Source organism: Camellia sinensis, chromosome 3 (genome assembly GCF_055761805.1).
Source record: "Camellia sinensis isolate YWXY chromosome 3, ASM5576180v1, whole genome shotgun sequence".
Taxonomy (NCBI): domain Eukaryota; kingdom Viridiplantae; phylum Streptophyta; class Magnoliopsida; order Ericales; family Theaceae; genus Camellia; species Camellia sinensis.
In genome coordinates this window covers 120,227,995-120,288,628 of record NC_138963.1, presented here as the reverse complement: position 1 = coordinate 120,288,628, position 60,634 = coordinate 120,227,995, and the positions used below count along the sequence as shown (strand labels likewise).

At 36.2% G+C, this 60,634-nt stretch overlaps 2 protein-coding genes across 12 annotated transcripts; both read right to left on the bottom strand.

The window, feature by feature from the left end:
* Window positions 1–7,748: 7,748 nt before the first annotated feature.
* On the bottom strand, window positions 7,749–47,646 carry HPT1 (homogentisate phytyltransferase 1). Of its 10 annotated transcripts, none has more exons than XR_014364445.1 (14): window positions 47,245–47,646; window positions 45,016–45,299; window positions 44,793–44,876; window positions 44,633–44,707; window positions 44,364–44,447; window positions 25,385–25,474; window positions 19,460–19,561; window positions 16,787–16,882; window positions 16,210–16,281; window positions 16,024–16,119; window positions 12,462–12,515; window positions 12,142–12,205; window positions 8,652–8,756; window positions 7,749–8,043 (listed from the first exon to the last, which is right to left on the bottom strand). XR_014364445.1 is itself a non-coding variant. In XM_082920630.1 (14 exons), the coding sequence occupies exons 1-14, from the start codon at window positions 47,333–47,335 to the stop codon at window positions 8,002–8,004; spliced, it is 1,329 nt and encodes a 442-aa protein (XP_082776756.1). In that variant the 5' UTR covers window positions 47,336–47,646; the 3' UTR covers window positions 7,749–8,001. The 10 variants fall into 10 exon arrangements, 7 of the variants coding, with proteins under 7 accessions (XP_082776756.1, XP_082776761.1, XP_082776757.1 ...); XM_082920630.1 differs by having other exon boundaries at window positions 12,152–12,205; XM_082920635.1 differs by having other exon boundaries at window positions 12,152–12,205; window positions 45,016–45,349; window positions 47,245–47,607.
* LOC145822752 (uncharacterized) lies at window positions 29,027–30,755 on the bottom strand. 2 transcript variants are annotated; one of them, XM_082920638.1, is made up of 3 exons: window positions 29,535–30,755; window positions 29,355–29,408; window positions 29,027–29,211 (listed from the first exon to the last, which is right to left on the bottom strand). In XM_082920638.1, the coding sequence occupies exons 1-3, from the start codon at window positions 30,619–30,621 to the stop codon at window positions 29,177–29,179; spliced, it is 1,176 nt and encodes a 391-aa protein (XP_082776764.1). In that variant the 5' UTR covers window positions 30,622–30,755; the 3' UTR covers window positions 29,027–29,176. The 2 variants fall into 2 exon arrangements, with proteins under 2 accessions (XP_082776764.1, XP_082776763.1); XM_082920637.1 differs by having other exon boundaries at window positions 29,355–30,755.
* Window positions 47,647–60,634: the final 12,988 nt, after the last annotated feature.

Below are 60,634 nucleotides of genomic sequence, written 5' to 3'. Positions count from 1 at the left end.
TTGATACGGGTTGAAGAAAAGTCTCATCCGAATAGTTAGAAAATAATTAAATAATAAATAAATAAATAGAAAAAGAAATCCTTGCCACCCAAGGAAGATTGACTTCTAGTGGCCGGCGATTCTTAAATTCTTGTCATCCAAGAAAAATAGAATTTCATATGTTGTTGTAAAGTATTTTTGAAAATGTTTGCCAACCCTATAATTTATTCTTAAAATCATTTTTAATGACGTGAATTGTTAATTGATTTGTTTAAGAATTAATTAATTAAAAAGTGTTAAGTCTACAAGCCTAAATTTAAATTTGTTTCCTCCAAAGGACAATGCGTGAAACTATTATGTCCATAAAAACATAATTTTACAAAATGACCACACTACCCATCCTAGACTCCCTTATCGATTGAAAACAAACTCTCATTCACATCAAACCAAACCTACTCTCTCTCTCTGTAACATTCTATTTTGGGAGACCGCTCGAGCAGTCAAGTGGTCACTCAAGCGGTGATTCGAGACTCCCAATATCTTACCTGTTTGTAGGCAAGACTGCTCGAGTGGTCAAGTGGTCGCTTGAGCGGAGATGTGAGGCTTTCAGTCATTTCACTGTAAACCTGCAAAACTTCTAAGACATTGTGTTTACTGCTCGAGCGGTAAAGCGATCGCTCGAGCGATATGTTCAAAATCTCTTAATCGCTCGAGCGATGAAAGGTTCGCTTGAGCGGTCTGATCGGGGTTAGATATTTTAAAATGCACTTTTTGACTTATTTCTCTAACTTTTTTCATCTTTTCTTATTCTCACTCCTCCATCCCAAAAATCCTAATAGCATTAGATTTCATCTATTTATAATAAGAACCCATCATTAATCCTTCATCAAAAGTGTTGATGTTGTTAAAAGCTACATTTTAAACCGATTGGATCGTGATATCTTGGAAATGGATTCGTTGGGTCTTCATCTTTACACACACAACCTTAAGGTATGAATGTTTTTAACCTTGTATATCTATGTTTATGTGTGTGATGTAGGATGGGTGATTGGTATATGAGTATTAATGGTGATTGAGGGTTCTTGTCTTAAAATTTTTGGAATAATTGGTTATTGCTTAATGAAAAACAATGTATACACCATGAATCTTGGAAAATGAAAAAATAGAAGGAAAATCCTCAATTGCTTGTGAAACCCTAATCATGGTTCATGGGTCTTGGTTGGTAAATAGGTGGGAATCAATGAGTGAATTGAGAGTGTGTTGAGACATCTTGTGTTGAGATAAGATTAGACTTTTCGGGTAATTGTTTTGATGTGGGATATAGTATTACTTGCGCAGGGAAACTGAGGTGCCTACTTACTTGATCGTGCGAGGACGATAAATATGGAAATGCTTGAGGTGTCCACGTGCCGATTATGTAAGGACAATGAATGTGGAAGATTTAAGGTGCCCACTGGCCATCCGTGTGAGGACAGAGAAATGTGGAATTAATTGGAATGACGTGCATTGGAATATGAGATTGCAGGGCTAGTGTTCAGGAGAATGAGTCATGGGTTATGCATATTTTAAATCAAACATTTATATACTTGGTTAAATATATTTTCTACTGAGCAATTGCTCATTCCCATCTTACAAATTTCAGGACTTGGTGAGCAGCAATCACCCCAATGAAGTAAAAGTGGATTAACCTTTTGTTTCAATCAAGAACATTTTGAATATGTAATATGTTGGTTCGGAGTTTTGATTTGTTTTGGGACCAAGAGTCTTTTTTGTTCAATAAAGGCTTTGCCCTAGAGATTGTAAGCTTGTAGGGCATTTGTTACAATTGTCTATACCTTCTTGAACTATGAAAATTCAACTTGTAATTTGTAACTCTTAACTTATAGTTTAATGAGAAATAGAACCTATGGGACTAATCTAGTAATCATTGTTTGTTATTTTATATATGTATATATATATGTGTGTGTGTGTGTGTACGCCATGTTGGATATTGTTTTGTTTTTGAATAATTTGGGGGTATGACACACTTTCTCTATCTTTCTCTCTCATTTCTTTTTAGGGTTCTCTTTTTCTCCTGATGCGGCCAAACCTACCCTAACGTTGTCATCGCACTATCGTTACCAGAACCACCACCTCCTTCACAACCACTTCAACCACTCCCCTCTTCTACAGCATCACCGTAGTTTGCATCCGCGCACTCTCTTCCGTGTTTGCCATTCGATAGTGCCGCTGCTTCGATGCTGTTGTTTCTAGATCTAGATCCGTCGCCGCCGCCGGTCATAAGACCTATGGCTCTCACCCACTCTTCATCTGTTATAACATACAGACAACCGATGATTTCACTATCGCCGCCTCATAGAATCTTCTGCTAAATAGATATATGTACACCAGTAGTTGTTCAAGTTCATTGGTGATGGTGGTCGATTGATCTTTACCGTATTTCTGCGTTTCTCTCAAGGTAGCGAAGTTCTGCGCTGTTGCATATAGCAGTGGGGCCTAGATCGATTTGACTCTTCATCACCTACACAAAGAGTTCAAGACGACAAGGAAGTTTTGGTCGGAGCTTCCTCTCTAAAATCTGACATGTTCAACAACGATCCAATTCCTCTTCCCCCTATATCGTTTAGTTTCTTGATCGAATAAATGACCAAATGCATTGATTGTATAGTTTAATCCCTCTCTATATATATGTAAATGTATGTATATTTATCTACACTTTCTTTCTCCAAGATTAGAGATTAGTGTTTCCTCAAAAAGGAGAAAGGCTCTCTCTCTCTCGGTATAATTTCTCTCTTTGTTTATGATTTCATTATTACTTGTTGTTGATGATGATGAGTGTTGTTGATGATCTAAAGTGTTAAAGTTTGCACCCACTCACTCCCTCTCTCTCCCTCTCTCTCCTCATATGTATATATATATATATGTAAATATACGTATATTTATTTACACTTTCTTTCTCCAAGATTAGAGATTTGTGTTTCCCCAAAAAAGAAAGAGACTCTCTCTCTCTCTTTTTCTCTCTCGGTATAATTTCTCTCTTTGTTTATGATTTCATTATTACTTGTTGTTGATGATGATGAATGTTGTTGATGATCCAAATTTGCACTCCATCCCTCTCACTCTCTCTCCTCGTATATATATGTGTGTGTGTGTGTGTGTGTGTGTGTGTGTGTGTATGTGTATTTTTGGGATTTCAGATAGATAGAAGGTAGAGATGCATATATGAAGAAATTTTTAGATTTTGGACATATTGTTTTTGTTATTGTTGTTGATTGTGTGTGTAGTTATCTATTGAAGTGCTTTGAACAAATAGGTTGTGTTGATGATGATGATAAAATCCCATCGAAGATTCTCTTTTTGTTCGGTTTGGAAGAGAGTGGAAAACATATAGGGTTGATTTCTTCTTCTGTTGGAATCCTTTATCCGGTCATTTTCAACGGATAGAAAAAAGATTATAGAATTTCAACAGATAATTTGAACAGGTAGAATTTTTTAACAGATAAATTTCAACAGATAGATTTTATTTTGACAAATATTTAAGGGATATTTGAATTGAAAAGATAAAAAAATTAAACAGATAGGGTAAAAAAATTGAACAAATAGAAATTTTTTTGAACAAATAGAAAAAAATTGAATAGCTAGTCAACGAAAGTTAACAAATAAATTAAAGGGTAAAATTAGAAACAAAGCATTTTTCAAAACAAACAAAAAGATTTCTCACCGAACTATTTCACAAAAGGTAGACCCCTCAGCAATAGAAAATATTCACTAGATCTAATACTATACTCTAATTAACTTAGACTTTTCAACAATTATCTCTTAATTAAAACTTAATTTCGTACTACATCCGTTTAAATAAATTTAAGGTTAATGTTTAGAGATAACGAGCATTACTTTCGTATTTTGTAAGAAAAATAAATTGGTGAAAAATGTGAGAGTTATTATAATTTAATGTGAAGTTTACAAAACGTGCACCAATGTTGAGAAAAGCTTCTCCTCCACAAGAGTTTTGTAAGGGTCAATCCATTAAAGTTGACGTGACGAATGTTGAGAGTGTCGCTTGATAGCTAGATTTGGAGTTTTGAGTTTTGATTAGGGTCCTGCATATGCACAATAGAAATTGGAGGTTTGATTTCGATTATACATGATATATTTTTTTATGAAACTAAAAAATTTCCAACAAAAACCTTGCCACATCATTGATGCGAATAGTTTTTCGAACACAATAGATGGTAAGAGAATAAAAAATATAAAGCAATGAACCTTTAGTACTATTGCATAGTTTTAGATGGTTAGAGTATTTTCATTCGTACCTTTAAAACTTTGTATGTCACTTTCTTTTTTTCTTTTTCCTTTTTTTTATTTTTAAGATTAAAGTGTCAAATTGGCATATACAAAATTTCACATCTCTAACAATAAACGACTCACTCCCCCGCAAAAAATAAATAAATAAACAATTCACCTTATATGCCAAATTTATTATTTATATATATTTTTTACTTTAAAATTTTTGAATTTTTGTAGGTTTTAACCATTAATATAAGGGAGCTACAATTAGCCCTTACATAATTTCTTGGGCAAATTACACCAGTAGTCCCTATATTTTACATCTTGTGTTATTTTGATCCCTACATTTTCAATTAGCTCACCTTTAATTTTAAATTTTGTGTTAATTTGGTTCAATTGATAATATCATTAGTTTTTTTTTACAGAAAATTATCACTAATTGATTGAGATTAACTCATTGAGTCTAGTAAATTTATAATTTTACCCTTAAAAATATGACACATAACACTTATGTGCATATTTTTCATAAAAAAGATACTAAAAGTTGTAATCAATTAGACCAAATTGAAACAAAATCATAAATTCAAGGTCAAAATCGAGTCAATTAGAATTATAAAGATGAAAATGACATAAAGATAAAAATATAGAGACTACTGTCGTAGTTTGTCTTAATTTCTTACGACCCCACATGTTCAACTTTTTTTATAATACAATTTTCCCTTCAAATAAAATTACTTAAAAGGATAAAATTTTAAAATGCAAACTCACCATTCTGATCATTCTAAAGTAGTGTTTGGAAAGTTGGCTATTTTAGTAGGCTAAAATAGTTGTGTCTGAGAAAATGGTTGAATTTTTTTATAGCTGGATGCGACATTTGTAAGTAAAAAAGTGAAATAATTACGATTTGATATGAGATTTTGTCTTATTGACTATTTTGACGTATTTTATTTTTAATGCTATTTTAGCCTAAAAAGCCAAAAAAATATATTGCCAAACACCCCTATAGTATTGTATCTGCAAGGGGTAATGGAGAGAGTCTCTCTCTCTAGGCGATTTTCAACTTCTTTTTGGCGAGGTCCAATAACCCTTCTATAGTATAGACCTAGGTTGTTGACGCTTAAAAAGAGGGATTTAAGAGTTTCTTCTCCTATTTTCAGCATACACTTTTAGATTTTCAACATACACAACTGTCTCATTTTCTCTCACTCCTCCTCCCTTACTATTGTTAATATTTTTCTTCAGCAATGATTGAACTTCAAAAAGAAGCGGTGACAATGGCAAAATTGGGCAGCCGCAGCAGGGGCAAAGGTGAACGTGTCTTCCCAAAATTGAAGCTGATTTTTTTGGCTATTTTTGTAGTTTGTGTAGGTTTCTTATTTGGCCCTTTGAGGCCTTGTTTTTCTTTTTCTTATTTTGTATGGTGTTTATTTTTATTTAAATATAACTGCATTATAACCTTTCTCAAAAAGCACCCACTAAAAAAAAACTCATCATTTTCAACACAAACCCATTTTAATTTTTTTTTTCATCTTTTTGTCTTCTTAATTCACGAACTATCTTACAAACCATTATTGCATAATTTACAATTCCTTATGAAATACTCAGCATGGAAGAGGATGGGGTTTGAGTGGAATAGTATCAAAATGGTCAGCCCAAGGTTACTGAATCTTGTCAATATGCTTGAAATTCCATACAAAATGGGCTGCCAAACATCTATCCATGTGTTGGTACTAAAATCTTGAGTTTGGCATATCGACATAGATGTTGATGTGGTATAAGACTTTTGATTGAGGTCCAGGTTAGAGACTTGTGAATTGGACAGATGCCTTAGTGCAAGGAGTGTGCAAGACATATGACCACACAGAGCAAGCAATCAAAGGAAGAGGCAGTTGAAGAAGAGGAATTACTTGCATGCATTAAGGCTGGACACGTGGCTGCAGCAATCGTGGCTAGTGCAAGGAAGATAAAAGTTGGGAATTCGAACTGAGAAGGATCCTCAAACTTATTCACAAACTTGTGAAAAAAACTAAAGAGTAACAGTTATTTACGAGTAGTTAATCTGTAATTCAGGCCTAATAGTTATGTTGTAATCTTGTAACTTTATTATTCTAGTTTTTTATTCTTTTAGTCAAGTGACAAATTCAATTTCAATTCCAATTTAAGTTGTGTTTGTTACTTCAATTGATTGCCTTTAAAAAGTCTTTGAATTCTATCAAAGCATAGAACTCAACCGCATAGCTTGTTTTCATACTTTTGTTTGTGTGAGTTTGTGATTGTTTGCCGATTGACAAATGTCGATCTTCTCTACACCAGAAATTTACTGACACAATGTTTTCGCAACAACAATAAATACTCATAAAAAAAAAAAAAAACAAAAACCTTCTCCAAATAATAAAACTAACTATAAAAAGACATTTTAAAAAAAAAATAAAAATCCGAAAGGTTATCATAAGAAGAACAAAGTGTAACATTGAGTTCATTCTAAAAAAGAGTGTAACATTGAGTTTGGAAGGACCACCAATGCTTCAAAACTACAACGAAGGCTTCAAATTTTGGAACAATGACTTCATATTGTGAATGGAAATAAAAGATTTTGGCATTTTCTTTTTAATACGTCAAACTTGGCATGGCTTAAGACATGTCAATTGCCAACTAGCTTTCATAAATTTAGGTGGAGTACAAATTACATGCCAAATTTCATTATCAAAAGTGTCATCTCAGATTTGAAAATTCGGGTAGAGATGCTCTTACAATAGCATAGTCACCAAAGACTCTAGCCAATATCTCCCAGTCACCACATGGTATTTTTAGTGAAGGCCTTGTTCACCCATCCATGCTACTCCGTACATGGTTCTTTCCCACGAACCGCCAACATCGCTCAAAGTGTCAAAGTCTCTACCAACACTGCCTTCACCATTTCCCACTGCCCAACCCGCCTCCCCTATTCTCTCTGTTCTGTATAATCGAACCCCAAGTTCAAGACGGGAAAAATACATGCCACTTACCATCAAGCTATCTCAAGATTTGTATATGCCATTGCCTTCTTTATTATATATCTCAACATAAATAACTAACATGAGTGCTAAATCTAATAGTTGTATAACCGTGCTTGCGATATAAGACAAGCTTTGACTGGAGATTCTTCAACTATAGCAGAGCCTTCAACTACAGTAGTGCTAGTGCAACACAGATTCTATTGTTTTCAATAAATTAAAAAATATTAAATTCTCTCATTGAGATCATTTAAAGGCCTGTTATGTCGAACAAAATTCCAAAACAAAATGGGTAAAACTGGTTAGCCAATAATTGTCTCCGCTTTTCAAATCTTGCAGGCAACATTATGCTTTCAGTTATTATGAATGATTACGAAACGAGCAATTTTGAATTGAACCTTGACATGACTACCTTAAAAATTTGCCACATGAAACCAGTATAAAGATAATCTTTGTAGTCCTACCAACAAATATTGGATATGGCATAGCTGACAACAAAATAATTCACCACCTCTTCATTGAATAGGAAGGCATGGTTGTGGTGACAATGACAATGACAATGACAATAATGTTTCACTCAAATTCGCCATTGATCAAAACAAATTTAGCTATAACCAAAAAAAAAACACAATTTTGAAGCCTACTTGCAATAGCAATACACCACTTAAACAATTGTCATGCTGCTACAGCAGAGAGAGAGAGAGAGAGAGAGAGAGAGAGGCCCTCGTCAGATTGTTTACATTCATCTTACAAGTGGTATGAGCAAGTACTCAGCATAAAAGAGCTGCAAGACCAAATAAGATGTTAGAGATGAATACATTAATGTACAGTGCAGTGCATTTATAATTCAGCAATTGATGACTCTTCCAAGTAATGAGGATGATACCAAAATAACAGTATTAGAAGATCAGGCTGGGGCAAAAAAAAAATTTTAATACCTTTCTTTGACAAATAAAAGGAAGCATATAACAATATTTAAAAGACTAGAAGGATCAAAAGTATTTCAATTGAACATATGGTTGGTTTGCAATCAGATGATCAAGGGGGTCTGTTGAACTTTTCCAGCCCTTCAAACAAATGTCCCATTCAACAAAATTTTGGGGTGCTGACAGCAACTATGAGAAAGAACACCACAAACTAGCAACTAAATTGGTTTTTTCAAGTACCTAATAATGTATAAATATTGTTAAGAACAGTATAGAATTTACTCATACAAAGTGAATTCTAGAGCATTCACTCCTGCAATTGAATGGAGCTTGGGTAAATGGTTGTCTTAGCCATAGAGATTGCATACAGCAGTATGTCGTTATATCAACCAAGAAAATAAAAAATGCCAAAATAAAAGAATAAAAAATAACTGGTTACCTAACACTTGATAAGATAACTGATTACCTTCCATATAAACATGTAGAAGGATGTTACTGCAGCTTTACTCTTCAAATCCAGAGATTTAGCACGGTTCCAGAGTATTGATGCTAATATGGCATGGCCCAAAACCTAAATGAATGTAAAGAAAGAATCATGAACTAGTTATTAGAAGCTTGAATACAGGACATAACCCACGATTTTAGTTCACCAAATTTCCTGTTCTATGTAGTAGCTTTTGCAATTATTGCAACCTCAACCGAGGTTTTCAAATATCATGTACTTCTATTGACTCTGATATATTTATCAAGCAGTCACCTTAGGCAATCGCAAAAGACCGTCCTACCCAGTGGCGGCCGGAGGATTTCTTCCCAGGGTAGTAATTTTAAAGAGATACTATATGCATTATTAACATAGAAATTGTTAATAAACAATGTACAGAAGTGCATTGAAATGTGATGTATGTGTAAGTTTTCTGAATGAATTATGTATATTCAATTGTAAATAATACAAAGAGTACAACCGAGTTATATAGACGTAATCTAAAAAATGAAATAAGAATAAACCTATATACTTATAATCAATCTAATATATTTACAAAATTAGTATAATATTCTCATACCCTTGCTCAAACTCAAGGTGTTTTAGCAAAAAATACTGAGAGTTTGCCAAGAAGGAACTGAAACGAGCAGTGGTGCGAGTCTTGGTAAAGAAGTCAGCAAGTTGAAGTGCCAAAGAGATGAAAGGAAACGAGATAGAGCCAGGTTGCCAATGCTGACGAACAAAATGACAATCAATCTCAATGTGCTTCGTCCGCTCATGAAAGACAGTGTTATGGGTAATTTGAATAGCATTGCAATTGTCACAGTAAAGAGAGGTTGGAGAAGACTGAGGTACACCCAAATCAGATAAGAGACAACAAAGCCAAACAATCGCAGCAGTGACATGAGCCATAGCACGATACTTAGCCTCGGCAGTGGAATGCGCAATAGGTTGTTTCTTGCTCTTCCAAGAAATCAAGGAATTACTAAGAAACATGCAGAAACTAGAAATGGACTTGCGATCACTAATATCACCAGCTCAATCAGAATCAACATAGGCCACCAAGTTCAAAGAGGAAGTGGAGGACAATAGTAAGCTCTGAAATGAGATATAGTACCTCAGAGATAGCGAAGAATGCGAACCAAAGCAGCTTAGTGTGTAGAATGAGGAGCAGAAACGAATTGACTAACCATATAAACAACACAGGCAAGATCAGGGCGAGTAACAGTCAGATAGACTAAGCAACCAACAAGCTCTCAATATAAAGTGAGATTATCCAAAAGAACACCATCAGTAATGTTAAACTACACATTAAGCTCGATGGGGGTATCAGAAATATTAGTGTCAGTAAGACCAGCATGGTGAAGAACCTTATTTACATACTTGCCCTAAGATAGAAAGTAGTCCCACGAGAAAAAGTTACCTCAATACCAAAAAAATACCGCAATGGACCCAAATCCTTCATTTTGAAGGTGCGAAAGAGATGCTACTTAACCTCAAAGATAGTAGAAGAGTCAGAGCCAATGATGATCATATCATCCACATACAATAACAAGGCAACAAAGCGAACAAAGGTGTAAAGGAGAAACAAAGCACAATCCTAGGGACAAGGCTGAAACCCAAGCTCAGTGACAGATGCCTGAAAGCAATCATACCAAGTATGAGGGGATTGCTTCAAATCATACAGAGCATGCCAAAGACGACAAACCTGTCCAGAGGAATGAGAAAGGTCAGGGGAAAGATGAATGTAAACCTCCTTAGTGAGATGGTCATTAAGAAAAGCATTCTTAGCATCCATCTGATAGAGAGGCCAATGACGAACAACAACAACAACAATCAAAATATGCACATTAGTCATCTTGGCAATAGGGGCAAAGGTTTCCACATAATCAATACCATAATCCCGTGAGAAACCTTTGGCAACTAGGCAAGCTTTGTAGCACTCGATAGAACCATCAGAGTGAGCCTTGACTTTACAGACCCATTTGCAACCAACTAGATTTTTGCTAGCAGGCAACGAAACTATCTCCTAAGTAGTAGTCTTCTGCAAAGTAGACACCTCATCCTCTATAGCTCGAACCCAATTAGGATCCTAACAAGCCTCCTTATAAGACTGGGGTTCTGAAAAAGAGTGAATAGCAGACGAAAAGGTGCAGTATGAAGGAAAAAACATGTTTGAGCAAAGCCAAGTTTGACTACCTGTTCACAGATACGAAGGGGATACTTATGGTTTGGCAAGATCAAAGTCGTCAAAGGTAGAAGGATCGACAGTAGAGGCAAAGACAACTAGTAGAGGGAGAGCCTTGCAACGAGAATAGACTAACAACGAAGGAAGAGGAAGAGGAAGAGGAAAAGGAAGAGAAGAAGGAGGAGACAGAGATGGAGATGAAGGGGGAAGAGAAGAGGGAACAGATTCATGGGGATCAGTGAAAAGAGACTTAGCAGGAGGGATGGTAGAAGGAACAAGCTCATGAAGAATAGTAGAGATGTACTCATCCAGAGGGACCTTAGAAGGAAGTGGATCAATGTGAATCAAACCCTCTTTGAAAACCAAAGTAATGATAAGAAGAAGTTGAAAGTAAGACAGATGTTCGAGAAAGGCAACATGAAGGGAGACATAAAGACGACGAGAAATAAGGTCATAACAATGATAGCCTTTTTGGGTAAGACTGTAGCCCAAAAAGACACATACAATAGAGCTGGCACTAAGTTTTGTCCTATCTTTACGGGAAAGAAGTACAAAACAAGCAGACCCAAAAACACGTAGGAGAGAGTAATTAGGAAGTTGGGAGAACAGAACCTTATAAGGAGAACGACCAGAGAATAGGAGAGTAGGCATACAGTTTAGAAGAAAAGCAGCAGTAAGAACTGATTCACCCCAAAACGGGACTGAAACAGAGGCAGAGAAGAGAGACCTAGTTGTCTCAAGGAGATGACAATGTTTACAAGAAGTTTGGTGAATGGTACCCAAATTGGTCAATTACTCATATAACTCAGTTTTAAAATATTAACACCCAAGTCAAACCATAACAATTTGATAGTAGAGCCAAACTGTGTAGTGACCATAGACTGAAAATACTATATATCAGGTAGAAGTTAGACTTATGAGTCATAAGATAAATCCAAATGTAACAAGTGCCGTCATCAACAAATGACACACAGTATGCAGAACTCCCTTTGGTGAGAACAGGAAAAGGACCCCATACATTAGTATGAACTAAAGAAAACGGTGTATCAGATATAAAAGTATTTTTATGAAAAGGTAAGGCTGTCATTTTGGCAAGTTTACACCCCCGACACTCTGTAATTTAACTAGGAAAAACTTTATCCAATATAACTGACTGAGCCAAAGACTGTAAGCGGTCAGCAGACAAATACTCTAATCTAGAATGTCACAAATAGAAAGGACTTGATAGAGAATCTAATTGAAAAGAAGAAAAGACAGTCAGAGAGGTAGTCATAGGCAGATGCAAGCTCTCTACTACATAGAGGTCTCCAACTCTACGGCCGGTCTCAATTTGCTGCTTAGACATTCGATCCTGCACAGAACATATAGAAGAAGAAAAGATAACATCAAAATCGGAGGCATGAAGCTGACCGATATATAATAAATTGATAATTAAGGAACATATAAGACAGATAGAATAGAGATAGCAGACATAGCACACGGCAGGACAGACACAATAGATATAACAGACATACCAAATCCATTAACAGTATTAACAGTAATAGGAAAGGGAGGGAGAGTACAATTCTGAAGTAAGGAGAGATTAGGAGTCATATGATGAGAGGTACCAGAGTCAAAAAGCCAAACAGAAGAGGAGATACTTGAAGAAAAACCAAGCAAACCTGAATGAAGAGAGAAAACAACAGAGGCAGGTGAGGATAACTGAAATGTAGACAGTATATGCTGAAGGTGACTAATCTGAATATTTAAGGAAGCCAAGTCAAGATTAAGAGCCGAAGCAGATGCAGTATAAGTGGTAAGAGGAGCACGAAACTGGTTCTGAGACTGCTGAAACGACGAGGCAGGCAGACGTCCCTTCTTGGGACAATGATACTTCCAATGGCCCCTCTGATGACAAAAGGCACACTCATCCGAAGCAAGAGACATCATAATAACCAAAAAAAAAAAAAAAACTGAGAGGATTCAAGTGTAATAAACCTAAAATAAAGCAAAATAGCCGAACCAGTGGTTCAAGTGTAATAACCAAAATCTAAGGGGTTAAACTATAATCAAGGAAGCACAGATACGGATACAAGATACGGATACGACACGATACGGATATGACGATACGACAAAACCGAAAAAAATAGGATACCGGTACGGTTAGGATACGTTTTTGAAAAATATATTTTTTAAAATTATTAATAGTGAGTTACACATAAGGTAAAGAACGTTGAGAAACCACAATATAATTTTATAATGCAAAATATTAACCTTTAAGAATTTTGTATTAATTTAAGCTAGTAGCTTGTTTACTTCTTAAATTTTTAATAGGTCTTGCAAATATTTCATTTCAATATCAAGTTTAATATATTTATAATACAATAATAGAACAATTCACAACTTGTCCCTCTACTTTTTCCTTTGACACTAGTGAAAAATATTGTATTCAAATTTACTTGCTTATTTATTTATTGATAATTAATTTTACTATTGTTATATTCTCTTATTAATTCTTACTTTCTATGTAGTTATAGGGGACATGAATGAAATAATTAGGATACATCAATTTGATAAATTTTATTATTTAACTCACTATGCTCTTCTTATCGAAAGACTTAACAAAGTATTAGAAAAATATTCTTATTTTTATACTTGCAATTATATTGTATTATATTATATCACTATGCAAGAAATGTTACAATTCTAATTTCATAAAACAAGTAAACATGACTTGGAGTATCCGATACTTCAAAATTAATGAAAAAATAATTAAAAAGTATCTGATACTTTCAATAAGTATCCGATACGTATCCGCGAGTATCCAAAGAGTATCGGTATCCGATACGGATACAATACGGATACGTCACCCTATTTGAAGTATCCATGCTTCATAGACTATAATACAACATAACCAAATGACCATAGTGTAATAACCAGAAGAATTTGGGTTCAAAACTTAATAATCCACAAATTAAATGTAAAGATCAAACCAATTACGAAGGACGATAGAGAGATCGACCTTGCGAGAGAATTAGAAGTTGCGAACATAGGCACAGAGAGAGAGATTGACTTGGCGACCTTGCGAACTGGAGAGAGAGAGAGAGAGAGATCCCTCGCACAACTCTTCGAACCAGAAAGAGCCCTTAAACTGTGTTGCACGCACCAATTGAAGGGTCGCCGACAGAAGAGAGAGCCAAAGACTGTGAGATGTGAAGCAGAGGAGATGAGCTACGATCCAGATGAGTCACAATTTTGGGTTGGATGACTTGCAACAGTTGTTCAAAGACGGGTTCAAAGAACCAAAAGGTCATCATGAACCAAAGAACCAAGAGTCTACCTCCAACAATATAGAGATATAAGCCAAAGATGACTTACGTTGAACCACGTATCAAAGACGAGAGAACCAGTCGGAAGTGAGACCCAGTTGCGAAGTAAGACTAGTCACCAAATAGAGGAAAGATTACAAACCAGGTGAATCTTCAAAAAAAGGGAACTTCGAACTAGATTTGACCAAAGCAAATGAACCAAAGAAAGAATCAATTTGTGCAAAACCCTAGCCACCACGAGATCAACAATCGTGCAACTATGATATCATGTAAGTTTTCCGAACGAATTCTGTATATTCAATTGTAAATAATACAAAGAGTACAATCGAGTTATATAGACCTAATCTAAAAAAGGAAATAAGAATAAACCTATATTCTTACAATCAATCTAATATTCACACAATCAATCTAATATATTTACATAATTAGCATAATATTCTCACAGCATGTGTGTGTGTGTGTGTGTGTGTGTAAAAGTATTTTGGATCGTATAGAAACTTCTTATGATTTTAACTTTTTGGACATTTTACATTCCTTGTTATCAATAATCTATTGAACTAGTCATTAGCATGACCCATAAAATTAAATGCAGACAATATAAGACTCTTTAAATTGAATATTAATGAGATTAATGTAAAATCTAATGTATTAAGTGAGCTATTAAGGTATGCATCCTTAAAAAGAGGCATACTATATGCACCTACTGCAACTTACGTATCATAATCACAACATTTCGTAACAAATACTAAATGTCATAACTTTTCACACCAAAATGGTTCATAACATTTCTCACCACATAAAGTTTGTAACATTTATACCACACCGTTCATAACATAACCATAATAGTTCGTAACTTTCACATTAGGAGTGCACACCATGGATTCATCCATTCGCAACTTTATCACAAATTGATGTAACACACAACAAACATTCCATATATTAATGATTATAGATATGTCTGGCATATAATAAATAAAATATGATCAAAATATTCTATCATCTCAACATATTGTCCTTTTTTTTTTTTAACCACATATGTCTGCAAAATGTAAAACATTCCCAGGAGTAGTTAAGAGTTCAAATTAATCTACTAACATATATATTATATATAATGTAATGAAAAGTTTGAGCTCAAGGTATTTAATTGAATACCCTGAGGTAGTGTTTGGTTCACTAGAATGGAGTGGAATAGAATGGTCATTCCATCAAAATATCCATTCTCATAATTGGTTGACTAAAAAAATAATAAAAAATACATTACAAATGGTATCATCATTAAGCATTGTAAGGGAATGATCATTCCACAGGGGAGCCTACGGAATTACCATTACATCTCATTCTAGTGAACCAAAAAGAGCATGAGTGGTACGTGGAGCCGCCCCTAGTCCTACCCCATATTTAACAACCAAAACCACAAGTCGTCCTTGTGATATTGAAAAAAGACTCCACATTGGTGACAAAGGCCAGTCAACGGAGAACAAAAACAACATCGAGGTCATTGATACTTTCAAAAATATCACAACTGGTTTCTGAAACCCACATTATTTATCAATAATAGAGGTGAGGTGGATTGCAGAACATGATTTTACTTTGGTGCCAAATCAACTTTCTAAAATCATTATAAAAAAAATCCAAACTGTCTTGCAAAAAAATAATAATTAAAAAATAAAAGCAATATGAAGTGTCCAAGCATGTCCGCATCGTGTCAGTGTCAGACACAAGAGCCATTTCTAGCAGGATCATTTGCATATACAGCCACGTTTCTAGTTTACTTGAAGAGAGAAGCTCAGTCACTGTTCAAGAATCAAAGCCCATTTATGTACTGTAGATTAATAAATCAAATAAAAACTGAACCAATTACCGTTATGTATTTGCTCCAAAGGCAGGAAGAGACTGCTCCCACTAACACAGCAACACAATATGCCAATTCAAGTAGCCAAATACAAATCCAAAACACCTGAAAAGGTTAGATTTGGAACAAAAATAAAAATTATAACACCCAAAAGCTTTTAGAGGATCCTGCATATAGTTTAGATTGATTACTAACCCGCTCTTGACCCAATCTGACAGTGAAAGATCGAATGCCAAATAATTTGTCTCCATCAATATCAGGTATATCCTACAAAATAATCAGTGAAAAGTTAAAACTGGGTATGAATTCTGTACTTCACAAGTATCATAAGTAGTGGATGAAAACCAAGAACAAAAAGAAACATAGTGCAATGTACACAAATCTTACTCATTTTCTTGTCAATAATCTGAAATACTTTTCCAAATCTATATGAAAAAATTATCTTTATGCTCAGAGGCAATGATCACCGGATGATGGAACTTACGGTTCACGCAGCCCACCAAGCTAGGAAGTAAAAATAAAGAACTCAACCTTTGAAACTAAGAAGACTGAGCCTACAATCAGAAATACATCTTCTGGTTCATTTTTATAGGAGAAGTGTACAGCCCAATACACGAATACTTCACTGAGTTCAGCAATATGTAAAATCTCAGAAATACTATTGAAACTTCTCTAACAATAGTTTTGTAAGTCAACAATCATGAAGACACTTTTCTGTGAAGTTAAAAACACCGCTCTTTTTCGACATGAAAAATTAAATTAGGAAATTTACCTTAAATAATGCTATAACAACTGAGAAGAAGCTCATGAATGCAGTTGCGAAAATCACAGGCCTTGAAAAGACAGCATGTCTTCTGTACACATGGGTCTGGACATTGTTAAAACATTAACAATCAGATAATGGAAGTGCATCAGAGCATGAACAAAAGGCACTGACTTTTAGAAAGGTAAATATAATCAAATATAAGATGCCTTCCAACATTTTTTTGGTTTGAGCCACTATGAATACTCAAAATCCTGAAATTGCAATAATTTATGCAACAAGTCAGGTTTTATTCAACCATTTTGGGTACAGTTTCATGCATCCAACAACCATGTCCACATTAAGTTTCAATTGATGTTCAACATCATAGTCACAAAGCCACTACATATCCCGCAAATAAATAGTTGGGCAAAATCCACCATACTCCATGCGATTTGGCCTTGAAGCACTTTATCCCCTTGTTATTTAAAATAAGCCAAAGACCCCCACGTGGTTTTAGACTAAAGTACAAAACTAACTCCGTTAACGGCAAATGTAAAATGACCTTATTATCTCCTCCTTTTTTTATTTTTTATTCTCTCTCTCTCTCTCTCTCTCTCTCTTCCTTTTTTTTTTAATTTTTATTTTTCTATACAACTAATTTTAACTTAAATCACATATCACCAAATAAAACCACTTATAATAACCTAATTTCTGACGTTGAACTTCCATTCTAATTTAATCTCATATTATTATAATATATATACACACATATATACACTGTGCATGTATATATACATACAATAGGGTCATGTGCAGTGGAATGAGGGGGTGGTGGGTGATATTTTGGTGAAGGAATCTTAAATGAAATGGAAGTCATTTAATGAGATCATGAGTTTTAACTGTTGAAATTCTCATTAAACTCTGCTATGCTTCCAGATCTTGTATTAGGGGTGTCAAGGCCATTGCCTATTACAAGTATACACATACATGTAACCAACATTCTTACTTGTTTGAGAAAGTTCTTCTTGAGAAAGCAGAATTAGAGATAATGGGCATGTTTGGTTTGGATTTCTAGAGTGATTTTGGGAAAAAAATTTGTTTGGTTTGTAAATTTTCTAAAACAATTTTCAAAATCACTTTCTGTTACATATCAATCAATCACTTTTTCTCTCTCTTCTCTCCTTCTCAATCACTTTTTCTCTCACACACATCTACTCAATTATAACAAAATATCAAATCATTCAAAACTCCCAAACTCTAAAACTACTTTCAAAATACACAACCAAACAAACCAAAAAAATTTCTAAACTCTCTTCCCAAAACAATTTTTAAAAATTACTCTCCCAAAATCAAACCAAACATACCCAATAATTTGCTTCTTCAATGATGGTTCGATTATCTTGACACCTTGATTTTGAAGAAATAATTTGCAAAGAGGGTGATGCATAGTCACGAGGGAGGAGGTATGGCATGGTAGGGAAGAGGAGAGGGTTGGAGAGGTCAGACGTCGGTGGGGTGGATAGAGGAGGGAGAGGGTGGTAGGGGCAGCGGAGCTGGAAAGGAGAGAGGATGTGCGAGAGGTGGTGGGGGGAGGAGAATTCAGATCCTCTCCTTGGAGGATTTGTACTTGGCTCCCTACTTGGTGGGCCATTGGGTTCACTTTTGGGCCCAATTTCGATGATCCAAACCGTTTACATTTAGGATTTGTCGAGTATATTATAACTATAAAAAATCAAATTGATCGGATATCGGAAACCACGTGTTCGAATCACCGAACTAAAAATTGTTTATTAAAAAAATTTAATTATTTTTTAATAAAACGGTTTTTAGTTCGATGATCCAAACACGCGGTTTTCGATATCCGATCAACTTGATTTTTTACAGGTATGATATACTTGACAAATCCTAAAATGTGAATGGTTCGAATCATCAAAATTGGGTCCAATGGCCCACCAAGTAGGGAGCCAAGTACAGATCCTCCAAGGAGAGGATTTGGACTCAGAGAAAGAAGGGGGTGGCAGGGGAGGTGGCTGGTGTCAGGTGGTGTTTGGTTGGTTAGGGTTTCTAGTAGTTAGGAGGAAGAAGAAGATGAAGTTGGGTTAGGGTTTCCAGTAGTTTGGAGGAAGAAGATGAATTTTGAGGGTATATTTGTACTTTTACCTTAAACTTTAATTTTGACTTATTTTTGTTTTTCCATGTCAACATTTCGAATAGGCGTGTATAGCTTACTTTCCTTCAATTTGGATGAAAATTTTAATGGTTGGGACGTAAAGTGCAACACTACCAAAATTGTATGAGTCCTTGGCTATTTTTAAATGATAGGGTAGTAAATTATAGAAAAGTAAAGTGCATTTTGCCTAAATAGTTTAAGATAATAAATCAACGCGAGATTCTATTTGCACACCACACTTTGTCTCACGTACACACCATTTGTGCCGTTTAAATATAAACTTCCGAACAAAATACAAATATTCAGATATCTACTTCCAAACAAAATACAAATGTTCGGATATCAATTATTGAATGGGATTTTGTTCAAACAATTGGGTTTTTGTTCAGAAGTTGATATTCGAAGATTTTGATTTTGTTCGGAAGTCGATATCCGAACAACACAAACGGTGTGTACTAAGATAAAGTATGGTGTGCAAATAGAATTACCCTAAATCAATCATATATCCAACATAAATAATAAAACAAAACCTGAATGTGCAAAAAAAATGCAATTTGAACAATCACTGCTCGTACAGCCAGGATGCACATTGCTGCAACAAGAGCAAATCTCTTCCATCTCAACAGTGGCAGCTGAAATAATTACAAGTTTCAAAGATCAAGTCAGAAAACCAACTCTGTTATGCATTACATATTTAACATTCATATTTACTTAGCTTGTTTGAACTATAACTAGAACTTAACTACAACGGGCACCTTCTACTTGAACCTATTAACTCATATGAGATTTTGGGCTTGTGTGTGTCCCCCATTTAAAGGGATCCCCCCTTTTTTTGGTTTCCAAAGACTGGGGAGCCGTTTGTCAGTCCTAGTCTTAGGGATGTTTCCTTACTTGCTTTATTAGTTAGTTTTTTTTTTCCCCCCCTCAATGTACGAGGACATCTTGTCCTCTCTTTGTTATCACTTTTTTATTTTTTGTTGATGCTCAAAAAAAAAAAGGTAAAAAAAAAGAAGAAAAAGAAAAGAGATTATGTTTGATCTCTTGAATGTATTGAACTAAACATATTATGAGTGTAGACATTCATGTTCCCATATACACAGTGTTCTACAGATCTCGGTGTAGGCAAGGGACATCCACTTGCCAGCAAATGTATGATACCATACCTACACCTACATCTGCATGTCAGACTGGTATTCTTCAACAACTTACGCGTCCATGGACTCTTGAACAAAATGGTGTAGCTGAACGTAAAAATCGTCATATTATGTCTGTTATGCGGTGTCTCCTTTGTGGTATGAGTGTCCCTAAGTCCTATTGGCATATGGCTGTCCTCACCGCTGTATATCTTATTAATAGGATCCCTAGTCGTGTGTTGCAGGGTCTTACTCCATTTCATGTTCTTATGCCCCACACTACTCTATTTCCTCTCCTACCCCGTGTCTTTGGATGTACCTATTTTGTTCAGGATTGGAGTCCCGCTCGTACCAAGTTAGATGACACACCTATTTGTTGTGTCTTTTTTGGGGTATTCTTCCATGTCAAAAGGGTATAGTTGTTTTGATCCTATGTCTCGTCACTTTCACCACACTTTGGATCAGTGTTTTTTAAAGCGAAAAGCGAACTGAGGTGACAAGGTCTCCTAATGCCTAAGTGCGAGGCGACGAGGCGAGGTGAGGGCTTCATCGAATTGAGGCGAACACAAAGGATATTTTTTTAAAATAAATAGTATAGACAAAAAATATAAATATTTTCAAGAACCATCATGCATTTATCATGCTAAACACTAAATATCCTTAAACAACACAAAATATCCAACAAATCTAACATTCTAAATACTAAATATTCATCAAAAACATAAAACAAAACATCAAACCAATCAACCATCCCAAATAATTCTTTCCCCTTCTTTAATAAAAAATCAATGCAATGCTTTAATAATTTTTATTATTCTCTTTATTAAATAATGTGACACTTATCTTATTATTAAAGTGAATTATATTTTAAATTTTAAATTTTTATTAGTACATGACATTAATTAGTAAGACAATGTTATAAAATTTATTAGTCTGTATAATACTTTTCAGCAAAATAATTATACAATTAACACAGCAAAATAATTATACAATTGTAAAATCAATTTAGTAAAATTAATTGAAAAAATTTTCAGCAAAATAAATAGAAAAGAAACAGAACAAGAATCAGGGCAGAGAAAAAAAAAAGGCGAATAAAAAAAGCAAAAGGGAAAAAAAAATCTGCTGAGAGATGAAATAAAGGAAAGAAGAAGGAAAAAAAAAAGAAAAAGAAAAAAAAGACGAAACAGGAAAGACAAAGAAGAGAAGAGGGAGAAGACGAAGCAGGAAGAGAGAAGAAAGTAGGAGAAGAAGACTTACCTTAGAAACAATGTCGAAGACGAAGACGAAGTAGGACCAGGTTCGTTTCTCTCCTCTCTCTGCTTTTCGTCTCTCTCCCCTTTCGATACCCCCAGAAAGTAGGGTTTTACACTCAATAAATAGTAGAAAGCAATTCTAAGGTGCAATGCATGTCCACAAATAACACAAAATCAAGAAAAATGAAAGGCCCAGATCGTAGAAGCAAGAAGCGACGCTTTGTTTCGCCTTGCGCTTCATCGCCTAAGCCTCGCTTCACTCGCCTCAACCTGGCCTCTCCATATCGCCTCGCTTCGAACCCTATGAAGCACAGTAGCCTCGTCTCGCCTCGCCTCGCCTCGCCTCGCCTCGCTTCGCTTCTCGCTTAGGCGAGCGCTTAGGCGCGCCTCTAACAACACTGCTTTGGATGTTACTTTTTGTGAGGACCCATTTTTTTAGTACTAACCCTCTTTTGAAGGCTTCCACTCCCGTTGCTTCTAGTGTTCGCCCTATTCCTATTTTGAACGAGGTTACAGATAAGGTTGTCCTCTCTCCTCATTCTCCATCTTCGCCTCCTTCAGCCCCCCCATTGCAGGTATACTCTCGTTGCCCTCGCTCTCAGCTCCCCCTTGCCGCCACTCCGGTCTTTGAGTCAGGTATTTCTTCTCCTTTACATATATCCCCCTCACCTCCTCGTCGTAATCCCTCTCGGGATCGACATCCTCTAAACCGTTGGGGTTATTTGAGTAGTACTAATCATCCCATTTGTCAATTTCTTCCATATGATAGGTTCTCCCCTACCTATCACTCTTTTCTTGGCAAGCTTGAATACGAGGCCATTCCTTGTTCTGTGTCAAAGGCCCTTCAAAATCCAAAATGAGTGGAGTACTGTGGGTGGTTGCGATGCCAACTTTAGAACAGAATCATACCTGGGATTTGGTTCCTTTACTTTCTGGCGAGAGTACTGTGGGTTGCAAATGGGTATTCACTATTAAGTATCTAGCTGATGGCTCTGTTGACCATTACAAAGCTAGCTTGGTGGCCAAGGGCTTCACCCAGGTTCCTGCCAAGGATTTTGGAGCCACTTTTGCACCTGTTGCCAAGCTCACCTCGGTTTGTCTTCTCATCTCTCTTGCAACATCCCATTCTTGGCCTCTTCATCAGCTTGATGTCAAGAATGCCTTTTTTTATGGGGATCTTCTTGAGACAATTTATATGGCACCTCCTTCTGGTTTTCGGGCTGAGGAGGAGTATTCGGGGAAAGTGTATCGATTGCACAAGTTTTTGTATGGCTTGAAACACTCTCCATGAGCTTGGTTTGGTCATTTTAGTTCTGTCATCATCTCCATGGGGTTTGTTCAATGCCACTCTAACCATACTTGCTTCATCCATCGTAATTCAACCGGTCAATGTATAGTCTTGTTGGTTTATGTGGATGATATTATTCTCACAGGTGGTGATTCTGTAGGCATTGATCAAGTAAAAAGGGATTTGGGACACACCTTTGATATTAAGGATTTTGGGAGTCTCAAGTACTTTCTTGAGATTCAAGTGGCTTGCTCACAGCAAGAAATTCCTTATCTTAGAGAAAGTACACTCTTGACTTATTTCAGGATACTGGTATGTTAGGATGTAAACCTGCTTCTACTCCTATGGATCTCAATGTCAAGCTCACATCAGAGTCTGGCAAGTTATTAGAGGACCCAGGCATGTATTAGCGTCTTGTTGGACGTCTAATTTATTTGACCAACACTAGACCTGACTTGACATTTGCAATCAGTGGTATTAGTCAATTCATGCATGCATCTTGTACATAATATCTTGATGCGGTTCATCACATTTAGAGATGTTTGAAGACCTATCCTGACTTGGGATTATTCTTTACAATCACTCCTCAATCTGGGCTCTCTTATTTCACTGATGCTGACTATGCAGGATCTAGAACTGATCGACATTCTACTTTTGTTGTTGAATATCTTCAAACCAGTTTGAGGGTGAGTGTGAATATAGAAATTAGAGTACATAAAATCTTTTTATTTTTAGTATTATGTATATAATCTGTGATTGTGTCAATCACTGATTTAGTGCCTTATTTATATTGTTTCCTCATTTATATCGTTTTCTAAATTGTATCATGAATATATTATATATACATGGTCTCTACCTCATTCATGGGTAAGCCAAATCATTCTTTTTATCATTTTTCCATAAAGGAAGATATCGTCAAGGATATTTATAAAATGATTAAAATTTAAAACCTTTTACCAGTCTTTAGCCAACATCTAGCTTGATATTCTGTAAAATCATAATGTGCTGCCCCAAAACTGAGATTCTGGCAGAGTATCATGGTTGTTTCCTCACCTACCCTTCTCAAATCTGCTCAAGGAGCAGTACCACAATCGCCCATGGAATAAATGGTGACAATGTGAGACTCAGGCAATTACAAAGAAACTGAGCCAATTACAAACAGAGAAAAAAAGTTGTAAATAATTGAAAGTATACGATGGATGGCACAGACTAATTTGTTTGTAGTCTAAATTGCCCCATTAGTCTTTTCCATTCCAATTTGTGGGATGAGCTGGCAGATGGCATGAGGACATACAGGCAACATTGTGCATGATGAGATACTAGCTGAAAAAGAATGACTGTTGTCTGCAATAGAAAAGATTGAGAAAAGGAGCCAAGATTCTGAAACTATGCTACCTAGAACGTACCACATGCTCTAAAATGTGGTACGATAGAGGTAGACTTGTATGTATTACAATTAAAATTAAGGTGCTTGTAGAGTAATTTTCTTTTAACTATTAGGCATCCAATAAAATGTTTTTTTTTTTTTTCCTTCCATTTTTTATGTTTGTCTTTTGAAAACTTAACTCACCTATTATATTTGATTTTTTTTCCTCATAAGGTAAAGGAAATATATTGGAAAAAACTTTCGGAATCACTTCGGATCACTAAATTTACTGTTTTGGAACGACAGTGTACCATATTTCGGAGCATGCATACCAATATGTAATTCGCTAGGGTATTACCGTATTCTGGTAACACAGTTTTGAAATCAAATTTGTCTGAAATATCAGACCTTTGATGTTTCTTCTCATGATTCAATTTTAGATCTAATTATCTTTTTATCTTTCCCATAACATACGGTTTTTCTTTTCTTTTTTTGTCCTAGAGTACTATTTCATTTACTACGACGTCTACAGGCCTTTCATGCTCATATTTGTCTACTTCTAGTTTCTTTTTTTTTTGTTAAATGCTCTACAAATTTAATTTTGTTAACTTTTTTTCCCCACTTTACCCTGGTTGGGTCTCTAAATGGTTTGGGAAGAGTTTTTATTTATTTATATACATAAACACATTCACCCAAAAATATATACATAAATATATATATCATTCAGGCTATTTCCAAACTAAACCCACTGTGAATGCTACTGCTCTTTCCCCTTCTCTTGAAAAAGTAAGAAAACTGAACTTCTCATCAAAGAAATGAAAAGATAAGATAAAAAGACCACAAACAAAGGTATAGCTGAGCTGAGTGAAGTCTCACAAAAATTCGTAGAGGACAATAATTCCCTCCAAAATCTCAACAGGAAAAGGCCCTTCCTTCCTAATTAGTCTATCTTCTTATAAGCTGATCCCAAAAGCCAGCTAACCTTCTTTTCTAACTTTTCTAACTGGAGCGAATCTCTCACATCAAAGTGAAACTACACCATCTTGGTGCTTTACACTTCAATGATTGATCTCAGAAGATTTAATCACTTGAGGACAAAAGATAGAATCCCAAGGAAAATTCACTTGAGGATGCCGATTGCTCGCTAATATTGCTCACACTTCATTAATTCACCATCATATTGAAAAAGGTAAAACACTTGACATATTCTGTACTAAATATTTAGCAATAAATTGTCTAGACAGAAGATAGTTTTATCTCACATTTCTTGGAACAGTATTGGAGGCAAGTAAATCAATTATATAAATACAGACAATTAGAAGAGCATTATATTTATGTTTCATGATAATAAAACATACTCAACTATGCCCTATCTGGATATGAAAATGGCCCATAAGCTTGATGATCCAACTCACATTAATTGAATATGCAGTTCCAAGTACAAAACTGATGAAAAGAGCCCAAAATAGTGGCCAGGAACCAACAATCCATCCAAGACAAAAACTCTGCAAAGAAAGGAATATTTGGCTTTCTTAGTCAATAAATCAATTGCGGTACGCAGAAGTTTCTAATCCAGGAAAAAAAAAAAAAAAATTCCACTGAATAATTCATAACGAGAAGAAAAAGTAAAATTTCAGCACTACATGTGATACAAATTGCTTAGTGAACATTGATCACCCAAACCTATTTCCTTGGGTTTATTAACTAGATGGCACTTCAGAAAAATCAAGATTTATGAACAAGAAAAATTTGGATGGAGAGAAAATATTAAGGACTATTAGAAAGTGGGAATGTACTAAAAACAGTGCATATCCTTTGTGCATCTTCATTCAAATAATGGAGGGGAGAAGTGGATTACAATTTACAAGGTACAACAGAACAGAACCTTTTAAATGCTAAGAAAGTCGCAGAGGTCTTTTTCCTAGTTGATTTTTCTTTCATTTATGTATTAATATCGACTACTGCTGTTACTCTTTTCTACATTTTTTTTTTAGAAATGCTGTTGTTCTTTTCTACATAAATAAAAAATATGGATTGGTTCTTTACTTCATATTGAAGCTTGGGTAACCAGCTTGGAGAATGATAGAATATCACCCCCTATTTATAGATTAAGATTAGGGTTTACAAGAAATGCAATTACAAGATGATTCCCCTGAGTGCTATCCCTGAGTGCATAAAATGATTACAGACAGACCCTAGTGTATCTTTCGGCTACCTTTCGGCTAATATAATATCACTTAATATAATATGCTAACACTCCCCCTCAAGCTGGTGCGAAGATATCTCTCATGCCCAGCTTGACTAATATGTCATGAAATGGTTTAGTGCCAATCCCCTTGGTGAGAATGTCAGCAAGTTGTTCACCAGACTGGACAAAGGGAGTACAAATGATACCACTAGTGAGTTTCTCCTTAATGAAGTGGCGATCAATCTCAACATGTTTTGTCCTGTCATGTTGAACTGGATTGTGAGCAATGTTGATGGCGGCCTTATTATCACAGTATAACCGCATGGAGTCCGTTTGATCAATACCTAGATCACGCAACAATAATTTGATCCATAAAAGTTCACACACACCTTGTGCCATAGCTCTAAACTCAGCTTCTGCGCTGGACCTGGCAACCACATTCTGTTTCTTACTCCTCCAAGTAACTAGGTTGCCGCCAACAAATGTGCAATACCCTGAAGTTGATCTCCTATCAGATACTGATCCAGCCCAGTCAGCATCTGTATAGGCTTCTACACGAAGATGATCATACTTTGAAAAATACAGACCCTTACCAGGAGCAGACTTCAAATACCTCAAGATTCTCATGACAGCCTCAAGGTGAATCTGATGAGGAGCATGCATAAACTGACTAACTATACTGACAGCAACAGCAATATCAGGACGGGAGTGAGATAGGTAAATGAGCTTACCCACTAGTCGTTGATAGCTCCCCCTATCCACAACTTCTCCTCCTTCATCATCCCCTAATTTCTGATTGGGTTCCAGGGGGGTGGCACATGCCTTGCAGCCAAGCATCCCAGTTTCCTTCAACAGGTCAAGCACATATTTTCTCTGTGAGATAAATATCCCATCCTTAGAGCGAGCAACTTCAATTCCCAGAAAATACTTCAAGCTGCCCAAGTCTTTGATTTCAAACTCTTTAGCTAAATATTTCTTCAACAGAGGTATTTCCCCACTATCATTGCCTGTAAGAACTATGTCATCTACATAAACAATAAGTGCTGTAGTCTTACCGTGTGAGGAATGTTTCACAAACAATGTGTGATCTGCCTGACTTTGTTTGAAGCCATATTTAAACATAGCCTGAGTAAATCTCTCAAACCAAGCCCTTGGAGACTGTTTGAGACCATATAATGACTTTCGAAGTTTGCATACTTTGCCTTCTGTTTGATGATCCTCAAAACCCGGAGGGATGTCCATATATACTTCTTCTTCGAGGTCACCATGAAGAAAAGCATTCTTGACATCAAACTGATAAAGCGGCCAATCCAGATTAGCTGCTAGAGAGAGAAGTATTCTGACTGAATTCATTTTAGCCACGGGTGCGAAGGTCTCCTGATAATCAATGCCATATGTCTGAGTAAACCCTTTTGCCACAAGTCTTGCCTTGTAACGCTCAATAGACCCATCTGCTTTGTGTTTCACAGTATATACCCATTTACATCCCACTGGTCGTTTGCCCGGAGGTAACTCAGTCAATTCCCAAGTGCCATTCTTCCTAAGTGCTTTCATTTCCTCAATCATGGCTAGTTTCCATTCAGAGGTAGCAAGAGCATCCTGAAAATGGTTAGGAATGCTAACAGAGGAAATATTGGACACAAACGCTCTGTATGAGGATGACAAATGAGAGTATGATACAAACTGTGAGATAGGATGTTGAGTACAAGATCTCACACCCTTCCTCTTGGCAATAGGAATATCAAGATCAATGGACTCGAGAGATTCAAAGTTACCTCGACTCTCATCACAAGCAGGAGATGGCAGTGGGGTAGCAGAAACGGTCCCGTGTATCCAGTTAACTTGTTTTCTGTCTATGTCCCGGACATAAACATGCCCATCCGTATTCTTGGTGACAGTGGGTTCTAGAGTCCCAGTAGAAGAGGGTGGTGCAAGAACAACTGGTTCCTCCGTAGGAAGCACAGTAGTAGCGGGTGGTGCAAGAACAACTGGTTCTTCCATAGGAGGCACAGGACTCACTTCACACCAAGGCTCCCCCGGAAATGAGGACGGTGACACCGGAGAGGACAAGAAATAGGACTGGGATTCAAAGAAAGTGACATCCATGGACACAAACCACTTACGAGAAGAAGGGTGGTAACATTTATACCCCTTTTGAGTAGGAGAGTAACCAAGGAAAACACACTTGAGGGAGCGAGGGTCCAACTTACCACGAGAGGGAGAGTGATTATGGACAAAACAGATACAACCAAATATTTTGGGAGGAATAGAAAACAAGGACGAAGAACCAAGGAGGACATGAAGCGGAGCCTGTTTGTCCAAGATCTGGGTAGGGAGACGATTAATAAGATGGGCAGCGGTGAGAACAGCGTCACCCCAATAGGGCCGAGGGACATTCATAAAAAAACACAGACACCGAGCCATGTCAAGAAGGTGCCGATTCTTGCGTTCGGCCACCCCATTTTGTTTAGGGGTATTGGTGCAAGAGGTCTGATGGATAATGCCATGAGTAGAGAAATATTGTCCTAACCCAGAATCTATGTATTCCCCGCCATTATCAGAACGAAATATTTTGATAGTGGCCCCAAACTGAGTACAAATCATCTTATGAAAAGTGCGAAACACAGAGAAAACCTCACTCTTATCTTTCATCAGATACACTCAAGTAGCACGAGAAAAATCATCAATAAATGTAACAAACCAGCGATGACCTTTCACAGACAGAACACGAGAGGGACCCCAAACATCAGAATGTATTAATGAAAAAGGAACGGAGCTTTTATTCAAACTGGGAGCAAAAGAAGCTCGATGTTGTTTTCCAAGTTGACAAGACTCACAAAGAAATTCAGACACATGATGTTTTGCAAAACTAGAAGGAAATAAATGCTTAAGTAAATGAAAGGAGGGATGCCCAAGACGCCGATGCCACAGCCATAAATCAGCGGGGGTAGTAGAAGACGTGGTGGAAGAATAAGCAAGTTTGTCCGGTTGATCTAGGAAGTAGAGACCATTTTCTGCACTACCACTGCCAATCGTCCTCCCCGTGACAAGGTCCTGAAAAAGACAATGATCATGAAAAAACGTCACGCTACAATTCAAATCTTGGGTAAGACGACTTAAAGATAACAGATTAACAGAAAACTTGGGAACATGAAGAACAGAAGATAGATGTATGGTAGGAGTGACTTGGACTAAACCTTTTCCAGAAATGGAAGAAACAGTACCATCGGCAATCCTAACTTTGTCCTGACCTGAAGAGGGCTTATAGACAGAGAAAAGATCAGAGGAGCCAGACATATGATCTGAGGCACCAGAATCAATAATCCAAGGCAATGATGTATGACACAGGAAAGCACAAGGAGAAGATGCTAAGTTACCTGAGCGGGCAAAGGACGAGGAAGCGGTACTGAGAGTAGTAGAAGATCGGCGGTCCAACAATTGGCGCAAAGCATCCTCTAGTTCAGTATCAGAAGTTGGGGTAACAGAAGTAGATTTAGACTCAAGGGTATCAACGGTACTTGACTGATGAGCCCGGGAATATGAACCACGTCCTCTAGATTGGCCTGACCGACCTCCTCGAGAACCAGACCGATCACCTCGACCCCCGGATGGAGTCCCATGAAGCTTCCAACACGTCTCACGAGTATGCCGCGACTTCTTGCAATAATCACAGAATACAGACTCCTTATTAGCAGACGAAAGAGGCAGGCTGAGGCCATCTCGAGGAGTAGACAGTAATGCGGAACGGTCAGTAGAGACAGGGGACATCATGGCAGACCGGCGACTCTCCTCATTTTGTACATAGGCAAATGCCTCCTGAAGTGAAGGAAGAGTATCCATACTCAAAACTCGACCCCTAACTGGATCATATTCCACATTTAAGCCGGCCAAAAATTTAAAGACCCGTTCCCGGGCGATGAACTTTTTGTACCCAATAGAATCAGTAGGGCAAACGGGCTTATAGTCTTCCAGGTGGTCAAGGCGTTTCCAGCCGTTGGTAAGGAAAGTGAAGTATTGAAGAACAGTTTGCTCCCCCTGAAGTGAGCTCTCAATAGAGCGGCGCAACTCAAATGCCTGTGAAAAATTTCCTTTGCGGGAATAGGTAACAGCCACAGCCTCCCAAATGTCCTGGGCGGTTTCCATAGACAAGTAGCCCTCACCAAGTTCTGGAACCATCGAATGGATAAGCCAATTCATAATCAAAGAGTTGGTAATCTCCCATTGGTCATATCCTGAGTCAGTGGTACTAGGTGCCTGTATCCTGCCATCAATATACCCCATCTTTCCTCTGCTTTTCAAAAACAAAGTCAAACTTTGAGACCATGCTAGGTAGTTTTGACCATTAAATAGAGAGGTGGTGATTTTCAGACTAGGGTTGGGGTTCTCAGTCATGGTAGTAGGTAGAATGGGACTCTCACTCTTTGGTGTTTGAGAAGAAGGAGACACACTGGTGGAATCTGTCATGAATACAATACTACCGAACCCGCAACAAAACTAGTGATAATCACAAACCCGGAAGGTGGTAGTGAGATAACAGGCACAATGACTACTATAAAGACATAACAAAACAAAAAAAAAATTAAGAAACCATTCTTCTTCTTTTTTTTTCTTTTTTTTTTTGTGTTTTTTTTTTTTTTTGTGTTTTTTTGTGTTTTTTTGTGTTTTTTTTTTTTTTTTTTGGGTTATATATATATATATATTGATTTATTTATATAAACATGTATTTATATATATATAAATATATATGATCAGGTTATATTAATATATATCAGCATATATATACATATATTTATATATATCAAGGGTGTGAGATACCAGAGTGACGAAGGCGAGGGAGATGAGGACGACGAGGGCGATGGCGGAAGGCGAGGGAGATGAGGACGACGAGCAGACGAGCAGACGAAGCAGACGAAGCAGACGAGCAGACGAGCAGACGAAGCAGAGACGAAGCAGACGAGCAGACGAAGATGAAGACGAAGCAGACGAGCGGAGGGACGAAGATGAAGCAGAGGACGGCTGAAGGAGATCAACCCAGTAGATGATCCAACTAGGTATGTTTTGAACCCTAACCCTAGAGGTGTAGCTCTGATACCATGAAGCTTGGGTAACCAGCTTGGAGAATGATAGAATATCACCCCCTATTTATAGATTAAGATTAGGGTTTACAAGAAATGCAATTACAAGATGATCCCCCTGAGTGCTATCCCTGAGTGCATAAAATGATTACAGACAGACCCTAGTGTATCTTTCGGCTACCTTTCGGCTAATATAATATCACTTAATATAATATGCTAACACATATATCAAATTTTAGAAATTAAGACAGAAATGATAAAGATCTGAGTAAGAAGATAAAATGAGTTACTAGAGAAGAAAAAAAAAACTTATTGCTTATATTTCAACAATTTTAAGAAGAAAATCCAGAAATATTATCGCCCTTAACAATAAACTTCTAGTAAATCAAGAAGCAAATATATTCTAAGGTCTATGAAATGTCAACTGTCAAGCTTGAGAACTATATCACCATCACCTTGGAAGCATGGACAGCCCAAAATGGTTGCTGTGTCCGTGTCCAACAACGACACAACACAAACAAACGTGTCCATCTGTCGGACAGACATGTACATGTGTGTCCTATGTCTGGACATGCCTCAAGACATCTTTGTGGGTTTTTAAATTAATTTTAGAAAGTTGATTTGGGCTAGCAAAATATACAGAAGCAAAGAGGGAAAAAGTGGGACAAAAAACAAAAATTTACTCACATATACATCAATGTCTCTCACATATCTCTGTGCCCTAAATTTTTATTCACATACATAACAAATAAAAATATATATCTTTTTTGTCATATCCTCGTGTCTGTAACTTAGTTGCACGAAGCGGGAGCGGAGGCGGGAGAGGGGAAACGTGGCCATTTAGAGGAGTCGTAAATTAGGAGCGCTTATGTATTATTTTTATTAATTATATTTTATTTATTATAATGAATAATAAATTATGTTAAAATAAATAATAAATAATAAATAAAAGTTAGATGTTTTATTTTATAAATTTTTTAAGATTTTTTTATTATATATGATTTAAATAGATTTCTTTTAAACAATTAGATGATTTATTATATGTTAAAAAGTTAAGAAATAATTGTTAAAAAAATAAATAATAAATAAAAATTATATTATATATGATAAAATAAATAATTTTTTATTTTACAAATAAAAATTATATTGTTTATGATAAATTTATAATTTATAAATTATATTATAATTTATAATTTATAAATTATATTATATATATATTATATGATAAATTATATTTTTATAAAACAATGAAAACGAAGAGGGAGAGAGAGAGAGAGAGAGAGAGAACATAATAGATCGAGAGAGGGAGAAGCAAGAGGTGCAACAGAGATGAAGAAAGAGAGAAGCAGAGACGAAGAGGAGATCGAGGGTGATAGAAGAGAGAGAGAGAGAGACGAAGACCTAGGGCTTCGAAGAGAGGGACGAAGACTAGGGCTTCGACGGGGAAGTCAAACGGCGAGATCGAAGTCATCGAATAGAGGATCGAAGCCAGCGATCAGGTACTCTCCTTGCTCTCTCAATAGTGCTCCCTTCTCGCATCAGATTCGCGTTTCCCTCTCCTCAGATTTGCGATTCTGATGCGATTCTTCCTTAGAAGCGCAAAATCGCGCTTTTTCCTCGGAGTCGTCGCCATCTGAAACGATTCTTGCTACTAAGGTCTGTAACCTATTTTTTAAAAATTTGTTGTATTCTATGTTCTTGTTTGTCCATGGTTTTTAGACTATCACTAAGAACTTAAGAAGCATTTTTGTCAAATAGAAAATTGAATTGTGAATTGTGACCTAAGAAGCACGTACATAGATATGGATACGGATGCAGAAACGGACACAGATGTGGACACGGCAAACTGCGATTTCAAAAAAATGGGGATACGGATACGGTGGGGACACAACAATAAAATATGTTTTCATATATTTTTATTTGCTCTCTAGATTACTATTACATCCACAAACAATCAATATTAACAAAAACTAACTCTAATTCTATTTTTTATTTTATTTTAAAAGGCACTTTTAAATTAATACTTACAGCTTATATATATATTTTTTTTATGAATGATCTATTAAGTATTTAAATCTAAGAAAAAAAAATAAATAAACATTCAACATTCATCAAAAGCTGTGATGACCCCAACATACGTTTATTTTTATATATTACTTCATTGAGCATATTTGCATGATTATGTTCTTAATTGATGCTTATCTATTTGTTTGTGAATTATCTGTTAGAATGCAGACTTATTAGAATTCGAATTTGAGAGCCTAAACAGATTCAAAAACCGAAATTGATTGGTTCAATAGGCTAATTGAAATATTTAGAACCTTATGGCTAATTTAATTAAAATTTGATTCGGATTAAAATAATTAGAATAAATTAATTAGAATTGATTAGAATTAAGCTTAATTAATTAAGCCTAATCCCACTTAATTAGTCTAACCTAAGCCAACTATATATATATAATATGAGCTTAATTAACTCATTTCATCATCTTCTTGGGCTGAAAATTAGAGAGGGAGTTGAGAGCTCAACACTTTAGAGAGAGAAAGGGGGAATTCAAGAGAATTGAAGAGAGATTGAAGAGATTAAGCTAGATTATCACCAAATTCAAGCACTAGATATGATCTTTAACCATAATTCATGAAGGTAATCCATGTAGAAAATTGAATTCACTTAGTTGTAGGATCAATTGTATGTAATTGGAAAGGAAATATTAGAAACAACTTGAACATGGTAGAAATGAGTCAATTGTGTACATGCATGCATAATTCACCATCCTTGAGCTTAGTTTTCTACAAATTCATACATGCATGGGACTTACACTTGTTGTTTCTTAAGATTCTTCATGATTTTACACTTGACATATCATATGAACATGTTTTGTAAAGAAAAGAAATGAATTCTATACATGCATGACAAGAACATAGAGTTTTGAACCCTGTTATGGAAAATTGGAAGAGAATTTGAGATCATGGTTACATAATTTCCAAGTATTCATGTTTTATAAAGAGTTTCTATGCTTTTGAGTCTAGCCATGCAAGTTAGGAACATGAGAGTTGCATTTTTGAACCTCAAATTCTGTTCTGGAAATTCCAGAATTCGTCCACTTTGCTCGAGCGATGAAGTCGTCACTCGAGCACACTTTGCATGCTCTCAGTATTTTTGCAAACTTTTCTAGTAGGCTTTGAGTGACCAAGTGTGCACTTGAGCGAACTCAACTTTGTATAGCACTTGGCTCAAGCGAACATCGAGCCTACTTTGACAGCATTCAGTACTTTTACATATAGGCCACACCGCTCGAGCGACCAAAGGTGCGCTGCAGCGAACTGCCCTTTTTTTAGCATTTATGAAACACACTTCTAAGTGCATATTTGCATCCTCATGCCTTTTAGGCATTCTAAGCATCATTTAGACATCCTTAGCCCTAGAATAAGCTAGAAGCTCACGTAAGAGAATTGAATTATGATACGCTATCGGTTGAAAACATGCTTCAATGTGTATCTGTGTTATGTGTTTTGTGTAGGTGGTCAACCGAGGTCCAACACCTGTGCCAGACCATTTTGAGTAGTATCTTTGTAAAGATATGTTGTTAAAATATATTTTGATTAACTGCAAGAATGTTATTTTGAAGTGCTATTTTGATAAGAATGAATGATTGTGTTATTTTGAAGTGCTATTTTGATAAGAATGAATGATTGTCTCTTTTAAAAGTAATTGTGGCATCCTTAGTGTAACCCATGTCTGGGAGTAATAATACCGTGGCCCTCTACTATAAGGCTCTCGCTCGAGGAAAACAATACTGTGGCCCTTTGTTATATGTGCACAGAGATTTCTGATGTTGACCCAAGTAGTCCCTTTGCTTGACCTATATGGTCCCTTTGTTAGACCCATGTGGTCTCTTTGTTATGCCTTCGGACCCTTTGCTTTACACTATTGGATGTTCCACATATGAACATGATTTGTGAACTTTCATACAACAAGTACTCATTTATGCTTTACTTCAAAACTCATATGATATGATTTTGTATTACAATAGACATCATTCATTTAACCTCTTTATACTGGTATTACTCACTGGGCTTTAGTTCACCCCCTTCCCCTATATATATATCTAGGTGAGCAAGTGACGCGTCGAGTTTAGAGCAACCTCGGGAGTCCACCCTTCAGTAAAGTTGCTTTGGAGTGCCTCCATGATAAGGCGATCTTAGACTCATGTGGAGCCAAACTGTGTCAACCCTGTTGTTCTAAGTTATTTTGTTTCGTCTTCTTTTGTTATTTGGAAACTTGTTATGTATGATCTTTTGTATAAGTATCTAAGATGTTATGATGTAACTATGTGCTCATATCTATAAAAGAATATTGAAATTTTAAATACTTGTGAGGTTTGCATGTATGCACCACTCGATGGACACATATTGCTTCCTGTTAGATTTGCATAAAAGAAAGAAAAGAAAGAGAGGAAGAAAAGAGAGAGCACTGCTGCTGTATATTAGGCTTGTTTGGTAAAGCTTATAAACTGCTTATTCCAGCTTTTAACTTAATTTAGGCTAAAATATTGTGTTTGGTGCAACTTAAGTTAACCAGCTTATAGCTTAAATCAAACTATTTCTCAGCTTATCTCAAAAGTTGATCAGGGGGTACTTAAATTTTTGACTTAAGCGCGCAGTTTGTGTGGTGTGTTAAAATTACTTAAATGTCCTCGTCAATACTCAAATATTAATATTAATTAAAAAATAAAAATTTGTATATTTTTGAAGAAAAAGAAAAAAATCAATATTAATTGAAAAATTAATTGGTATTAATTATTAATAAATTCATATTGTATATTTTTATATTAATTAAAAAATAAAAAATTGTATATTTCTGAAGAAAAAGAAAAAAAATCAATATTAATTGGTATTAATTATTAATAAATTAATATTGTATACTTTTGTAATGAATTAATTATTAATTGATACTAATTAGTAACAATTGTTGATTGTTAATATTAATTGATACTAATAAAAATTAAATATTAATATTAATTTATACCAAATAATAATTTTAGTATTAATTGATACTAATTAAGTAATTAATTAATACTAATTAATTTATAATGGAAAATAATTGAGACAATAATACTTCCATTCATTTTTAGCAAATATATCAATTTTTATATAAATTGATACTAATTAATACTAATTATATTAACTTTTATTAATGAAAATTAAAACTGAAAAAAATGACAAAATAATCATTTTTATATCATATATGGGTAGAAAGGACAATTATACAGTAAAAAGCTATTTTACAACTTATTAACCAAACACTACTTTGCTACTTAAATCCATAATCACACAGTTGCATCAAACAGGTTAACAGCTTATGTTCACAGCTATAAGCCATAATCTGTTAAGTTATAATCTATAATCACTTTTCCACAGCTCTACCAAACGGGGCCATTATTTCACACAACTAAACATATTAGGGTTACACATACTTATAATAAAATACTAAAGGAACAAAAGACATAACTACCCTTATACACTACTACTTAACACTCTCACTCAAGTTGGTGCAAAGATATCTCTCATGCCCAACTTGTAGCAAATAGGATGGAAAACCTTACTACTAAGACTCTTAGTAAAGACATCAGCTAATTGATCTGCAGACTTTACAAAAGGCATACATATGAAACCCTTATTCAATTTCTCCTTAATGAAATGTCTGTCAATCTCAATATGCTTTGTTCTACCATGCTGAACAAGATTGTCAGCAATACTAATGGCAGCTTTGTTGTAACAGTACAGTGTCAATGGTTCACTACAAACAAACCCAATATCATTCAACAAGGATTGGAGCCACATCAATTCACATGTACCATGCGCCATAGCCCTGTATTCTGCCTTTGCACTAGATCTGGACACCACTGTTTGTTTCTTACTACGCCATGTGACTAAATTTTCCCCCCACAAATGCACTGTAACCGGAGGTAGATTGCCTGTCATCTATAGAACCAGCCCAATCAGCATCTGCGAATGCCTCCAACCTCAAGTCACCATGATTGGAAAACAAAATCCCTTTTCCAGGAGCAGATTTAAGATACCTCAAAATACGATACACTGCATCCAAATGAGGGGCACGAGACTCATGCATAAATTGACTCACTATCCCAACCGCATAGGCAATATCTGGACGAGTGTGGAATAAATATATAAGTCTTCCCACAAGTCGCTGGTACCTTTCCTTCTCCACAAGATCACCAACACCATTACAAAGATGGTGATCAGCCTCAATTGGCGAATCAGCAGGCCGGCAGCCTAACATGCCAGTTTCCTCAAGAAGATCTAGAATATAGTTCTGCTGAGAAAGAAAGATGCCTTTGTCAGATCTGGCAACTTCAATCCCAAGAAAGTACCGCAACGAACCAAGGTCTTTGATCTCAAATTCCTTGGCCAACAGCATCTTAAGATGTGTCACTTCTTCCTCATCATTACCTGTCACAACTATGTCATCCACATATACCATAAGCACAGTTACCTTATTTGCATGACATTTGACAAACATTGTGTGATCTGCATTGCTTTGCTTATACCCAAACCTCAACACAGCCTTCAGGAATCTGTCAAACCAAGCTCGAGGAGACTGTTTCAAACCATATAACGCCTTTTTCAACCTACAAACTTTCCCAACTGTAGACTGAGATGAGAATCTTGGTGGTATATCCATATATACCTCCACCTCCAAATCACCATGGACAAATGCATTCTTCACGTCTAACTGTTGTAAAGGCCATTCCAAATTAGCTGCACATGACAGAATAGCTCGAATGGAATTCATCTTTGCCACAGGAGCAAAGGTTTCTTGGTAATCAATTCCATATGTCTGAGTAAATTCCTTGGCCACTAATCGTGCTTTGTACCATTCAATTATTCCATCTGTTTTCTACTTGATGGTTAACAACCACTTACACCCTATAGGCTTTTTTCCACTAGGAAGAGAAGCCAACTCCCAAGTGTTATTCTTGCTTAGAGCTTGCATCTCTTCTACCATAGCTACTTTCCACTTAGGATCATTGATAGCTTCTGTCCAACCCTAGGGAATACATGTAGAAGACAAAGACGAAACAAAAACACGATATGTAGAAGACAATGAATCATATGACACAAATTTAGAAATGGGGTGTTGAGTACAAGCCCTAACTCCCTTTCTAAGAGCAATAGGAAGACTCGAATCATTGACAACAGGACTCTCAACTACAGGTAGAGGGATAGACTACGATGCATTACCTGGAACTAGCATGAGGGATGATGATGGGTTTGGTGGCACAAGGGATGCTTGCTCTTTTGGACGTCGAGAATAAGTCTTCAGATCAGCCCTGTCCAAACGACCACTAATGTCAGGCTCCACATCAAGAGAACTATTAGGCTCCCCCTCACCACAAATAATTGTCCGCTGACTAGGAAGGAAAAAGGACAACTCGTGTTGATAGGCCATCCCCTCATCCGCAATCTCATCCATACCACTACTACTCTCCCCCGGAAGAGATAGTGGAGGAGAAGGAAAGAAGGACACAGATTCACGGAAAGTGACATCCATACTTACATACACTTTGCAAGGGTGAGGATCATAGCATTTGTAACCCTTCTGAGTAGCAGAATAACCAATAAAGGCACAATACACAGCCTTAGGATCGAGTTTCCCACGAGTGCGAGGTTGCAAATGAACAAAACAGACACACCCAAACACTCGGGGAGGAAAAAAAGAAGCGGGATATGCGACGGGAAGCAGTTGAAGAGGAATCTGGAATTAGAGGACATTGGAAGGCATACGGTTGATAAGGTAAGCAACGGTAAGAACATCATCACCCCAAAATGACTTAGGGACATTCATGGTAAACAAGAGAGAGCGAGCAACTTCAAGAAGATGGCCATTCTTGCGTTAGACAACCCCATTCTGTTGAGAAGTACCAACACAACTAGTCTGATAAAGAATGCCATGCTCCTCTAGGTATGCCCAAAAAACTCCATCAACATACTCAGTCCCATTATCACTACAAAGAATTTTGATTTGAGCATTAAAAAAATTGGTCACCATTTTATGAAAAGTTTGGAAACAAGAAAAAACTTCACTCTTAATTCGAAGCAAGTAAATCCAAGTCACACGGGAAAAACAATCAATAAATATAACAAACCATCGATATCCAGAAGTAGAAACCACAGGGGAAGGGCCCCACACATCGGTATGAATAAGCATAAAAGGAAAAGTACTTGTTTTAGTAATTGAAGGGTAACAAGTACATTTATGCTTTGCAAGTTCACAAGCATCACAACCAAAAATGCTCCTAGGACAATCGCGAACTAAAAAAAGAACAAGTTTCTCTAAAACACTAAAGGAAGGATAACCCAAACGGCGATGCCACTGATGAAGGAGAGAAAGAGAAGAGCCAGTAGAGCGCTTGAGAGCTTGAGATGGGACGACAGGAGGAACGACATTCAGAAAGTACAGCCCATCTTGTGCTCTACCATTGCCAATCGTTTTCCCCGTAGCCAGGTCCAGATAGAAACAATGAGTAGGAAAAAATGTCACTGAGCAATTTAGAGAAGTAGTAAGACTACAAACAAAAAGCAGGTTAGTGGAAAAAGTAGAAACATGAAGCACAGATGAAAGAGAAAGCAAAGATGAACAATGAACCGAACCTTTGCCAGAGACGGAGGATAAAGTGCCATCAGCCACTCGAACCTTATCTCAGCCAGAACAAGGAGAATAAGAATAGAAAAGACTAGAGGCACTTGTCATGTGGTCGGTGGCACCGGAATCAATAATCCAAGAAGGCGATGATAAGGTACTAAGAGCACTAGCAGGAATACCTATGTTGGCAAAATTGGGAGAAGTGGAAGCAGAAGAAACTGTGGTAGAAGGAGAGTCAAGTCGAGCCATCAAACGCTTGAGAGTGTGTAACTCATCTAGGGAAAAAGTGCTAGGCTCAGAAAAAGAACTCACAGCAATCTCAGACACATGTGCTTGGGGTCGAGCTGTACTACCACGACCTCGACCCCGAGTAGGGCGACCATTCAGTTAACAACAATGCTCTCGATCATGTCTGTCTTTCCCACAATAATCACACTTCAAGCAATCTCGATCAACCAGTATACCCTGACTCCTAGACTGAATTGGACTAGGCCGAGGAGCCCGAGTAGGAGGAGCAACAGCTAAAGCAAAACGTTCCTGAATAGAAGAATGCACCATAGCACTACGACGACTCTCCTCTTGCTGGACAAGGGCATAAGCCTCGCGTAGGGTGAGAAAAGGTGAACGACCCAACACCTGGACGCGAATCTGATCATACTCCAAGTTCAAGAAAGTCATACATGCTCTTTCTCCACGGTTTGCTAAAACAACGTGGCATCCCCAGAACAAACAGCCTGGAAACTTTGGTAATAATCTACTGAGAAGCATGGACACGGACACGGACACGTGACACGACACGGATACGACACGGACACGCTGACACGTTAATTTTCAAAAAATACAGGACACGATACGTGGGGGACACGCATGAAATATATAATTTTATATATTTATTATATATTATATATATAAATATATCATTCAAATATAATATAAAATGCAATATGACACTAATTTCTATAAATTTATATGGGTTTTGTTTTATTATTATATCTTAAATTGTTGTATTCAAGCTTATAATTAGTTTCACGTGTCTAATCGATAGACACGTGTGTTTAAGTGATTGACACATGTGTTCAAAGAGTGTTTGGATCTTTAAAAAAAATTTAAAAATAGGACACGTTTTGAAGAGTGTCAGACACGTGTCCTAAGAGTGTCCAAAGAGTGTCGGTGTCCGACACGAACACGACACGGATACGTCACCTTCTTAGAAGTGTCCGTGCTTCTTAGATAATCTAGTTCCTGCCACAAACTACTCAACTCAGTATAGTAGATTGCGAGTGATCTATCTTTCTGATCTAAGCTCCGAAGCTTCTTCCTCAACTCATACGCCTGCGCATCATTACCTTGTTGGGAGTACATTTGGGCTGCAGTTGTCCAAATCTTATGAGCAGTATCTAATAAAAGGAAACTCCGACTAATAGTGGGCTGCATAGAGTTGATTAGCCAAGTCATAACAAGAGCATTTTCATAAATCCATTGAGCATGAAGTGAGTCATCACCATCCGGTAGGGGAAGAGAACCAGTAATGTAGCCAGTCAAACGGCGAGCAACAATAGCAAGACCACAGGAGCGTGACCAAATCAAATAGTTGGAACCATCCAATATAACGGGACTAATTTGAAGAGAGGGATTGTCAGTAAGAGTCATAACACGACGGAGGCCACCCTCATCACTAATTGTATGTTTAGTCTCACCCTTAGCCATTGAAGATTAAATGCCCACAATAGAAAAAAACAAATACCAGCCCAAAACAGCAAAAACAAACAGAGGCAAATCCACAAACTCAACTTAGGGACAAAAGTTACCTCTAGAGACAAAAACATAGCTGAAACAGGGGCTGGAGAGGCCAAAACCAGTTAGAAACTGACAAAAAACATGCTGAAACTGAGAAAAATCGACAAAAATAGAGTGAAACCTTGCCAAATCATCAAAACCAATCCTCCCAACCCTAGGAGAGTCGCAGTCGGCTCCCAAGGTAATGGGAGGAAGGAAAAAACAGCAAAAAACAAGCCCTAGTAGGGACTTCCAAAAAAATCAATCGGTTTTTCCAAAAATCAACAAAAATTGGAAAAACACTCAAAAACTCATCAAAAAATTAAAATAAAAATCTTGGGTGAAAACCCATCAAATTTCGACCATGAAGGAATTTTTTTTTTTTTTGGATTTTTTTTTCTGTGTACAGGGAAGAATGAAAAAAACAAGAAACAAGAGAAGAATCTTCAAGGAGGAAGATGAAATTCTGATACCATGTTAGATTTGCATAAAAGAAAGAGAAGAAAGAGAGGAAGAAAAGAGAGAGCACTGCTGCTGTATATTATTTCACACAACTAAACATATTAGGGTTACACATACTTATAATAAAAGACTAAAGGAACAAAAGGCACAACTACCCTTATATGCTAATACTTAACACTTCCGCACTGCCCCGCTATTATTATTCATTATCTGTTTTGTCTTTGAGGCTGGGTAATCTAGGATTACTAGCCGGTCATAGCCTAAATCTCTAGGGGCGGATTCGGGTCGTAACAAAAGCACTAAATAAAATGGCAGAAAAAACAACTTGGCATGTCTCTAGTGTGTTCCTGAAGTGTTCCGGCGTGTCCCTTGAAAATAAGGTAATTAAATAAGCGGACACACCATGTGGTGTGTCCCGTACATGTCCCCGAAGTGTCTGTGTGTCCGACATGGATACAACACTTGTTTTGAAGTGTCGATGCTTCATAGATCGTAACCAAGGTTTTAAAAAGCGGCCGCAACCATTACCTAACGCCGTTACGTAACGGTTTTGGCGGTTACCGCCATCCATTACGGCCGCTTTTGCAGTGTGATTGAGATTCACAAGTGTTTCGGCGCCATAACAGCCGTAACGGCCTGTTACGCACCGTTGCGTAACGGTTCCAAACTATTTCTTTCGAAAAAACACAAAAAAAAGCTGAAAATGGGAGAAGAGGGATAGAGAGAAGAGGGAAGATAAAGAGAGAATGGAGGAGCAAGAGATAGAGAGAGAGAAGAGGGAAGATAAAGAGAGAATGGAGGAGCAAGAGATAGAGAGAGAGAAGAGGGAAGATGAAGAAAATGTTATTGATTTGTTGAAGCTGTAAGGCATATGTTATTTTATTCAGCTGCTATCACTAAACCATTTTGTTTGTGTGTGTCTATTTATATATTGTTTGAAAATAATAATAATAGTAAGTGTGGTCATTATCTATTTGGCTTGGTTAAAATATGAATATATATATATATATTTAGGCTCTTATTTATTCTCTTGCTTTTGTCATTGTTTATCTTATATATAATAGTTAGTGATTGATTTTTTGTATAATATAAAGTCATTAATTATTAAAATAAAATGTAAAAAACTCAATTTGTAGTGATTTAAAAATATGAAATATATTGGATCATTCTTAAAAATTTACAAAAATTGATCAATATTTATTTTTAACCCAATAAACATGATCATGGAAAAAAAATATGTCTATCGGTAAGCTTTTTTCAAATTGTGCGAAAAATAAAAAAATTCACGGTTCCGGTTACCGCAACCGTTACACTACGTCCTTTACACCCCGAAACCGCAACCGCGTCACCGCCACCGTTACGGCGACTGCAACCGCTTTTCAGAACCTTGATCGTAACGTTCACTTTATTTAGCATAATATATAATTTATATATATATACATGTAAAAACGTGGTGTGTTCATGTCGGACACTGACACTCATTAGACATTTCCTAACACATGGCAAACACTAGTCAAAATGTGTCCAACTATTACTTTTCAATTCTTTTAGTCCTAGACACGCTTCGAATACATAGGACAAGTGTTTGTCACTTAGACAAATATCAAATTAATTATAAGTTTGAACAAAATAACTTTGGATACAATGATAAAAGAAAGATTTATATGAATGTGTTATACTGCATTTTTTTTTATTATCATTGAATGATATATTCATATATAATTGTGTCGTGTCCTACATTTTTTTTAAAGTAGTCATGTTGGCATATTATAAAATAAGTATTGATGAGCCGAGGATGCTTAGATAGATATATGGTAAAACTAGGAAAGACAAATTAAAAATAAATATATTCGTAAAATGGTAAGAGTAGCACCAATTGAACATGAGTTGACAGAGAATAAGTTAAAATGGTTTGATCATGTACAATGAAGATCTAAAGATGCAATGGTAGGAAAGAGTGATATGATCACCGTAAATGAAAATATTAGGGGGAGGTATAACTGAGCATATTGCCATTGATAGAGCGGAACGGCAAAAACGAATTCATGTAACTGACACTATTTGATTGGGACATATGGCTTGGTTCTGTTAATCATGTTAGCATGTTCTTGTTGTGTCGCGTGTATATGCTTCTTTGGCCATCACAAATAAAAAACTGAATTTAAGCATATATCTACTCAAACCGTTGGGAGGACTAAATATATATATTATATTAATTTTTTCTACCAGAATGGCAAAAGAGGAAACAATCATAACACCAGTTGCAACAGAATATTCCCCCGACGCCAATGGAAGATACGGCTTGTTAACCTGAAATAGAAAAAGTATTAAGAATAAACAAAGTAGACTTTAAAATTAATTCCAACACAAGTGGAGGAAAAAGTTTGAGAAGGGCACTTAAAAATTTTAAACATGAGGCATTCATAATTTCCATTATTTTCCTTAATCCACATTATCACAATGTCATTAGTAAATAGTTATTATACATGAGCTACCTTGTCTATTTCTATGTCAGACAACTGATTCAAACCAACGATATAAATATTCATCAAAAGGGCAGCAACAATGGCCTGCTAAAATAAAAATTGTGTAAGAAATCATCTTTATGAAGTGTCCAAATGAACTTTTTCAACTTGAACAAAAGTTTTGAAGCACCTCTAACACCCCAGTGAAAAATAATGGAGAAAAATCTGATAGCTTCTCCACTGCAAGGAGAGAAACTGAAATTATGCTCAATGCCTGCTCACAGAGAAAAGTAATGAAGTCTCCTTTAAATTCTAAAATTGAAAAGATGAAGTAAGAGAAAACCTAATTAAATCCAATTCAACATTAAATACACAACCATATTAAGATTGATCATAATAAAATTGAACCTAACCGTTCCTATAATTGTATGAGGCCGCGAAAACCTGTAGAAAGCATTTAAGGCATCTTGAACAGTCCAAGGGTTCTTGTGACGATAAGCATCAGGCTCAGATTCAAGAGGCTGTCCAGAGGCTGCATTTACCACATGCTTCATATATCTAGTATGACAGAATGGAGAGCTTTCATTACAACCTCCAACACGATACACTACAAACCGCCTCTGCAACCTCTTAGTGCAGCATTTTTCTAGGATGTTCCATGCTCGGCATCTTGAAACTTTTACGGCTATGGAAGAACCTTTCAGTTCAAGAGATCAAAAATGATGAGAAATTGTTGCCTTGGAAGACCTGAATATAATAGATTGAATACAAATTTCACAGAAAATAATATGTTGCAGAAACAACTTCAGTGCAATTTAGGTGGTTCAAAGTTTTCCTTATAAGCCATGAAAAGGGTGACATTAAGCGACATTACCAGTGGTTGAACAATACTGATTAAGCTTATAAATAAACACACAAGGAATAAGGTACTTTAGCATCTTTAAAAAAAAATAATAATAAATATAGTTATAGCAAACACAAATATTCTGTGAGAAAGTAAGGTTACTTGAAAGATAAAATGCATATAAAATGTATAATCCTTAATACTCAATGCATATAAAATGTAGAGTGCAGTTAATATTTAATTTATAACTTTTAAGTTTTCAAAGAGCTCATCCACAGTAGAAAACTTTGAACTTTAACCAGTGTGAGTAAGGCCAAAATCAACACAACGATACCTATACCAGATCAGACAAGTAGATATTTATCAAAAAGGTGGAGAACAATAAAAGGAAGGACCATTCTCATCTCAACATATTCCTTTAATAAGCTAATGAAAATTTCTAATAATATTAATTTACATAAAATAAGTTACATTTTTTTTTTCCTTCAAAATTGCTAAAGAAATTTAAGTATTCATTTATCGTATCATGTATCATATATTAAATTATGTAAGCTATATTTAACTAAGGTAAGTATTGATTTCTCTCTAAAAATATCAAATCACTGACAGTGACAACTAGCCAGTATTAAGGCCTCATTTACGAACTCTCATTTTTAGCCAAAAAGTTAAAAAATTATTAAATTAGCCAAAAAATCAATAATCCATACCAAAAAGTCAAAGATTCGCTTTTCTCTCTATTTTTTGCACATTTTTCCGTAAAAAGTCAAAAAAATCATCCCGAAACATACTAGTTTCTTTTAGCTCATATTTTAGCCAAATAGCCAAAAAGTTACTAAATTAGCATGTTCGCAAACGAGGCCTAAGTCCTTCAATTGATGGAAGAACAGGAAAAACTGAAAGAGAACCAAATTAGATTGAGTAATCAGTAATCATAATTAGAAAGCATCCTGTTTGAAATTTTCATTCCTCCAACCATTCCTACTTAATAATCAAGACAATTCATCAGATTCAAACACCCCTTTTAAAGTCTGAATTGAAAATTAGAGTTTTCAAGAATAAAAGCCCATATCAACAAGTTCAGAATCAAGTAAAATCTTTCTTGGTAGAAGAATGAAATAAAGTTATATCACTTCACACCAGGAGGGTAAAAAATTAAAAAAAGAAAAGAAAAGAAAAAGAACTTCAACGCATCAAGGGAAATTTTTAAAAAAATAGAAAAGTGAGGGGTTGTTTCGTTTTTAAGTAGGCTAAAAAAATAAAAAAAAAAAGGTTTAAAAAATCACAAAAAGTCAAAAATCACAGAAGTAAAAAAAAAATCCACCATTCCAAAAGCTAAAAAATCAAAAAAGTCAATCAAAAATAACAAAGGAACAAAAAAAGTTCCAAGCTAAAAAAAAAAAAAAAAAAACCCAAAAAATCAACTTAAAAAAAGTCATTGCCAAAGGCTAAATATGCTGAGATTCGGATATAGTAAAAGTAAATTCCAATTTACTAAAAGAAACAAAGCCAACCCAACTGAGACCATCATGAATCAATTGCACACAAAACAAAAAGAACAAAGAAAAAAGAAAAAAAAAGCATAAATCAATTAATTTCTTTTTCTAAAAAATCAAAACCCGTGTGAGTTTAATGTGCTTGGATGCCCAGAAAAAAATTAATCTGTGGAGGGATTAAAAGATACCCAGAAAGATTTAAAAACTACAAAAACCCAAAAACCCCTATCAGAAGTGAAGATCTGAAAATACAGAGTAAAAAATGCGTGGAGACTAATAAGACATTGAAAAGAAGAGTCTGATACCAGTTTTAATTGAAGAAAGGTCGGCTGAAACTGGAAATGAAAGAGAAGATGAAGAAGGTTTGGGAAAAGACCCAAAAAGCAGAGATTCCATTTGGGCTTTGCTTCTTCAATCAAGATAAAATAGTTGCCGTCTAGTTCATGCACTTGTTTGATTCCCTTCTTTTCTTGGTACCTCTCATACAACTCTATAAACACTCACTACACTACCCCTTTCTCTCTCTTTCTCTCTCTCTCTGTTTCTTTCTCTACTAATCATATAGTACAACTCTGGCCCGTTTGTTTTCCCCCTCTCTCTCTCTCCTCTTTGTCTCTCTCTACTACTCCTAGTCCAACGCTGGCCCATTTATTTGAATCGGATCTCCTCTTTGAAATTCTTCCTCAGACTTCGACCAATTTTGAGAAGTGGATTATAATTTATATCTCAAATTATAACTTACTTCTTCTCTTAAAAAAAAAAAAAAAGGTTATTTATAAGTAATTTTTTATTAAAAAATTGATTATAATCATCTTCTCAAAATAAGTCTTTGTATTTATTGGGCTATTGAGTTTACTTTTATATTCAATTTTGATGATTTAAATTATTTATATTTTAAAATTTATTAAATATATGATACTTATAAAAAATTAAGTCATTCGAATAAAAGTATGTGTTCAGAAAATTATTTATTAAATTTAAAAAAAAAAAATTTAGTTCGATAATCTGAACACATGTTTTTTAATACCCGATCAACTTAATTTTTTACAAGTGTAATATACTCAACAAATTTTAAAATGTAAACAGTCCGAATCATCGAAATTAGGCCTAAAAGTGAGTCTAATGATTTAGCAAGTAAGACGTCATGTAAGAAATTTAAAGAGGGGATCTTGATTCTATTTATTTTGGAAGACAGATGGGAGAGAATTGACAGTAAAGGAATTCAATAAAATTATATTTATTTTGATGATAATTATTAATATAGAGATTGTTAAATTATTTTTATAGAAAATAATAAAATAAATAAAATAATGATTTTTACTTAATAAAAATACAAAAATATTAATCATTAATATTCAAAAAAAAATCCAATATGTAAAAAAAAATTTAAAAAATTAAGTCAGAAGATTAATTTTTTAATACCAAGTTTTTTGCCTCCATCTCATTACCAACATCGGAGGCCCATCCTAATTTGGAGGGCTTATGAATTCCCTCTCTATTTTTTAAAACAAACACAATATTAATGATTTCACGTCCATCTCAATCACATTCCTTCCTTCATCTCACATAAGAGCATCCATACCAAACTCTTTAATTTTTTAATTAAATTAAAGCTATTTCATTATTTTAGCTACTCACCTTTTAATACCTACTACATCAAACTCTTTATACTAACTTATTCTTATTAAATATTATATTCTTATTATGTTTGTTAGTCTTTCTTTCTTTTATTAAATTGATAAATTACTAGCCAAACAATTCTTAAAAAAGCAAAAAAAAAAAAAATTGTCGTTGATCGGTCGAACTTCCAAACGGACATCCGATTACACGCAAATGACAATAAAGAGTGTCTCGTTTATTGTAACAGTTACTGTAACTATTGTAAATTTTGATGAGTCATAATTGAGTTTGATAGAATTAATTTTTAAAATTTTTTAACTAAAAAATAATTTTGAAAAACTTGATGCTCTAACAAACAGACCCTCGCTCTCAGCAAACCAGATGGAAATGAATATTGTACCACCATTCTGTTGGCAAAGCGCGTGGAAATGAACATTGGACCACCACGGTGTTGTAATTTTTAGTTGCACATCTGTTGCGTGTTATTGAAATAAATATAAATAAAAAAGAGTCAATTATCTAAAAATTTTATTTACAAATATTATTATAGTTTTGGTCTTATTTAAATTTTTTTAAATCAATAAGTTATATTTAGTAAAATTAAAAATATTATCTATTTTTTTTTATTTTTAAAACTAAAAACATTATTAATTTTGTATAGTAATATTGTAGATAATTTTTCACTAACTGATAAAAAAAACAGAATATGAGATTAAACATTTTTACCCTTCTACTTATTGGTTTGATTCAATTATCTAATAAAATCGAGAACATTAAAAGTTTTTTTTTCAGTTTTAAAATTGAGAACATTATCAGTTTTTTTGTTTTAATTTTTTTTTCAGTTTTGCACATTAATATTCCATCATCATGCTGCTTTATAGACACAAATTTTTTAATTTTACGCAAAAAAAAAAAATTCAATATTTTCAACAAAAAAAAAAACAATCAGTGCGTTTGGTTGCAATTTTCTGAAAATTGATTTTTTTATTTTTTTGTATTTTTTTTTATTTTTAGTGAATATTTTTAAAATTTTGAGCAATTTTTTTACTTTTTTGGATACACCTTACTTAGATGTATCTAAATAATAGAATATTTATGAAAACATATTTTTAAAAAATTAATAAATACACGAAAATAAGAAAAATATACTGAATTTTAGTAATTTTTTTATATTTTTGATATTTATTGAGTTTTTAAAATATTTTTTCGTAAATATTATACTTTTTAAATGTATTCATATTAGGTGTATCTAATTTTTTTTTTAAATTCTTAAAATATTAAAAAAATTCATTAAAAACAAAAAAAAAATATGAAACACAAAAAAGTGAAATTTTCTAAAAAGTGTTTTCTAGAAATCAAAACCAAACAAGCTGATTACTTATTTTTTTTATTTTTTTTTGCACATAATTTTTTTTCTTCTTAGTTTTTTCAATTTGAAAATTGATATTTTAAAGTTTTAAAAATCAGAATAAATGTCAAATTATCATATTCCCTTATAGATAATCATAAATGACGAATAATTATTATTTGAAGGGTAATTCTGACTATTAAAAATTTAATGGGACTTGAAGGTCAAAAAAATCTTAATTAAGATTTAATGGAATATAAGTTCATAAATAGGATTTTTGTGTAAATGCCTACAGACACCCCATTTTGACCGCCTTTAAAACTTGGGCGCCTTACGTTGAACACTCGATGATGAATTATTACACTGTACAATCGTTCAATTTTTTCAGTAAAGGCTTCGGTTTTTTAAGCTTTAGAACCTAAACCTTGTACCCTCTTTAAACCAAAACCTATTTTTTTTTAACCTGACCACTTAAAGGCCTGCTGGCCAACAAGTGGCCAACAGGCCATTTTTGGTTGGCCAGCCGTCCATCTTCATGGTTGGTCGACCATGTTTCCCGATAAACAGATATTTTTGGCTACCAGCTGTCCCCATGTGCATGTCTTGCACCAGCTGGCTCAATATAGATATTTTCAACGTGAGGACGTATTTTTTTATAAATACATGACTACCCCTCGTGGTTTAGGATTAGAAAATTTTGCCAAGAGCCTATAGCTTACCAAACACGCTACCTCTCTCTCTTGTAATATATATACACCATACATACACCTTCTTAGCCGAAACTAGAGGTCTCTTGCTGAGATTCTTGAACCTAAATTTCAACTCTTGATGGTGGTCAACTTGTGGTTTGTGAACTAGAAGGTCATCCTCTCTTTAAAGGGTAATCTTTGGGCCTTTGTACCATCTTTTTTTATCTCTTTTCTTTGCTTTTTCCTATTGTTTTCAGCATCTATTTTAGCTTAAAAATGTAGTTTTGAGTCACAAAAAAGATGAGGGGTTAGCCACCCTTCCTTAGGCTTGTTGCTTGTTTGAAACCCCTTGGCTTTAGCCTACTTTTGCTGACTTTTTCCACCTCAAAAACTCAATTTTCAGCACTATTTTAGTGTTGTTTCAGTGCTGTTTTATGTGTTAAAGTAGGCTTTAAATACTACAGATGTGTTGTTGTAAATCCTCTTGGATATAACTTTTAATCCATTTGAGTTGATAATCTTTTTTACACTTTTTTATAGCTTTTATACATCCTCATATCATTATAATCACCTCTGCATTCTCCCTCATTTCTTTACTTTCTTTAATTAAGAGTTGTATCCAACACTAGAGTGTTGCTCAAGGCATAAGAAACAGACTTTCCATACTTAATGATTTAATCTCTTCGGAGATTCATTACCAAGGCATTACATCTCCCTCATGCTAAGCACAACCTTTTTTTCTGATACTTCTCTTTATCCTTTTTTTTTTTTGGTACTTAGTGGACGTAATTATCACCTTTGGATAAAAATAAAGAAGAGATAAGAAAATGGCGAGGTAATGTAAAAGAGACTAATAAAATTGAAGTAAAAGAGGTAAAAAAAAGGGCAATAAATTTGAGTTGGGTTTAATCGAACGTTATATTGAACTCATCGCATCGTGAACCATTGCATACTTTTTGGTGATATTCAATGATTCATGAAGCAATGTCCACCATTTTTTTGAGGTAACTCCATGACAAGGAAGAGGTGTTGTTGGTCTTTCATTTTCTTTTATTGAACTTTTGTCCTATCGGTTTATAGATCATCATGCAACAAATTTGCGATACTTGATTTGTGAATCGAATCTACTCTTCCCTTGATCATCTTCATGATAGGGAAGGGCAAAGAAGATAAACATCTCCTGAAAACACTTTGTTTTTGCTCTGTTTTGACTCTATGGCAGTAGGTTATTTCCCAAAAGCAGCGGCCAGCCGGCCGACCACAATTTTGTCCGGTCGACCACCCACCATTTTTGTATAGTCAGTGGTATTTTTGTGGTAGAACAGATTAGAACCTGAGGCCAAAACAAAATAATTTTCTGACTGCGAACAGAACAGAAACCGATAGCAAACAAAGAGGTTTCCGGGAGGATGTTCTCGGTTGTATGTGTATGGGTCCTCGCTTCCCGTTCAAGTCCTTTAAATTAATGCTTTAAGAATTAGTATTTTGTAAATTAATTAGTTAGATTCATTTGAATTTGTAATAGCTAGTTAATTTACTTTTAGTTAATTCATTTGGTGTTGTAATAATTAGTTTAAATTAGGACATTCATTCGGACTCTCTTGTGCGAGGGCTAATTTGTAACACTTGTAATATTTTGTATGTCTTCCAACCCCCATTCTTTCTCCCTTTTATTTACTTGCTTACTATGGTTGCATGTAGTATCATATTTTTTTGGTTTCATATCATTTCCATGACTTGCACCCATTTTTGCATACATTAGGATTTGCTCATAACACTTGATAAGCATTGATTATTTCTTGTTTGAATACATGTGCTGCTATATGCCTTGAATTGATCTATATGTCATGTTAAGAAGCCGAATCTGATAGTTGCATTTTGTATGTGTTGCATTAGTCACTTGCATAGTAGAGCATGCATTTTTCTAATTATGTTTTTTTTTTTTTTTTTGGCTTGCCTCGGAGTACTAGGTAAGTATTTTTTTCATTTTAGCATATCGTATGAGTGTTTGTGTTGCCATATCAAGCAAATTTTCATAAGGCTAAGTGTTTATTTGATATATCTCTTTGAATGCCTATGGATGAAAGCTATTTTGCTTAAGTTATGATGACTTTGATTAATGTATATATGGGCTCGCTTTTTCAAATGGCACATATGCAAAACTCTTTTCAAACAAACATAAAAGCAAAGCATTCCAAAATGGTGACTTAGTCTATACTTGTGTGCCTCACATAGTAAGTTAGCATAATAATCGAAACAAGAGCATATAATGTACTTAAAAATCACATAATGATTAGTAGAAGTTGATCTTTGACCGAGTGAGTGAGGTACTCAATTCATGACCTTTCCCCCTCATATCTAAGTTCACGAGCCAAGAAACTTCGGTTATGACGGATAAGTGGCCATTGACACAAGTCATGGGTTTCCTAAATTTTTCAAAAATATTTAGGTGGCGACTTTGTAATCTGGCATTGCAGTCCATTTTTGGCATCTCTGGTGATAAATGGATTTTCTTAGATTTGCCAGATTTGGATTCTCATTTGTTTAATCTATTTCACATTGCACTTGTAAAACCGGATTCAGAACCATGGGAGTCCGAACAGTAAGGCTATTGCATCCGAGGAGACTAAATCCCTCCGAGGAGCACGAAAACCAAGCTACAGTTTCTGGCAACTCTGTTGGGAAAAATTAGAGAACTTGACTTGGACTTCATGATGTGAAATTTTATTTACAGATATATATTCTTTACGTTGCATTTGCATTTGTGCTTTAAGTCGCTGTGTTTTCCATCTGCTATTCTTGGACAGCTTGTCGGTGGCTTGCCTAAAAAGCTTGCCAAAAGGTTGGCCGATCATGGGCTCTGCCATGTTGGAAACACAACTCTTAGATCTAGATTACCGTCATACCGCTTGATCCTCTTTTCACTTCTCGATGTTAAGTGTGAAAGGTATATTAGGTAATCTTGCCGAGGTATCCCTTTTTGCCAATCGACCTAGCTGCATATAGTAAAGCCATATTAACTATTCCAACATAGGACAAGATGCTTACCTGTATGTAGAATTTTGTGAAAACTACTTGGTTGAAGTAGTGAAACCCTAGTTCATGCCAAAGCTAAGACAGGGTAACCCTACCCCTTCATAAAGGTGCTTTGGCTCTCTTTACCTAGTATGTGCTTTATAGTGAAACTGTACAGGAATGCTCATATTAGTGGTACAGTTGATATTAGTTTGTGCAGAATTCAGTGGGGAGTACAGTCCTACAGCTTTGATCATATTTGTTCTGATGGAATCTTAGCTGAGGTGTTGTCCGATTTCTGATTGTTGTTTTTTCTTTATTTCTTTTGCTAGGTAGTCTAAAACCATAGCTTTAGAAAGTTCTGATATCCCCTAAGTATTTTGGACTCGTGTCGAAAGACTTTGTAAGGTCGGAGATCTTGTTCGAGGACAACCAGTGTTTACCTCACTGTCACTAATTGCAAGGCAAAGAAGGATCAGACAAAGTTCACCAGTTCAGCTGTTTGAGCAATCACCCATCTGCTCACCCATATTCAGTTCACCTTAAGCACAACCATCTACTCCCAAAATGGCTTAGTATCCACATCAAATTTGAAAGAATTACTACGTCGTCTGCAGCAGTCAATTGACTTTCTCTAGCATGACATAGCCCGTCAAGCTGAGGTCACAAACAGGTTACAATAACAACAACAGCAGCCAGCTTGGCTTCTGCTTCACACACACCTAATGTGGCTATCCCCATACCTGGCACCACTACCAATGTTGCCACCGCTCAGGATCAGCAAGCCGAGGGTGTTCCGACTTTTTCGGTCCAAGCAAACCCAATCCCAACACAAACGTCTAGAGCCCCAGTTTATCAGACTGAGGCAGCTTTTGAATTCGAGGTTGACTTGATCGTACTTAAAGTTAACAATTTGGAAAAACTATTCAAGAAGACACAAGGGGTTAACTCCATTCCAGATATAAAGGATAGGTATACTGAATCTGTAGTTACTTTACCGGAGCGATTCAAAATGCCGCATATTGACTGCTTCAACGGCGTTGGAGACCCAATGGTACTTCTACGGCTATTTTCTGATATCCTGTGACCAATGGGTTTGACTAGACTTCAGAAGTTGTCGCTTTTCAGTCAAACCATGTCAGGTATAGCTGTCATCTGGTATGCTAAGTTGAAGGACTCTATGAAGTAGAACTAAGAGGAATTGGCTGAGTCTTTCCTTGCTCAATACTCCTACAGCACACAGATCGAGGTCACAACTCGTGATCTTAAAACAACATGTCAGTAGAACTAGGGTTTCTCAGAGTTCGTAACTAGATAGAGGGCCAAGGCATCGATGATGACCACTCGACCCTCGGAGAAAGACCAAATACGAATGGTTGTCTAGAATCTTCAAGGCAAGCTGCTATAGAAGATGATCGTTCTTCCCTTATTCACATTCAAAGAACTTCATGAAATGGGGGTTCAGATTGAAGACGCAATGAAACACGGCATCATCACAGATGGTAAAGAAAGGCCTTTTGTTCGTAGTTCCAATGCTGCCGAGGGTAGCACAGCTGCGAGGCCGTCAGAAGTTAGTGTTGTCACCACAACCAAAACTGCCGACCCCTTTGCCAACATGAGCCCACAAAATTCTAACCCTACCCGACCTCCAGGTAGAACTTTCAACTAGCTCTACATGGCTCTATCTCGAGCCATGCAGGTGTTAATCAAAAAGGGGTATCTAAAACCCCTGGAACCTCGACAACTTCTAGACCCTCTTCTACCCAAGCACGATCTAACCAAATATTATGTTTTCTATCAACAGCACGACTATGAAACTGACCGGTGCTTCCGCCTACGTCATGAGATTCAAGATCTCGTCGACAACAAAGTCATAGCTCCACCCCAAAAGCCAAATGTGACCACCAACCCACTCTCTGTCCACAACCAAGTTCCTCCACCTAGAAATATCCACTTCATCCATACACTACCACCTACGTTTGACCTGAGCGTCTATATTACCCCCTCCTACTTACCAAAGTCGGTGTTGTTCATCCCTGAAGACACAGATGTGTTCATGATGAACACATCCAACCCACAACCTGAGCCTTACAAATTTGTAGTGACAACGCCCAAAGAAGATGAGGTTTCGACCTCAGAGGGAGGTGCCAGTCTGTCGCTGGAAAGTCCCGGGAAATTATTTGAATGTCACCTAAACCAAGCCTGAGGTAGTTCTGCCAACCTCAATGGATATTAATTTGGTTAGGGAAAATGGCCCAAGCCAAGGGTTGGATGATCTTGTGGATCTTGAAGAAGATTTGGACAACCTACAATTCTTCGAAGAACAAAACCAAGGTAATGTACAGATCAGTTGGTTTGATCTAAGCCTGTCGACTGACAACGGAAGATGGTTAAGCGATGAGTCCGACGAAGAAGAGGAAACCAAAGTCAAATCGGAAGAAGAAAAAAAAGTCGTTGTAGTTATGGTAGCCGAAGAAGTCAAAGGAAAGAGAAAGTGCCAGAAGTCGATAGTATGGAAAAACAAACCCAAGATTTAGGTGTTATGGAAATTACGAACGTTGAACAAGAAGTTGTATTGGGGCAGTTTGAACGGGAGATGATCGAAGATAGCCGAAAGATTGCAACATCTTGTCGCCCGAGGGGGATACTTGTCCTGTGGGAGTGATCCAAGTTAAGCCGTACGGCTGTTTATCGGTAGCTAATGGTGAGTGGTGGGAAGATAGCGACTTGCATTTTGCCCATATAGATGAGGACTGGGGAGACTATATCCCGGACAATACTTGGTATACAGAGGAAATAGATCACATCACCCAGACTGGATGGCATTTCAAACCTCCACATTTGGATTAGGCTAAACCCTCAAGAAAAGACTGGGAGGTTGAGAAGGAGAATAAGAAGAAAAAAAAGCTGGAGGAGGAACTAATTCTGAAACAACTCAAAAAGATCCAGGCTGATATTTTCATTTGGGGCATCCTTATGGTTTCGTGAGTACACCGATAAACGGTTTTGTCGGCAATGGATAAGGCTAAGTTGTCGATTGATACTACGTCAGAGCAGCTCGTTGGACTGATCTTCCCAAGTAACACCAAGCTTATGCTCACTTTCTCCAATAAAGAGTTGTCGCTGGAAGGATCGGCTCACAATAAGCCACTGTACATATCTATCGAGTGCAGAAGAAAGTGGGTGCCAGTGGTTTTCGTGGACACCAGCTCTGCAATCAACGTCTGTCCTTCTTGTACTGCCTATGTGATAGGCATGAAGCCGACAGATTTCATCCCCACAGCCTAAGAGATTCGGCATATGACAACACGAGTAGAGAAGTTATGGAGACGGTGAAAGTCCAAGTCCAAGTGGGCCCTTCCGAGCATGAGATTGAGTTCTATGTACTTCATGTGTCAGTTACCTTTAACCTACTTCTAGGAAGGCCCTGGTTGCATTACATGAAGGTTGTGTCCTCCACTCTGCACCAAATGATGAAATACCCTCACGATGGAGGAATGGCAACCGTTTTTGGGAATTCATCTATTCATCCACCGCCAGAGGTAACCACACCTTTGCTGGAGATCAATCATGGTGATGGGGATGCTTTTCTTTCGAGATTCACTTTGGCGGAAGCCCAGATGGTACAGACAATCTTAGCCAAGGACGAAGGCATGTATGTCAATGCTTAGTCCATCTATTTCATGAACAAATTGCAGCATATTCCAGGAATGAGGCTTGAAAGGAGCGGAAGAAAAGGTGTTGTGGCGCTAGCTGAGATGCCACATAATCCCTATGCCTTTGAGTTGGGCTATGTACCCACCAAAGAGGATTGAAAAAAGAAGGGAGAAGAAATAAAAGAAAGGGCTAAGGCCAAAAGAGCCGAGAAGCATTACGAGCTGGTTCATAGGCCAATCTGGGAAACATTGAATGGGTGCTTTGTCAGAGAATGAGAGGATTTCCTCTTTTGGAGCTTTCCTGAGCCTTGGGTGCATTCCTCAACAAAAAAGCATTTTCCCAGATTTGAAATATTTTTCAACCACTAACTCCAAGACAGTGATGAAGAGGGGGCTAATCTGAGCACCAACACAGGCCAGAGCAAAGATGACGATTCAGACAGCAGTAAGGTTAGAGTAAAGGCAGTGCTGGTCAATCTCTTAATAGATTCTGAGACCAACACAGAGAACATAGGAGATACCTTTACTGTCTCTATGATCAGAAAGAAATCGATTGTGGTTTTCACCAGTCGCATTCTGGACGCGTTGAGGGCACCACGGCTTACTTGGTAGTTGGAGAAGGGTTTTATTGCTAATTCTGAATCGGATGACGAGCCTGAATCTGATTCCACGGAGTTTGTTGAGTTGGAATCAGATTCGAGTCAGTTCGAGGAGTCTGAGTCCGGCACTTCTAGGGGTGGTAGCCCGGGTGCCATGGTCCTGTCTAGGTCCTCTTTTGTATTTTCTTTTGAGTTTGTTGTAATCGAAGAGCCAGAACTTCTGAAATGCTGCAAATTCTGTTTATTTCTTTATGCCGTTAATTTATTGCATTGACCAAGATTTTTAAAATTTTAATGAAAACGAAGAGAAAGAAATTCCTCAGGCTTTGAAAAACTTGATTGACCAAGAGGATGAGAGACGTGTTAAGCCCTGTATAGATAAGATCATTGCGATTAATGTGGGTATTAAGAAGGATCCACGCTTAGTCTAAATCGGGTTCACGTTGTCTTCAGAGGAACATGAGCGTTTAATCGCTTTATTAAAAGATTTCAAAGATGTTTTCGTGTGGTCCTACAAAGACATGCTTGGAATCGATCTAGAGATTGTATAGCACCGGATCCCTCTTGACCTCTAGGCCCGACTTGTCAAGCAGAAACTCTGTAGAATCCGTTCGGATTGGGCACTGAAGATTAAAAATGAAATCACCAAGCAGATTGACGTTGGATTTTTATTGGTGTTTGAATACCTGACTCATTTGGCCAATATTGTTCTAGTTCCAAAGAAGAATGACAGAATCAAAGTCTGCGTTGACTTCTGGGATTTGGATAAGGCTAGTTTAAAGGACGACTTTCCACTGCCGCACATTGATGAATTGGTAGACTTCACTGTTGGCCATACATTGCTATCGTTAATAGATGGGTTTTCCAGATATAACCAGATTTTGATGGTGCTTGAGGATAGTGAGAAGACTGCATTCACCACGTCGTGGGGTACTTACTACTACAGAGTTATGCCTTTCGGGTTGAAGAATACCGGGGCTATGTATCAAAGAGTTGTAACCACCATTTTACACGACATGATCCATTAGGAAGTTGAGATGTATGTAGATGATATGATTATTAAATCCAAAGAACAAGAAGGCCACTATACTGTGCTCGAAAAATTCTTCGAATGGATCAAGGAGTATAGACTGAGGTTAAACCCGCAAAAATACACTTTTGGGGTGACTGTAGGGAAAATGTTGGGATTTCTGATCACGTAGAGGGAAATTGAAGTAGATCCACCGAGATCAAGGCCATTTTAGAAATGCCACCACCAAAGACTGAAAATGAGGTGCGCGGCTTTCTAGGCAAAGTGCAATTCATAAGACGGTTTATCGCAAAACTAACCTTGACTTGTGAACCACTATTTAGTCTCTTGAAAAAGCGGAAGAAGTTCTGATGAGATGATTGATGTCAGTTTGCTTTCAAACAAGTCAAGCAGTACCTTTAGAATCCACCCGTATTATCGCCGCCAGAACCGGGAAAGCTGCTGATCATGTATTTGTCGGTAATAGATTCAACTATGGGGTGCATGTTAGCGTAAGAATCAGAATCTAAGGTGGAAAAGGCCATCTATTACCCGAGTAAGAAGATGTTGGATTACGAGATCGGCTACATTCCTCTACAGAAAGCTTGCTTAGCTTTGGTTTGGGCAATTAGGAAGTTGAGACACTACTTGTTAGCTCACTCTGTAATTCTGGTTTTGAGATTAGATCCTATCAAATATCTCTTTGAGAAATTGGCACTTACGGGTAGTCTAACTCATTGGTTGCTTATTCTCTTTGAGTTTTGTTGGGTATACCTCCTTATTGGAGTGTGGGACCCAATTGATTTATTAAAAGAGTTTTAATTTGGCTTGGTTTAGTATAATATATTTTTATATATTATATTTGAGGAGACCCAATTCAATTTGGATACAATTAGGATTTAATTATAAAAATCCAAGATTCACAACATATATAATATATATATATATTGTCTTCGTTTTTGCTGGGGAAAAAAAAAAGAGGCGCAGCGGCTGCCTTACTTGATTTGTTTTTCCCGAAGTTGAGAAACACAGCAACAAACATTGATTTGTGTGGGTGCACAGTGGGTTTGTTTCAGTTTTGTGTGGAAGTTGATTTGGTTCGTTATTTTGGGTCTTCTACAACTTTGGTTCTGAAGATTTTGGTTCATCTATTTGGTGAGGTCTTTCCTCTTTGTTTATTTGTGATTATTTGGAATTCACCTAAGGGTGGTTTGTGAGACCATTAGTGTCTCGTTTGTAATCGTTTGGAACTTATTTGGTTGATAGTGGAATCGGATTTCGATCCCGTGGACGTACCTCACATTGAGGGAACCACGTAAAAATTCTTGTGTTGCCTTTGATTTAATTTTTCCGCATTAGTTTTTATTCCCATTGATTGATTTACTTGTGGGGAATCACATCAATTTTCCCTAACAACTGGTATCAGAGCTTACGGTTTATTTGGGTCTATTTATTTATGTAAATCAATGGAGGGGAATGTGGGTCGTATGTCTAGCTTCAATGGAAGCAATTGGGTAACTTGGAAAACTAAAATGGAGGACCTATTATTTTGTAAAGATTTATATGGACCCATTGAGGGTGATTCTGGCAAACCCGAGGGTATGAAAGATGATGAATGGAATAGGCTTAATCGAAAAGCCGTTGGTGTTATCCGTCAATGGATTGATGACAGTGTGTTTCATCATGTTGCTACTGAAACTTCAGCACATGATTTATGGAAAAAATTAGAGGGTCTTTATGATAGGAAATCAGCCACAAA

Bases quoted from the DNA above. Each gene is read 5' to 3' on its own strand.
- LOC145822752 (XM_082920637.1), bottom strand. From the start codon at position 30,621: ATGACAGATTCCACCAGTGTGTCTCCTTCTTCTCAAACACCAAAGAGT. The intron at 29,212-29,354 runs GTTTAGTCCAAG...TGTCTTTTTCAG, and splicing joins TTCTTCCATTTCTGGAAAAG to GACCTTGTCACGGGGAGGAC.
- HPT1 (XM_082920630.1), bottom strand. From the start codon at position 47,335: ATGGAATCTCTGCTTTTTGGGTCTTTTCCCAAACCTTCTTCATCTTCT. The intron at 44,708-44,792 runs GTGCTTCAAAAC...TTATTTTAGCAG, and splicing joins TTTTCACTGGGGTGTTAGAG to GCCATTGTTGCTGCCCTTTT. The intron at 16,883-19,459 runs GTTTTGTTTTAT...AACAATGTCCAG, and splicing joins CATTTTTTTTGCACATTCAG to ACCCATGTGTACAGAAGACA.